This window comes from Mytilus trossulus, chromosome 4 (assembly GCF_036588685.1).
Source record: "Mytilus trossulus isolate FHL-02 chromosome 4, PNRI_Mtr1.1.1.hap1, whole genome shotgun sequence".
Classification (NCBI taxonomy): Eukaryota; Metazoa; Mollusca; class Bivalvia; order Mytilida; family Mytilidae; genus Mytilus; species Mytilus trossulus.
The window spans coordinates 68,469,463-68,541,551 of NC_086376.1; the positions used below are offsets into that span (position 1 = coordinate 68,469,463).

Consider the following 72,089-nt stretch of genomic DNA (forward strand, 5'->3'; position numbering starts at 1 on the left):
TTTTACCAGACCAAATTTTCCTTTTCGAAATTCCCCCTTCCCAACCCAATCCTCCCGAAATCTTCAAAATGCATTGCCAAAAACATACTTTTGGTTTTCCGTGTCGTTTCATTTCAATGGCATTACTTTACTATGAACTCATAGATTCCATAAACCAACGCCATAACAAAATCGGACAGACACAGTCTTACAAACTGAACAATAGAATTTCAGTTTACAATAACGAAAGATGTATTTGAATCATGCCTCATACTTCGATTTTGCAAATTGAATTTCCTACCAAAAAAGCTTTTTTTTTTTAAATAACCATAAAACGCTTGGTATGGAATGAAACTGTTTATAGTCATGCAGCTTGAATAATATTTCACAAGGGACCTCCATATTTATCATAAAATGTCAAAAAATGGAAAACAGTCCTTGACTGAATTTTCCTTACACTTAATATACTATATAGTATATAACACTGAATATCCCATAGAAATCTAACGGGGGTAAACAATGTGCAAATGGGATCGTTTATATTCCTCCTAAATTAATACTATCACAATTTACTGTTATAAACATTTAACACTGGACACTTTTAATTTGCAAAACACTCATTTGTAAATCCGCTGCCGCCTCTACCTAGAGCTACAGTGTCGTGTATATAACCAAAAAGGGTGAAATTACATGGGATTCAATAATTTCATTGCTTTTCTACTAATATTATTATGTATATTTTGTAATTTGATTTAGAAAAACATGGGATTTTCAATATCCCAAGGGACAGGTTAAAATCCCATGTGATTGGCCATTATCCCATGGTATTTTGGTTAAAACCCATAGAATTTCTTTGGGTCTCATGGGACAAACTTTTCTTAGAAAACAACAATACATCATTTACTATAGAATAACACAGGTTAAATAATTGATTTATTATATAATAACAAAATGAACATCAAAGATGAAAAGATAATACTAATGGAATTGGAAAAGATATAGAGATAGAAAAATGCAAGAACAAGTCGTAAGAATCCAAAACAAAAAGGTTGAATTAGAAAAGTATGGCCTTGAATTTCAACTTTATCCAAAAAAATAGAAAAAGGCCAGGATTTGGTTCTACGTGTTCAATGGATCTTTTTCAAGAGCATTAATACTTGGTAAAAATAACATCTCAGTCGTAAAATTCATTATAGGCTCAACGTCGGCAGATTTTGGAGATCAAAATAGTCACTAAGTACGTTGATTTTGTGAATTTTTCGGACTTTGAAGCTTTAGGAAAAACGTGAAAGCCAACTTCGATTCGAAATTATCTACTATTAAATCTTAATACACATGCACGATGTTTTTGGCGGGTTCATAGTAAACTATGCTAAAACTGATACAAATCATAAAATAAGTGGACCAAAACTGACTTTACAAACACAATGCACCGTTAACTTCATAATTTTAAATGTGAAGTGCCAAAAAAAGTTATATCATTATAAATAGTTATATATTAATTGTGTAATATTTTGGCATGTTTAAAAAAAAAAAAATAAGGTTAAACGGATAGTAGCTACGATTTTCATAAAAATTACTATTTTAATCTTTATGCCGGATTTTGTACAAAAAGTTTAATGAATATGATTAACCCAACTACTGGTTACTTTCCATTTATCATTTAGAAACTTTTTAACGTTTAAAACCTAAATTTATTTCTTGTCTATAGATAATAATTCGATGTTAAGCCCAACCCTTATTCATATGACCTATATCGATTTGAACTCTGCAGTTCCCAATGCTCAATCGCACATTGTGCCTCGAAGGGAAACTTGTCGAATAGGGGAATGTTATCGCGGAAATGGTACGTGACAGTTTCTGCGAGAAAAGAAACAAAAAAGAGTTGCAGACAAATTATTGTAAATTAAAAATAAAAAAACGGCAATGAGATCGATAATTAAAATCACTCAAAACTCCTTCGACGCAGTCTAAGTCAAACAGAAGTAGCCGACGGTTTGCGTAACTTGTTTACATTACTTATAAATTCCAGATCATATGAAAATAAATCGCAACGTATTCATTATTGTCAAAAATATGTTAATAAATTTATGGGCAGCATTCTCCCACCTTAGAAGAAATTAGAAAACAACGGCTACAATTTAGTATTGTTCTTCACGTGTATCCTTCATGGATGCCCCTATTCAACACACAAACACGTGTATACGTTATCGGCATGGTTTGGTCATACAAATGTAATAACAAGTGTATAATATCGCCATTGCTAGAGAATCTTGGGTTAGAATAATATGCCGTTTTTTGTTATATTTTTTATTTACATAATTTGATAAATGGCGTCAAATATGTACGTTTAATATAAAGTAATTATCAAATACGTTAGAAAACAAAAAGCACGTGTTCATATCTATTAATATCTCGCACTCCTTTCTTGGACCAACTCATCGACAATGTCACTGCTAGATTTACAGATAGTGACATCATAGATCAGTTATCTATCATCGACTTGAATGGTACAGACACTCTTCCCTCTCTCTATGGGTTTACTGAGTTGTACACACTGGCAGACCACTTCTCTATGCAACCAGAAGATCTTCAAACACAGTGGCAAGACTTTCTGCAACTAGTTGACAGCATGTCCACCCAATAACGTTCTGTTACTCAGCTACTGAAACTACTGCACACCTCAGACTGTGGTCTTCAAGAAATGTACCCACTATAGTTCATCAACTGTATGCCATTACAGCTACACTTCCATTGAGTACTGCTGAAGTAGAGAGGATGTTTTATGGACTTTCCAAATTGATTTTCCTCTGAGTTCAGTATTTTTGTGATTTTACTTTTTTCCCAAATGAAACTCATCAAGACTAGTCACCGCAGCAACCTTAAGACAACAACACTCAACCGCCTACTGAACATCAAGCTCAACTGCACCAGCATCTTGTTTGATACACTACTTGACAAAGTCACAAACCAGTTCTTTCAGAAAAAAGACAGAAGACTGCTTCAGTTTACACAGTGACTCTAGACTCTAGTGCAACTCATTGACTTTATTGTGTAATTTATTGACTCTATACAATGTTTATATATATATAGTCTCATGTAATTTGTTTGATGTTAGTACATTGCTTTGAATTAATTTCTTAATGAATTTGACTGTGCTCTATGCTTTAAAACTCAATATTTGAAACCTCTTGTCTTGTGTCAATAGTGTTTTTTAAGACACTACTTTGCTTGTATGTTTTTAGTGCTTTTTAAAGATACTTCTTTGCTTGTATGATGTTTAGTGATTTCATTTACCACTGTTTCTTATATTATTCATCTCAGACTCAGTATTGCATTTTAAGACCTTAGTGCCAGTTTTCTGTGATTTTTTTAATGAAATTGTTAAGTTTTTTCACTTGATCATATGTATTCTTGATAATAAAATATTGTAAAACATTATGTTTTTAAAATTTTATTGAGAATGAAATAAATAACAACAAAGTAAAAGGTACATCTTCTATGTTTATTACTAAAAAGGATCTACATGCTGATGTCTTGCTTGGAAGTGATTTCAAAACCAGTACTGAAATGAAAACAGTTGTCAATAAGAAACCATGCCATACAAAAAAAGAAGTAAAAATACACTGAAAATACTTTCATGGTACCCTAAAAAAATACCAGTACACAAAAAAAAAGGAAAAAAAAAACACTCAACAATCATACAATCTTTTTTACAAAAAAAATTTACAAAACCGCACTAAAGTGCCTTTTTTTTTACCAGCACCCTTCTGCCCTCAAATTCAAGCTGGAACACTGTCTCGGTTAGCTCACTCGCTGTGTCGGCAAAGATGCATAATTAATGAGATGATTAGGCACGCAACACGATATGAATTGTCAATTATTAACACTTTTGCAGTTTATGAAAACATTTTAGCGATCTTATTGCTTATTTTTAGTACATATCTTTGATTTTTTCAGCTTAAAAACTTGTTCACAATTTTGTCCAAATCGTAGCTACTATCCCTTTAAGCCTTTCGTGAACATTCCCCAAATAGCACAAAGAACAGCAACACAATCTGAGGTCTTAATGGGAAAATAAGTGTCAAAATGTATGAGCAGTTTCTTATATTTATTAGTATATGGCAAATAACAACACACATATATATGTTATTTATATAATTATTTTGTCTAGATCTTTTAGGTCTCGTGCAATGACACGATCTTTAATTTTCTGTACAACTTTTTCTGAACTATTGTTTGTCCTTATGTCTTCTTTCCCTAACTATCACGGAAAGTAGAAAACTAAATATATTATATGCTAGAACTAAATGATTAAAATATGTTTTACAAATGTTAATATACTTCACAATAACATTAACGGTACCATTTTTGTCTGCACCAGATGAGCATTTCGACAATACATGTCTCTTCAGTTATGCTCGTGGCCAAAATATTCGAAATCCAAAGCTCATATAAAAAATGAAGAGCTATAATCTAAAAGGTCCACAAAATATAGCCAAATCCGTAAAAGAAATCAGAGCTTTGCACGAGGGAGATACATTCCCTAATCTATAACAATTTCTAACATTTTGTAACAGCAAATTTTAATAACAAAAAATTCCGTATTTTCATGCCAGTACCGAAGAACTGGCTACTGGGCTTGTGATACCCTCGGGGACTAACAGTCCACAAGAAGAGGCATATTGCATGCGTGCATAAAACTTTTTTAAGTTCACCTTCATCAGGAATACTCAAAACGAAATAATTTCAAGTCGTGTACGTATAATTACCAAGGCATGTGAAGAGAAGGGACCTAACAATGATAGCCGAATCAATCAGAGGTCAACTTAGCATAAGGCAGTCGGAAACTTACTTCAGGTAGATGATCGAACATAAGTATGGTGTCTTGTATATCAAATGTCATAATTCATGGAAAACGTATTGCCATACATTGATTCTTTTTGACCAGCAAATTAAAACTGAACACACAAATGAAAGAGGTAAAAACTTCGTTTTTATTAAATAGCAGAATAATAAATGACGAATAGCTGCAATATCTTTCACCAGAACTTTCACGGTCACAGAATTCAGATGACAACATAATTCAGATGACAACATAGGTTTGGAACTACAAAAATATCCTTTTATTCCAAACAAATGACAATATTTCCAACACGTGAATAAACTCATCATATATCAGGACTAAATTTTGTATATACCCCAGACGCGCGTTTCGTCTACAAAGGACTCATCAGTGACGCTCGAATCCCAAAAAGTTGAAAAGGCCAAAAAAAGTACGAAGTTGAAGAGCATTGAGAACCAAAATTCCTAAAGGTTATGCCAAATACAGCTAAGGTAATCTATGCCTAAGGTAGAAAAGCCTTAGTTTTTTCAAAAATTTAAAATTTTGTAAACAGGTAATTTACAAATATAACCATATCAATGATAATTCATGTAAGCATAAAAAAGTGTTGACTACTGGGCTGGTGATACCCTCGGGGAATTAAATCTCCACCAGCAGTGGCATCGACCCACAGTCGAAACAGTTCTAGGGTGATACATTATACCTTTGATTGTATATTTGAAAAAAAAAGTTGAATGATAAAAGTAATAAAAATACATTATTACAGTATTTAATGAAAAAGGCCAAGTAGACAGAGAAAATACAAAAAACACATTTTTTTCAGCATATGAACCAGCCGATTGATTTCCTTTACTAAGATGATAATTTCGGCTAAAGTACAATGCTGCACTCTAAACTAAATTATGCTGGGAGAGAAAAAAAACGTCAATCTTCAAATGCAGGATTACACTGCCCACCCTCAACTTTCTGATCTCCTTTCATGGGTGCAAAAACAACTGTTTTACGAGCTCTCTTCCTCCTATTCAGATTACCACCTGCATTTTTCTGTCCATCCTGTATATTTCCTTTAAGACCATTGTTTTGCTTTAAACTTTCGTCTGCGTTTGTTCTGCCATTTTCTTTCTGTTCGCATTTTTTGCGCACTTTATCGTCGTTATCAGTAGCCTCCTCGTCAGAACTTTTGTTGACGTTTTCAAGAATAAGATCATCTGTGTCACGTGCAGGACTGTTGTCTGTCGGATGATCAAGGGTTGAATTAACTAGTTCTACTCGTGGGATGTTTCCGTTAATTTTCTTTTCTCGTTCTGCCTTTTCCTTCAGTCTGCGCAGTACCGATTCAGCATACTCCTTCACATCCGGCGGAAGTTCAACGTTGTGTTCGCAATAATCAGCACCATAAAGTTCTTCTTCTAAGGTAAGTCGTAACCCTATAGTCAAGTCAATAAACTTGAGAACAATAAACGACGTCACCACTGACCATATGATGATCGCGACTGCAGCCATTGTCTGAACTCCAAGTAAGTAAAAACCGCCTCCCTAGAATATAATATGTTTTAGCGTATTATAATATCATATACTTAGTAGTTACTACAAGTAAAATGCAAGTGGAAAATAACAATTGGCAATCGTGATGTACTCATCAATTCGCGATGATATGACGTCTTGTGTTCGATAACAGTATCGCAAACTATAGGTATAAACCACAAAGTAAAGAATATTAAACATAAACCTTAACTATAACAAAGCCGTAGTTTTAACGTCGTGCTGCTCTGACATGCTAACCAGAAAATCAGCGAATGACAAATACAAACCATTAGTTTGAAGCAGTTAATATTCACTAGAGGTTCACGAGCTTCCGCACTCAAGTAGAGCATGCTGTCGTGATACATCAAAAAATTCCAAACGTAATGCTTGTTGTCTCAAACAGTTAAGTTACTCGTACGACACCGTAAGTAAAGTTTTAAAGATCACATACTTTGAGCAAATTCATAAAGATTCTGAAAGGTCGTTTTTAAGCCCAGTTTATGGACATAATGTTTTCCGGTTTGTGCGTCCGTTTGTTTGTCTGTCTGTCCCGATTGAAGTTTTTGATCACGGTAGATTTTGATGAAGTTGAAGTCCTAATAACTTGAAATTCCGTACATGGACACATTCTTGTTTGTTTTTTAAATTTTCATTCAGTAATTCAACCTTTTCATCTTACCCAAACTAGTCCATCATGATGACTAAAACTGTGCTCAATATCATCTTTCAGACCAAAGAGACCGCAACACAAAATTCCCCACAGTGAACCCATTAAATGAACTGCTACTGCGCCAACTGGGTCGTCTACCTTCATCTTGACTAGAGCTATTTGTCCAAACGTAGTCACACATGCGCCAACTGCTCCAATGAGGATAGCAGCCCATGTAGTTGTGACTGCGCATATACCTTTAAAATAAACATCAGTGATTTATTGAAAACAATGTCAAGTAGGTGTCAGAAAGAAATAGCATATGTTGTACCATGTTGTTTTGGTAAATATCAATGCATGTATTTTTAAATCGGAAAACCGTTTATTAAAATTTTCAAATGATTAACTATATTTTCTTGACTAGAGGCTCCAGGAGCCTGTGTCGTTCGCCTGATATTTTTATTGACAATTGATGCATGAAATGTTGCAACCGTTATACTTTTGTTCTAGTTTCAGAGATATATGAAGTAAAAAACTGCATATTTTCTCTAAGTTTTTTATTTTAGCCATGTCTGCCATGTTTGTTGGCAGTCAGGGTAATCGGACCAATATTTTAAACTAAATACCCTAATCGGAATTTTATGCTTATTGTGGCCACATTTGGTTACATTTGTCTCAGCAGTATCATGAGACTTTTGTAAAAAAAAATACAAAAAGTTAAGAAAAATTGTTAAACATTACCTATAAAGGGCAATAACTCCTTAAGGGATCAATTGACCATTTTGGTCATGTCTGACTTATTTGTAGATCTTACTTTGCTAAACATTATTGCTGTTTATAGTTTATCTCTATCTATAACAGTAATCCAGATGATAACCAAAAACTGCAAATTTCTTTAAAACTACCTATTCAGAGACAGCAACCAAATAACGGGTTGTCTGCTTCATCTGAAAGTTTCAGGACAGATATATTTCATCTGATGAACATTTTTACTCCCTTGTCAGATTTGCTATAAATGCTTCAGTTTCAGAGATATAAGCCAAATTAAAACTGTATGTTACCCCTATGTTCTATTTTTAGCCATGTTTGACATCTTGGTTGGCAGGCGGGGCCATCGGACACATAGCTACCCTAGTGGTGATTGTGGCCAAGTTTGGTTAGATTTGGACTAGTAGTTTCAGAGGAGAAGATTTTTGTAAAAGTTAACGGACGACAGACAACGACGGACGCCAAGTGATGATAAAAGCTAATTTTGCCTTATGGGACATGTGAGCCAAAAAAAATAAAAAGGAATAACAGTTTTCTTCTATGCAATAAAATGATGCAGAAATTTTGAGTCTTAGGGCGTAGGTTCGAAACTTTCAAAATAATGTTCATCTATAACCAACAAGACACATCAAAAGAAGGCATAGTTTGACAGTTTGTCAATATTTACCTGTTATACTAACAAGTGATCCCAGAATTCCATTCACTAACAGTTGAACATCAAATTTTCTCTTGTGTAATAAGAAACTGTAACAAAACAGCGGTGTAATTCATATTATGATTAAAATCCTTACAATTACACCATCGAAATACTTAAAATCATTATAAAAACAAATAGTCAAAATAAAATCCAACTCAGTAACTCAACTTATTTCAAAATCGTTATGATTATGTAATAAAACAATTTAAGTTAATTCCCTATACGTTAAAAGCCAACTTTCAAAGGACAAATCAGAATAAAAAGAGCCACCAGATATTTTTTTTTCTTCAGATCTACAGTATAATGGTATTTTGGACAGATTTAAAGTCTTAAAATAATAAAACCGAATAATAAAATCAGGAAATTTTGTCACGTTATGTAATGATCCTATTTGGTGTAAAAACCACTTTGGAAACTTCTTAAACATTTCTATCAATACGCACAACAACAATTATAAAACGGAAATATGTACGGTGCAATGGAATTATTAGAATCTGATAAATGCATTAAAAGAGCAGGTCTATAAATAAAGATAAAGCATACATGCCGATCGAACTGGATGACACTAATTTCTTATGTAGATATACAAAATAAATGGAATATTAATGGTGACATGTTTGTTGAACTTTCAATGAAACAATATACTCTTAAAAACAACCACAAGATAACAACATGAATTCATAGACGAGACTTAATACTAATCATTAATTTCACATTTAATTTATACCAAAGTACATTTCTTTGTTCACTTTTATCAAAATAGTTTGCATCTTTGGAATGATTTTAGAAACATTTAAAAAGTGTAGTTTCTACAAACACAAGTACATAGAGTTGAACAACCTGGCAAGAAAAACAAACAAACAAACAACCAAACAACCAAACCATGCAGTGCCAATAATCAATAAAAACAAAACAAAACAAAAATAAGGGAAAAAAAACAATAACGCAGTACAGCGAAAACAGCAACAACTATTCGAAGATCTACTTAGTTTTCATTTGTATTCTTGTTTAATGATAATAAAATTAACGGTACCAATTTTCTTGCACCAGATGCGCATTTCGACAATACATGTCTCTTCAGTGATGCTCGTGGCCAAAATATTTGAAATCCAAAGCTTATATAAATGATGAAGAGCTATAATCCAAAAGGTCCAAAAAGTATAGCCAAATCCGTGAAAGGAATCAGAGCTTTGCATGAGGGAGATACATTCCTTAATTTATAACAATTTCTAATATATAATTGATAATCAATTTCAGTGACAAAACTAAGATTAACAAGTCAAATTAAGTAAACTGAAGTGTTTTATTGTTTACACTAAAAAAAATTCTCCATTGTTTATGCCCCTGTATATGAAAAAGAGGTTTTTTCTGTCTATTTAAAAAAAATCCAAACCTTATTTGTTAATAAACAACAGAAGCGGGTTTTTTTTCAACTATTGATTTTGCATCAAATGCAGAAAAGAAAATTTAGTATAATGTATGAAATCATTTCTCTGTTGACAATCCTGAAATAATTGATAGACATTTTGACCTTTTTAAGCATAATGTAACACTGAAGATGACATTGTATCAACGTTTACTGCGAATAGAAATGTTACAAAATTTGATTTTAGTAAACGTTATTGATTTTGTAAATATGTGCTCGAAGGATCTTCAGTATTTGTTCTTTAAATGTTCGCTAACAAAACTCTGCGACACTTCATGCAAGTTTGGACTACATGTAAGACATGAATGAACTGGTTTCTGATGCAAGGTTTTATTTACCCATAGCTGTATTCATGACTACTTGTCCTGTTTACAATTTTGCTGAAGTTAAAATAAATACAAATGATATTTAAATAATTTAGTACGCCAGACGCGCGTTTCGTCTACATAAGACTCATCAGTGACGCTCATATCAAAATATTTATAAAGCCAAACAAGTACAAAGTGTAAAACCAGTTAAAACAAATTTTGAAAACTACGTAGACGACCTTTCGATAAATACAAGGCACGCTCTAGAGCCAAAGTGTAAAGACCCAGGTGTGACCAAATCCAACACCAAGATTTTGAAATACTTTTTTAAAATTGTTTTTATGATCATTTTAATTAACCTGAAAACAAATTCCATACAAAAAACTTGAGATGTTATCCGTAATATTTCTGTAATCTGCTTCACCGTAATCTTAAATTGTTGGATTTTTAAATCAATTAATCAAGAAGAAAACATCGAATCAGGCGTCGCATAAGAATATCAATTTGTATTTTTAAAAGTGGTTTATGCTGCATAGACCAAAAGCAGAGAAAATAACCTAAAGACGGACTAAAAACATATAAATTTAAAAGTAATTCAATCCTTTAACGAAAATTCTATAACTTAAACAAGCTTTATATTAGTTAAAAAACATGCATCTATTCTATTATAAAAGCATAGCAAAAGAAGCATACTAGTTTTCTATAAGTAATGAAAAATCATATTCTAGAAGACTTAGTTATTGATTAACCTTTTCGCACCAAACAATTTTGTCAATTCAATTTTGCAATCTAAAAAAAAAAAAAAAAAAAAAAAAAAAAAAAAGTATATATATATAGAAATAGTAATATAGTGAGATATAAAATGCAGATTATGAATAAAGTTCTATTTGCATAACACTGGGCAAAATATGTAGGAATTTCATATAGATAGATCTATTATACACTACGTAAACATACAAAATTTGCTTTTTAAAAGTGAGTTTTCAAATGTTTAAAAGCCTTGCGAATGCAATCTGCTCTGTAAACTAGTAAAGGAATGAAAATTTACCTCAATAAGAAAGCCATTACGCCTCCACTACAAGAAGATAAAATTGTCGTAGCAGCAGATCTGTAAAACAAAATATATAGAAAATTAAAACAAACTTAGGTTTTTTTAACTAACAAGCATGATGATAATCATATCATTCCATGACATTCAAAACCCGGATTAACGCAGTTAGAATTAAAAGGGTGATTTCTTAGGGGGAAGGTAGTGACGATGTGCGATGCTTTCTGTAAAAGACATGAGTATATAAGATGACACAAATGTAAATCTTTTACATGTACCATGGATCTGTACATAGCATTTAACGGCTAGTTATGGAATTGTCTAAAAGAAGATTGATTTCTGATTTTCAAAAACTAACCAACAATTGTATATGGATTTGGTTGACAAAATATTTTTCTGTGCTTTGTTCAGTGGCCATCATTAATACTGCTCTTCACAATGGAAATATGCGTCTATTTTACAATTCTTTGTTCATTGTTCACCATATGCACTGGACTAAAGAATAGAACCATATGTCTATTCTACAATAAACATTTGAAATGCGCATGGTTGAAGGTGATTTTCATGTTGGTTTTTCAAATAAACTTTTGACTTAATTACGTAAAAAGAACAATTGTATTGTCGAAAGATGAATTGATTTGAATGAGGGATTAGCTAGTTTAAATCATTGATACAAATTTATAAAAAGAATAAATAGGATAACTTTATGATTGTCATTCTCAGAACATGGTAAAATGTTTTGAAATCGCTACTAGATCTCACCATTCTTATACGTGCAGAACTTTGAAAATCTTGCTTTGTAAAGTGTTATTGTATGTCAATTGATCTATTGTATGTGAAAAGAAAAGCTTGTTAGCTTCTTTTTTTAAAAATTAGAATATATGATCATATATATAAGCATTATATCAAGAAGAAAATAAAAAAAATATTAAAAAAAAAATAAAGATAATGCCAAAGACTAAAACACGGATTTATAAATTGTAAATACATATTTTTGTGATATTGGTTGATGGCCAATATATGCGTGACATATTTTCTTTAAGCACATGACAATCGTCGAGGTACCTGCTTTGGTTTTTACCCTTTCCGTCTCGGTATTTTCCGACATGTTTTATTCAATCAAGACTATTGAGAATGGATATAAGGAATGTGTCAAAGAGACAACAACCAGACCATAGAGCAGACAACAGCCGAATCCCACCAAGACTAATGATATTCAATGTAATCAAACTCATATACCATATGTCTACCATGGGTATTTCCGAAAATCACCAGTCATGAAATTGAATGTCCTTGGGCTCAGGTTATTTTACATCTAACGATTTTTCGACTGGAATTTTCGAAAATACTCCTCTCCGCCTCCTCCAATCATATACCTGTCAGTCTTGAAAGGTATCCAGAATATTCATAAACTTCTTTTTATGATAACTTACAGTTGCAGGTACAATTAGTATGCCATGGCACATTCGTGGGAAACAGAACTTAACTACTATCATAGTTTAACTAAATGGATCAGGGAGCCTCAAAGTTCAAGGTATTGCAAACATATCAAAATCCTTAAGTTCATGTATTTTAAGTTGAGTTTAGCGATTGAAAAAACGTATGCATAATAAGCATATCCTTTAACAATAAGCTGTTTTATGTTTAACTTTTCACTGATCTTTAGCGACTGTTGGTATAAAGACATTTTTGTAGGTAGCTACCTTGCAGCAATTTTCCATTTGCCTCCACTGATTCCAAATGTACTACCACAATTGAATCCTAACCATCCCCACCTAAAAAAAAAAACAAAAAACACTTGAACAGAATTTATCTTTATTAAAAGAGCATGATAAAAGCTGATGATTTTTTTTTAATTATTTTTTAATTTAATTTTTTTTTTTTAATCAAACTTTCTTGTGCTTTCAATTTTGATTCATTTATATGTTTTGAAGCATAGTATTACGTCCGTAAACATTGTTTTAAGGGGAAAGCTAAAACCCAACTCCAGATTCGGGATCATCTCGTTGAAGCCTTTGTTGTTGTTTTTTTTTTTTTGCTCGTTGGTCTGGTTGTTGTCTCTTTGACACACTCCCCGTTTCTAATCTCTTTTGTTTTTTGTCATTTAGGATAATTTGATTTTAATGACACTTCTTTGATATATAGTCACTACTTTTCTAGCTTCCTGGTGATTAAGAGTTTGGCATTTTGTCTATTGTTGAAGGTCTATCTTTTTGTTGTTGTTTTTTTTTTTTTTTGCTCGTTGGTCTGGTTGTTGTCTCTTTGACACACTCCCCGTTTCTAATCTCTTTTGTTTTTTGTCATTTAGGATAATTTGATTTTAATGACACTTCTTTGATATATAGTCACTACTTTTCTAGCTTCCTGGTGATTAAGAGTTTGGCATTTTGTCTATTGTTGAAGGTCTATCTTTTTGTTGTTGAGTATTATTGACGTATACCACCGTGCATATTTTTATTTATTTACATTTATCCTTAAAAGAACAAAAAATGATCACCATAAAATGAACAATCCAAGGACAGCATTAACAGAGTTTCCATGTACAGTCAATTGGTCGTCCGAGAATCTTCCATATCTTGGTTTCACCATTATTGCAGCTACTAGTGCTGACACACCTCCAACTAAATGGACCGGTCCAACACCTGCAACATCTACTACGTCCATCTGTTTCAACCATCCATCCTTTGACCACACCCAGTGAGCAGGGAAACTGTATACAACTGTGTTCAGCAAGCAAAAAGCAATGTAGGCAGTCAGTTTGGTTCTTTCTGCTATTGCTCCTGTTTTAAGGAAATACATAGAAATGTGTTATCCTCACTTGCCCCTCTTTTTCGTTCGGTGGTTTATATGTCGAACATAGAACAAATAAACTTACAAGTAAAATAACAAATAATGATAAATGGAAAAGGTAAAAGGCATGAGATTTGAAAAAAAATTCAATTGTTAAGTACTAAAATGACTATGGTTTTATGAATTTTGTACTTCTAGCATACTTACTTTGATTAACAAATGCCTAAATTGTGAATAGATTTCTTAGATTATAGATAAACTCTAAAAAATTTCACACCAACACATTACAGTTCATTTTAGTACTTAACAATTGAAGTGTAGTCCTACCTGATACTATGGTAGTAGCTGTTGTACAAAACGAGGCTTGAAATATGAATTTTGAAAACTCTGTTCCCATGGTTTCCTCGTCTATAAAACATAATATAATTTTGAAATGAAAACAATGAATTATAATGTTTGATATATAAATGCAATGTTTCAACTTTCTTGAATAATTTATGTATAATTTTTGTATAATTTTTCATTTTTAAAATGTTAAACGGACGTTTTATGTGTTACACTAACCAATTAACCGCTTCTCGAAAGTAGTGCAAACTTATTCCAATCAAAATGTTACTTTATGTTACTTTGAATAGTCTAATATATATTTTTCTACCCTTCCACAATGAGCATTGTATCACTATGATAGTCTTACCAGGGTCTAAAAAGAAGGACCCGACTCCAGTAAACCAATTAGCGCCTTCGTCCGTCCCAAAGGTTAGGCCATATCCCACTGCCCAATATGTCAGTGTACCAAACACCACGTCTACCACATTCTTTATCATTATGTTTACCTCATTCTTCTTGCTGGACATTCCACTTTCTAACAGACCAAATCCTATCAAAATCAAAAAGAGGCTGGGATTCTATGATAGTGGTATTTGTTGAGTTAAAAATATATATAAATGTAGAGTCAATGTCAAATGAGATTTTAACCCTAACTTATATTTCTAAAAAAGCAAAGCATCAGTATAGCAATTATCCTTTGTGACTGGATAATAAGAACTTTAATCATGGATAAATATGCATTATAGGATGCAACACATATTGGTAATACAGATTGTGCAAAAATGTTTCGTCTTCTTGAATCTAATGTGACAGAGGTCAAGAGGTATACATTTAATTTATGCAATACCATTATAGAAGACTTTTTCTATTGAACTTTGCATTTCAACTTTGCTCCATAATGTGCTTAGGAATTATATGTTAAGGAATATAAACCTAGTACTAAGCTATGACCATTGCGTATGGCGAGTAGGAAGTATACCAATAAAGCCTGTAGGCCGCTATAGAATCTAGCAATCATTAACTAGATTTAACCAAACATTCCGTAACCACGATTTCTGTAATATACATGTATCCTTGTATAAAGTACCAATGGGTTACTGTAGCTCTACTGTATAACAAATGGATGTGTAAAAAGAAGGATAATGTTTCAAGCCATTCTGTTTGATTTGTAAAAGCCAATGTAATTATTATTGGACATCTTCGGGTAAGGTTTTTTAAAACGATTACCAAAATGTAGTATTTCAGTATTCGTATAGCCGTGTTAGGACTATCATTTTCATATAAATAAGTTCACCACACATCTTATAAGATCGCAGGTTTTTTTTCGCATTATTAAAGACAGCAAGCAATTCTGCCTTCTGACAAAACTTGTATGTATGGGTTTCATATACATGTTTTACAGTAAAGATATGGAATTAAAGTCAATGAGACAGCAACTCAACAACACAACAAAACAAGAAAACACATAGAGGTCAAAGTATGGTGTTCAACAAAAGACCTCTGTTAATAAACAGTATCTTTATGTTTAAAGATCTAAATGTGTACAATATATTTATAATCTATGTCAAGACGCACTTTGTGACCTTCGGCTGTTGTATGCTCAATGGTCGGGTTGTTGGCTTGTATCTTTGACAAATTGCCCATTTCCATTCTCAATTTTATTAAGATATGAATATTGTACTGAATATTTTTTTATAATTTAAATGATCCCCATTTCCTTAAACAGAGCCGTTTCCTAATGGATATTACTGAAACTTAATTACTTTTTAATTTAAGGAGATGTTTGTTGTCAGTCATCATATTATATATCTAGATATTAATCTCTTTTTCAATTTTGATATAATAGTATCAATCATTGATGTAATGCTTAGATTCATCGTGCTCTTCTCCTTTTCCGATTAAAATATTAATTATAAACGAACTGAACATCTTCATTTCCCTCAAGAGACACATTAAATACCAGATATAAATTGAATTTTAAATTAATTCAAAATCAAAATTATAATTTTAAGCAACTTTACCAACGAAGGTCGACTTAACTTCACAACCAAAATGAGTATTTTCTTTAAATTTTGTTAAGTTTGGGATTAACCCGAATAAAGTAAAAAAAAGAAGGGGGACGACCGCTGTAAAATATGTTTCATTTTAATTGTATAATATGAAAGATATGATTTATTGAATTTTGGTTACTAAAACGTCCAGCAGCAAATATTTCATGCATGTTCAGGATCTAACGATTAACTGACGATAAATACAATAGGTAGGTCCTGTAATAGAGGGGTGAGGGATGGGGAATTTGGATTGACTCTTTAAAATGAGGGAATATTGGATATAATTTAATGTTTTACTTGATAGTCACTATATCGATAGGTACTGACTTGGTACTGACTGAATAGTATCACTTTGGTGTCAATTGGCTAACTAATATGACAACAGTCTGTCGCACGTTGTTATCTAACATAACAGTCCGACTGTGAAAACGTTTGTTTTAAATAGATTCTTTTTTGAGACCTCTGTACCTACACATTTAAACCTTTTAATCACTAAGAAACAAGTTTTTCTGATGAAGAAAAAAATCAACAAATGTTGCCAAGGCACTAATGGAAATTGACTTCCGTTGTTGAATGTCGGGTAAAACATTTTGTATTAATTCCACTATAATATACTGTCTATCTAACTTAGCTTTTGTTGTGGAGGGATTTTCACCTGACATTTTTTTAATATATTTATGTTCCGGACCATATGAGTATCTGGACCATACGCGTATGGTCATGACCATATGGGTATATACTCATATGGTCCGACCATACGCATATGGTCGGACCATACGCGTATGGTCGGGGTAATCAACACGTATACTTTTAAACTCTTCATTTGGTGTGACCCTTTTGGTTGTTACGTCACTTAATTCACATAGTTATTATTACTTACTATTTGTAAGTACAATCATAAGAAGATGTCAAAATCAAATGAACATATTGTAAAAGGAATTTTATTGTTTAAAGTAGGTGACATCACCGGCAAGGATCATGATATTTTTTAAGACATTTTTGATAAGTAAAATATTAAAATATTTTTGTCTATTCTTTATTTTTATACTTCTATTTTGATCTTAATTATAAGACCGGTAAAATAGCATTTAAGAGGCATGAAATAGCCACTGTCTTTATTTAATTTGATCTGTGATTGGTGATATTCATTTTACGATATTGGAGATTTAGAGTTTCTTAAAAACACCGTAAATACCTCGGAAATGTCCGAGTCGATATCACTGCACGCAGCCAAAACAAGCAATCGCAGAAAAGCTACATGTATGGTACCGTTTGAATGTCATTCTAATTATACAAAAGCATACACAAATACAATGAGCGATGAAAACTAAGATCAACTGACTGTGGAATCTATATTTAATGTTTATGTAGCTTTTGAAATGTAAAATTAATACATTTTTTTGTAAACACATTTGTTTATTGTATTATAAGTTCTATTGTATATTTGAAAAAATACCTATATGGTCCAAATACTCATATGGTCCGACCCGTTAATAACCAAACGCGTATAATACTCATATGGTCCGACCATACGCGTACGGTCGGACCATACGCGTATGGTCGGACCATATGAGTATACGCATATGGTCATGACCATACGCGTATGGTCCAAATACTCATATGGTCCGGAACATTTATACTGTTCATGTATTTGCATCAGAGCTTTTGTGTTATTCCGCCAAAACTTATTTTTCCTTTCTCATTTAATTAATTTCTACAGAGTTTAAAACTTAATTTGTGCTGTTTGTCACCATAATTTTTGAATTCCCGGCCCGATAGAAAGACAAGTTTCCGAATACTCGAAAGAGGGAAATATTATATTTTGCATCTGTAACACGTTACTAGATATTTCTCTATAGAGTTGAAAGCAAAACTTGACCCATCGTAGAGGTTGAGCAATCAACAGTCACTAAGTAACATGTATCAGTAATTGTAGAGTACAATATAAAAATAATGTTTGATCATATATATTTCTTTTATGGGTTGACTGACGGTAAATATTTTTAAATCAGAAAAGTCTATTGAAGCTATAAAAAAAACCTATCAAATAGATATAAGATGACTTACAGGTTAACAACTATTACAAATCATCGTACGGTCTTCAACAATGATCAAACCCATACTCATGATACTTGAATATATTAAATTACATGTATACAGATATATGAAGGTGTGGTATCAGTGCCAATGAGACAACTCTCCATCCAAGTACTAATCTATAAAAGTAAACTATTTACTAACCTGACTGCATTGTAAAAATGATGAAAGAACTTGTTAAGATCCATGTTGCGTCATCAATCCAAGCTTCTATCTGTTCGTCGTGTTTATATACTAATGTTCCGTTTGTCATTGTGTTTTTGGTAATTGGATGTTCCAATATTTGACAAATTCAATTTTAAATCATGATTACTGGTCGCGTATTTCCAGATTAAATTTTTAAACGTTCAAATCATGATTATTGCGTCACATATGTATCGCCGATGAACTACTGCACTGCGAACAGATTGGTCGCGTATAACCAGATTAAATTTTTATTTGCTTCAGAAATATATCTGCAGTTCAGGGATGAAAGTCGTTGATCTGTTATATCTTAATTTCATAATCAATATGTGTTCAATAAGCAATAGATTTTTATAGATAACCATCTTGTAACTATAAATTTTCAACACAATGAAACAGCATGATTTAGCATGCATGTCTTTCAATTGATTTTATCTTTAAACGCTAAAGGGTACTTTTAAATAGTTCAGATGTTTCAAATGCCAGGAAACGGTTTTAAAACTGGAAGGCATTTCGTACAGTAACGACTTCCATAATTCATTAACGATATTTAAACATGCAATTCTAATTTGAGTTTCAAAAATCGGCTATTAAATATATAATTCTATTAATAACATGAAAAAATGGACACTGCAATCCTTCGACATTTATTAAGGACTTTGATTTGAAACACTTTAAAGAGTTTTTTGCCGCTGTTTTTTTTTTTTTTTTTATTGTATTCGGCAACTTCGATGAAAAAGCACCTAATTTGTCAATGATAATGTTTTATCAATTTTTCTAACCAATTTACCATATTAACAATTATGTTCATATGCTTCTGTGAAACCATTATTTTTGGATTTTTTTTAATTTTTTTTTACAAAGAACAAATATGACAGATCAGCTTAGACAACTAGTGGAAATATTACAAGCATATCAGTATGAGAACATGTTCATGTGATATGAATATAAATCGTATATATTTATAAATAAGCAGTTCACAAAACTTGGAGTAGAAAAATTCTTAGTTTTTTCAAACAATTCAATGAAATAGATTATCTTAGGTGTGACTGTACTTGGCAAAGTCTTTCTGAAATTTTGCGTCCTAAATGCTTTTCAACTTCATATTTGATTTGGCCTTTTAAAATTCTTGTTTGAGCATCTGATGAGACTTTTGTAAAATAAATGTGTATCTAAGCATACCAAATTATAAGTCTATTATCTTCAAACGAATATTACAGACTCTGAGCAAACTTATCTTTGTTCTTACTCCTGAATTGAGAATGTTTAGAATAATTATAGAAGAAGCAAATACCAATAGTTAAGTCTTTGGTTAAACTGTAACTCTTTTAGGATGGGTCTTCAATAAAATCAAATAGTTAGTTAAAGGGCTTGTTTTATTTGTATCTTTTAAAAGCACTGATGTCAATAGACTAGTAAGACTCTAGTAACAAAAATCGTCTGTATAAATTTCTCAATGCAAATCAATAAAATCGACAATATTTAAACTTTCACGAGTTATTTCCCTTGGATATGTATAATGCACAAATGTACACGCTGATGTGGTAAAAGAAAAGGTAATTTCTATCTAAATTAATGTATTCTATAGCATCATCTTTTTTGTATATTTTTTGCATATAATTGAGTCATTTAAGTCACAGATGATGTTTGACTTTTGTTGGAAAATCATGTTATCAAATGAAATGTTATTGATTTTCCTGGTCGTTGACCCAACTATGCGGTGTAGTTGTAGAATCTATTTATAATTCACTGTAAACAATAACAATAACAAATCAGTTAAACAGAAAGTTGAAAAGGGGCAGTGGCTGAATAAATCACATCAAATGTCAGCATTTCTTTAGCGAACAAACTGAACTATTATTTTCTTTCTGAGTCCTATAGAAAATTGTGTTTAAGATATTTGCGTTCTCCAGAAAAACACTGGGTTAAAGGTCAAGGATTTTCTAAACCAGAAGGAGATATTCGCTCCAAAAATACTTCTGAAGAACAATAATTCTGTATGTCATTTGCTGTCATTTATGATAAAATTGAAATATAACCTTTTTGGATCTCATTAGAAAAATTGGTTGATAATCTTTAAGTTATTTGTGCTCCATCGTGCATGAATGTTAGTAAACATTCTCTCCTAAATGCATAAAAACACCTTTACGCCTTTAAAAGCCCCGATCAGGAAAATAAAAGACGCTTCTCTGTTCCCTCTAATTTAAAAAAAAATAACTGCGGCAAACCCAACCGATCACTGGCTATTGTGTTCCTTTTAGTTTTGGATAAATTAATAGTTCAGTTCAATACGCTACAATTGAATCCAGAAAAGCGCTTCGGACGCATTAAATTATTTAAACGTGTTGTTTCCAATTCTTTACATCACTGGGTCGATCTCTTTGCTGGAGGACTATTAATCTCCGAGGGTATCTTCAGCTCAGTAGTCAGTTTGGTACTGACATGATTTAACAAATTTTTCTGAAATTGTCCGTTTATAAATTTTGAAATTATTACAAAAACTAAGGTTACAACTCCCTCAGGCAAAGTTGACTTACGATGAATTTGGCTATTTATTTTAGGTATTTTTGTCATATTGCTATTCAACGGTTTCGGTTCTTATACATCCTCGGATTTCAGATGTTTGGTTTTGAGCGTTCCTGATGAAGGTAAATCCAGAAAATCGTTTCGGACGCATTAAATTATTAAACGTGTTGATCTCTACATGATTAGCAGAAAAAGAGCTGGTATACCAGTATTCAAACTTTATTTAAATACTTAAGCATCAATGAAATTATGCAATTAATTTAAAGACGAAGTTAAAAAACTATTTAAGCAAAAAGATGCAATCAAAATATGATTTAATATGGCAAACTAAGCTTAATAATGATTCCAGAGGCAATAAACTATATGGTAAGGTAACAAGCTTAGAACTTATAGACTTTTTAAAAGCAGATTTTGCTTAGAAAATTACCTTTTGCAGGAAAAGTTTAGAAATAGAAATTACTTAACGAAATTCCGTATCAGTAATCAGAATTTAGAGATTGAGAGGGAAATGTACAAAAATCTGACAGTGTCAGAACGTATCTGTAAATTGTGTGGTACTGCGGTTGAGTATGGAATTCATTTTCTTCTTCGGTGCCACAAACTTTCAAATATTCGTATCAACTTTTCAAATGAAATGAAACAACGGTTTAAATTTTTTAGTGGTTTAGCTATTAAATCACAATTTATTTGGCTATAATGTCTTCTGAAGATATTTTCATACGCCAGAAACTAGGAGAATTATTGGAAAATTTATCCTCATATAGGAAAGTTTCCTTAAATGATTAGTAGATATAGTAATGCCCAGTGACCCTCCTTTTTTATAACCTAGTTATATTATTAAACACTACATGTATTCTTCTACTTGTCTTCATAAAAAAAAAAAAAAGATATAACACTGTGTCTTTATCATATTGAATCACTTGTAATCTTTTGGATGTAATTGATTGTTCTGCTTCTTGTGGGCGCTTTAATTAGCAATAAAATATATTTGAATTTGAATTTAATGTTTATTATTATTATTGGGATGATGCCTCTGCTGTGGACTTTTAGTCACCTATTAGTCCCCGAGGAGTATCATCAGCTCAGTAGTCAGTACTTCGGTACTGACATGATTTAACAAACTTCTAAAATTGTCCGTTTATAAATTTTGAAATTATTACAAAAAAAATAAAGTTTCAACTCCCTCAGTCAAAGTTGACTTAAGATGAATTTGGCTGTTTATTTCAGATATTTTTGTTATTTTGCTATTCAACGGTCTCGGTACTTATACATCTACGGATTTAAAATGTTAGACTTTGAGTGTTCCTGATGAAGGTAGATCCAGAAAAGCGCTTCGGACCCATTAAATTGTTAAACGTGTTGTTTCCAGATTTTTTAATGCTATTATCATGATTAAATTATAGCTGAATTGAGGAAACGGAAAACCCGTCTTTAAGTCTAACGATTTAGCCCTCTAGTGATCGGTTAACTGACTTTGTTAGTATGATCTAATAAGAAAATATCACCTCACTTATCACGTAACAAGGTTTTAGTGTCAGTATGAAAAGGGCCAGACATTTCTTTGTTCAAAAATGGTGTCACGCCAAACATACTTTTTTTTAAAAAGGGATGTACTGGACCACTCTACTAGCTTACGACCCGTTAAGGACCTGTTGAGTTTAAACAGCAAGAATTATAACTAGAATTTGATTTCAAAATTCCCTATTTTTTTTTTAAAAATATCTGCATTATATCTTCTTTCTTTCATATAAGCTTTAAGTTTAATTTTCTTTGTAGAACTGTCATGGCAACAGCTGCATCGTGGTCATGTGAACCATGTTCTCAAAGAAATAAAAAGACCGAGGCATCAAAATGGTGTACCGATTGTGAAGAATCGATGTGCCAAGCATGTACTGATTGTCATTTGTCTATGAAAGCAACCAAGCGTCATCACATTATAGAGTTACAGGTTGCACGTTCCTGTCATTCAAATCCACTGACAGGGATCCAGTTTTGCGAGAAGCATGAAGGTCATCCTTTTGAATATTTTTGTAAAGACCACAATGCAATATGTTGTCACGAATGTATGTCAACTAAACTGCATAGATCCTGTAAGATACACACCATTAAAACATGTTCCAAAAATGTTAAAACATCACAACCATTTAAGGATGTAGAAACGGAGATTGACCATGCTATCGAAACTCTAACAAGCATTACAGAAGATAGGGTATCTAATACAGCCTCCATTAAAGGAGATGTCGAAGATGTAAAAAAGTCAATAAAGAGATTCAAGTCCAATATACTACAGCATTTAGACACGCTGGAGGTAGCCATATTTCAGGATTTAGATCGTATGCAGGAAGAAATGTCAATCAAGTTAAATGAAGAAAAGAACCAAGCAGAAACAGACAAGGAAGTCGTCAGCGTTTATAAGAAACAAATTCAATTTATAAGCAACCATGGTTCCGACAAACAAGCATTCCTTTTCATGCACAAATTAAAAATGGCGTTACATGACTTGACCAATCAGCAAATAGGGAAAATTGCGCGGATGAGATCACTATCAATAGAACATAAGATTCCAGAGGAACTCTTCTCGTTCTTGTCTCTTGGTTCTGTTGTTCCCAAGAATAACCTTTGTACCGAAAAATTCAAGCTTCATGCAGAAGATTACAAATTTTACCAAACTTTTCATTTGCACAAGAAAATAGACATGACTGCTATTGACAAACAGGCGTTCATTACGGGTATGGCGGTGTCAGGTGACAAGCTATTACTCTGCAACTGTGACTGGAATCATCACATGCCTCAAGTTCTTGTTTTCAAGAAAAGTGGAGAATATCTTGCCAACATAGAAGTTAAAGGTGCACCATGGGATATTGTTGTCCTACCTCGAAGCGATCAAGCTGTAGTTGTTTTACCCAACACTAACTCCATTCAGTTCATTGATACAATGAAACAGGTTTCTGGTAAGGAAATCAAAATGGCGGGAAGTGATGAAAAACGTGGAATAGCTGCAACCGACGACAAAATATTTGTGGGTGGGATGGATAGAATTGTTTACATTTTAGATCACGATGGTAATTTAATGTCAACAATATTTAGCAGAGGTGAGAAATTTTGCTATCTCCTGTCAGTCAGTAATTGTGATTTAGTGTATTCCGATTTTTCCAGTATTCACCGTATCAAACTTGATGGGTCAGAAGTCTACAGTTACAAGTCTCCAAATCTTAAAAACCCAAAGAAAATTGCCACAGACCAGCTTGGAAACTTATATGTTGCTGGAAAAGACAGCCACAATATACATCGCATAACACCTGATGGAACATTTTTGGACATTGTATTGACAGAAGTAAATGGTATTCATCATCCACGAGCTATGTACTTTGACAACAGTAGTAACATGCTGTTCATCTCAAACCAAAGTGGAAAAGAACTTTTGATTTTTAATTGTACTTGATCATGATACTATCCTTATTGTTGGTGGGTTGTTTTAACTTTTAATATTTACACATTTTGCACTCCTGCAAAATACTTTTATGTTATGGGATTTATTTTGGTTTTAGAGTTCAACTTGGTGAAATGAGAAATATTTATCAGAAATAATAAAATGATTGAATAATGAACTCTCGTTTAAAAAAAACCTACATCTTTATATTATTCCTTGTTTAACCTCCAGATATCTTTTTTGGTTTGTTTGATCAAGCTGTTGTAATAATAATACATTCAAAACTGAAAATGGTCGGTTAAGAACTATATAAGGAGTTCACTTGTGCTGATAATATCGCCTTAATTTCACGGAGCCTCAAGAATGGTACCACAAAGACATAGAATATTAAATTAAATTCTAACTCGTAAACTCTAACGGAAATAAAATATTTATCAAATAACTACATACTCTTACACTTGCTGTTTCAACAGGGTTTCTGATTTATTCGTCGCGTCTACCATAAGTATCCTCTTTATGCTACACGTATTATTTTTTAATTCTTCGATGTTAAATTATGTCTGCAATTTTGTTACCAAATCTAAAATCAGTATCATAATGTCATAAAGGTGACTTTCTTCACGTTCAGAACTTCCCATATTACACAAAGTACAGGTAGAAGAGAAACTAATAAAATGCTGATGTACACTTTGACTGCAATGGCTCGAACAAAGCTATTTTGTTTCTGGTCTGTACATCTGTCGTCTACGGTTGCGTGTAAATGTGCAATATGGTACTTGAATTACATTATTAAGTTCATTTCAGATTCCTTTAAAATTGTCATTAAGCGGACAATTTAACTTAAGCAACGATATTAACAACCACCAGCACATATTATCCAAGAAATGTAATTGAATCAGTAGCCAATATATTTATATGACAAAACGAAGTAATAAACTAAGGGGCAATAAATAACATTGGCAGAAAATAATATTTCGACTCAATGGCAAAAAAACCCAATGCTAAACAACGGAACACTTACACATAGAATAAAGATTCAGAAACACGTATCACACCATAAAACAGGGTGAACTTGGTTGCTTCGGAAGGACGGGCAGTTATTGTTCCATTCAAAGGCACAGACTGGATTATTATCAAAGTGAAATGTCAGAGAAGTGAAGTGCAGTTTTCGTGATTCATGCAGTTTATTTTTTTTCTAAAATGAAAATTTAAGTAACTAAAGAAGAATCGAAAAATATGACTGGCCATACACAAAGAAAAAAAATGACATTACAAAACGAATACTAGGTATATTACACAAATCATGATATTAATACAGAAAAAAAGAAAGGATATGACAAGACTTCAATATTAATTGTATTTTTAGCACATTATGAAACGTTAAGACCGACATTATTACTAACTATTTTTGAAAATGTTTATCTCATTCTACTGTTAGAATATGAAGAATCTAATAAACATAGTGATATTATCCTCCAATTTAATGACAGAAGCCTCCATGTCCGCCGCCATAGTGACACGGGCTGTAAAACTGATTAAGATTAGAAGACCATTTTTTTAAATTTAACTAACATTTGTGAAGGTTAAGCTGTTTACATGATGATGAATCTAATGGCCGTCGTGATGACCACCACCGTAGTGACAACATCCCCCATGTCCGCCGCCATAATGACACGCGTTTTTGTATCTAAAGTCGTATCCTTCACATGGTTTCCCGCATTCATTGGGTGGAGGGTTATCACATGATCGGTATTGTTGTCTGGTACAACAGTTACTACAACAACTATCCTTCCAATCGCTCCATCCACCATTCTTAGGGAAACAGATATCGGGAAGATCCGAGCAATTTCGAAGTGGATTGCTGAAAATAAAACGTAAATGTCGTTGGTTAGAAAGAAACGAATTCACTTTGCTTTAAGCATGTGATCCCAAACTTGAAAGCATATGACTAGTTTAAAGAATAAATCAAAATAATACATGAACATTGTTTAAATTTTATTGCTTAATAACTATAAAATTGACAGTTCAGAAACTTGATCAAGGTTATTTCAGCTATGTTTGGGTTGTCTTTTCTTTTTCTTGACTATCATATGTCTGTTTGTTTGTTTGTTTGCTAGTTTTTGTTTTTATTTTTGACTGAGGGTTCTATGCTATTTTAGATGTGAACAGTAAAAACTAACCTACCTCAATGATGGTTCTAAAAATACATCTTGTGGTATCTGTTCAATATTTGTATTTTCACATATTATCTTTGCCATTGATATTGGACGGAAACCTTCAAGTTCTTGTGGTGTAAATGGATGTAGATTGAGTGGAGTATTCCCCTCATAGAAGAATCTATCGCCATATTTAAGGGCTCTGAACTGTAAAGCTAGAATACATGTAAATGTTGGTCCTAATCTGCTGCCTGGTAAAGGATCTTCCGATATACCTCCAACAAACAAATCTATATCACAAGTATACCTACAAAAAAGTCTTTATAAATATTTTTTGTTGTTGATTCTAATGTACACATAGAAAATATTGTAGGGGTGAACAATTATATAAATATATAATGTCAATTGTATAAACAATGATGTATAATTTCAATTTAAAAAAAAATCATTTTTATAACAAAAGACACATATTATTTCAAAACGCATTACAATAAAAACATAACTCAACGTCTCAAACTCTGTTTAATTGGATTCAAGAATAGAAATTTGCATTGAGGTAGTATTATGATAATAGCAATTGCACAAAAAGTATCAAAAGGTATACTTTTTTTAACTTCCTTTTAATTATTTCTTTATAGCAAGTCTCCATCTAATACTCGTGTGTTTATGTACTAGTATCCGGGTTCTGTATTTCCTCGCTGTGTTGAAGGTCCATTGGTGGCATACGGCTGTCGTCTGCTCTTTGGTCAGGTTGTTGTCTCTTTGACCTATTTCCCATTTTCATTCCCACATTCATTGTTTGTTTGTTCTTGACCACAATAGTTTTGATAAAAATATGGATTATGTTGTTATTAAATAAAGTAATTAACAGCTGATATTGCATTGGGTCAGTCGTATCCCACTTTTTACTTCCGGTGGTATACTTACGCATAAGCCTTACTCAATTTTTCCGCGGCTACTGCACCATGATGAAAGAGACCCCCTTCTACACCTGGGGTAAAATTTTCAGCTTCGACTGTTTTTCCTGTGCACCAGTGTAGCCAAGTAGTATATGGCGGAAGTCCATGATCACGACCTCGCTGAATATTGAAAGCCGCCAAATCTCCACCATTACCTGCTACTGTTTCAAACAATTTCCAAGTGATTTCTCTCGTCATCTTCTCGTCAATTTTTTGTCCTGGATTTTCATACATACCTCGTGTGCAACGTTCTATTCCACTCGGTTCGTACAATAAATCAGGTTTGTTCAAATGCACGTGAAGATCAAAAGCACTGCTGGGAAAGGCAAATTTATCCCTTATAAGACTATGTCCCATTCTATATGCTGCTGAAGAAAACGAATTTCGGATCATTGGCCGCACGGTGGGGTCATAATCAATAAAATGCCCATCCAATGATGGTACCAAACCAAATTGTTCACGGATTTCTATGCTTAGTAGTTTGGGTAAAAATTCATTATAGGTGATGTGTTGAATTTCAGCTGCAACGTAGCGTCTAGTTTCCTCGAAAATTTGTTGTCCAGTCCAGTTATAACATTCGGGACTATTCTTGAAATGCTGGGCAATTCGGTTGTGCTCTCTTACCCAGATAGTGTGAAGGGAACTGAGGGCAGGTTGTGTATTGGCCCTCACGTCACCTGTAGAGAAGAAAAATATTGAAATAAAGTAATGGTAACGGACTATTGTTTTGTATCATTTATTAACATTTTGTAGTTAAATAGCATGCAATGCCGTCAACATGTAAACTGAAATAATCTAGATTTTTGAATTTCATGTTTAAAGAAAAAAAAATTAACATATTATTTCATTATATAGATTTAAAAATCCAACTATTCTGCAGAATTCACAACAGTATGTCAGGACATATCATGTAGACCTCATTTAGTTACAAACAAGATGAAACAAGACGTTTTATACACGTATGTCTGTGTCTCATACACAATGATATCAGTTTTCCAATTATAACAAAATTTAATATGATGATGTTTGTTTGAGAAAAAAATGTTTTACTTTAGACCACTCGGCCATTAAGGCCCCTCGTTTTGACATAAAAATATACTTTTTAGTACACAATTTAAAATTACCTGCTCTAAAGCATTTCTTATTCGTATCCGAGGTACAACTAGGATCATTGAAGTTAAGTGGCAGCTTATCATCCGACGAAACCAACATCATTCCTGTATTCATAAAAATGTTTTATATAGAATGAGCAAAGACATTTTACTGGAAGAGTTATATTTGCGCAAATTTGAATATGATAGGCAGCATGTTTGTGCGAATAAATATTAACCGTGCTGTATTCAACTTTGAAAGCCATTAAAGCTTCATTGAAAGGCTTGGTAAAGTTAGTTGTCTTCTTCATGATTACTTGCACGGTAGGAATTTCTAGCGAATTTCTATCATTACTGATAAAGACGACAACATGAAAAGTAATGGCAGGCAAGAAGATAAATCACATCTAGGCACACTCAAAATTGTATTCTTTGGTATTTGCGAACTCTTCAACATTTAAAATAAATTAATCAAAATGAAAAGCGCAGGCTGAATTTTAATCGTATTTTAACAACTGTTCTTTCTATGTTAAAACTTCTGTACCAACAGCAAAAGGAAAACAAAATGTACGGTACATTAAACTTCATTACTGTAGTAATACTTGGCCTCTTTTTCAAACCAGATTTGATTTTCATAGCATGGGAAGTTCATGAACGAACAAGTCCAATCTATTATTCGATTATGCACCTTGAATTATACATGTAATAATTTATATCGCGGAAGTGTAGCTGCATAATATATGTTAACTCTTTTTTCTTCATTTATAAAATTCCTAGTTCAATGGAATAAACAGTAGACTTCGGTATGGATGAAACAATTATATTGTTTATATGATTAATATATGAAAGCAAGTTGTACTGTCTGCACAGCAGCGCCAATTACTTTTTTTTTTTTAATTGTGTTGCTGCTGTTTAAACTTATGTTCCGAATATTTCAAATAGGGAGCATTTGTTCATACTTTACCATTGTCATCAGGATCTTTTAATGTATTTAACTCTGTAACAGTAGAACCATAAACACCAGAACCATCGATATAATGTGTAAGTTCATTAAACTGTTCTCGGTAACCTGAAATATCAATATACAGTTCATCAAACATAAACATTTCGTGCATCCGATGCGCTTTTCTAGGTCTACCTTAATTTATCAGGGACACTTAAACCTGCATATTTAAAAACCATTTATATATATAAGTAGTATGACCAAATAATGGTCAAATTCATGCATGGACAATCTTCAGATGTGAGTGTTATTAGTGTAAAATCAAAGATACTATTCTGACACCTGTATATGTCTTGTTTTGTAAAATTACAAACTTACCAAAGTTACAACCAAGGTCAGATGCCGCTTGCGACCTGACAAAATTCATACATCTCCTATTGTTTCCGAGTATTTTCCGATGGTAAGGATCATCACCAGGTATAGAGAACGTGAAACAATTTGGATTCCTAGGGTTCTGTTGTCTACAATGCATAAAGGTATTATTCAATTTGGTTATAATTATATCCAAAACCCGTTAAAGATTAATGAAATATTGTTGGTTTTTTGACATAGCTGTTAAAAAAACCACCTTGTGTGTGTGTGTGCTTTTTGTGGTTTAATAAAGCTGTGAAATTTTTAAAATTCAAATTTGTATTCTTTCAAATCTAGCTGTATGTCTTAAAAATCGAATGACGTGTTGTGAATTTCGAATTATATTTTGTGATATTAAGTTCTTCAAATTTAAAAGAGTTCTTACTGTGTTTTTGGTTACTAATTAAGAGTATTGTTTATAATATTTTGTTTCTTAAACCGGAGATAGAGAGACACGCATTATTAATTAATGTATGGTTACCCCCGCAGAACCGTTTTGTATGATTGGTGACTCAATACTTACCTTTCAAGGTTACAACAGTCCAAATTAAAAGGATATGATCCTGTAATTGAAATAATATGAAAATTTATCATTGTACTTCAATTGAAAATTCGTAGCATGAAATTAAACACTATATAAAAGAAAATTATATTAAAAAGCATGGTGCTTGCAGTGATTTTGAGATGAATAATAGCAATAGACGCGTTGCTTCTCTGCTTTGAATGTGCTTTTGCTGTGAGTTATTTTGTTTTATGGAAGGACACCCCATATCCATTGACGTTCTATTGCTAACAAAAATGCATTTCAACTCCCCCCCCCCCCCCCCAAATAAAGATTAATCAAGAATTATGACCTCTGTACACAACACACAGTTAGCTCACCTTAATATAATTTGCAATATAAATCCATCCACGTATCATTTTAGAGGTTTATCGTCACCTAGAATGACATGTATGTATGTATGTATGTATGGGGCCCTTTATAGCTTGTTGTTCGGTGTAAGCCAAGGCTCCGTGTTGAAGGCCGTACTTTAACCTATAATGGTTTACTTTTTAAATTGTTACTTTGATGGAGAGTTGTCTCATTGGCACTCACATCACATCTTCCTATATCTATGTATGTATGTATATTTGCACCTTTTAAAAATGCTAACTTTGGTGTTAACTGTTATGCTTTGAACGCCACTGGTGAGACTTATATAGCTGACTATATGCGGTATGGGCTTTGCTCATTGATGAAGGCCGTACGGTGACCTTTAATTGTTAATGTTTGTGTCATTTTGGTCTTTTGTGGATAGTTGTCTCATTGGCAATCATACGACATCTTCTTTTTTATATTATGTTGAAAAAACAGATCGGATTTATAGATAGTTAAGTATACTGTTCAAACAATTCACAATGTTATACCTTTGGATAAAGCTGTTTTTGTTATATCATGGTCCAAGAATTGACCAAATGTCATCATATAGGAACTTATTGGTGGATCAAGTTCAGCTATTGTACTTGCTGTGTGAACAAAGTTACTAATTTCACGTGGTCCCTCTAATGGTACATTCAGTTTTCCAAATTTTCTTGGTTCTTGTATTCCTACAAAAGAAATGAACGCGATATAATTTGTGAATGTGCAATCTTATTCTTATTTGTATATATTTTTACTATATGACAACTTTGTTAACTTTCTGTCCAAGATGAAAAGCATACTGTAGTTTAATTTTCATGAATTTTAATGGGATTATCCTCTAGCCATAAATGCATTCATGATGTTCTGTGTGTGATCGGAATTGTATCAGGTTCAAGTCTTATAATAACAATTTGTTACCTTTTTTTTTTAATCTTTTATCAACAATTTTGCAATAGAAATCCTATCATTTACCATATTTCCACAGAGATTATTATTTTCTTTCTTCAAACACTATTTCGGCTAAAGTTATAACAATAGCAACTATTTGATTGTAAACTATCCTAAACAATATTGTGTACCATCAGCAAATTCTGGTTTTAAGAATCTGTCAAACGGAGTGAAGGATTTCCCCCAATTCGGATGGTCTAGGTTATTACATGATCCGTCAATAGTCCGGTATTTCGCAGATGCGTCACATTCAATATCACGGAAAGAACAAGGGAGTTTGATGAGGCTTGGGTTTGGGAGTTCTGATATGAACCGATCTATCTGTTCCCTGTCTGTTTCTGACCTGCAAAAATAAATTATATTTAATAATATAACGAACCGGTTTAAACATTCTACTGTCTGTGTAGAGAACGTTTTGCGAAGCATTTTGCTAACTGGTCTCTTTTTGTCTATAAGTAAGCTATTTTCTTTATTTCAATTACGAAAACGATATCAAAATAAATGGCAAGAAGAGTATGACCCTAGCTCATATGACAGCAAGCAGACGCGGATTTCGACTACACACGACTCGAATTTCGAATAAAAGTTAAAAGATACAAAGTTAAAAAGTATTGAGGACCTAAATTCCGAAAGTTTTTTCCAACAATAACAGGTGACTTAGTTAGCTTATCTATTCTTATTTCGACATTTTTCTGTTCATTTGTTGTAATTACCATATCAATGATAAATCATGTCAACACAGAATTGTATGATTGGTGATACCCTTGGTGAAGAAATCGCAAATACTCGGACATCGACGCAGTTGTTGTAAAAAAAAGGCTCCTTATAGATACCAGGTATAATTTTTTAGTAAAGGCGCGATTTAAAAACCATTTTGGTACTGAAACTTTTGTTCATTTTGTAAACAAGGACTTTTTATAAAGAGAGTAGCTCAGGGTACACATGGTTATCCTCAGCCATATTTGCAATAACACTCGCACTTTATAACTCATCCTTGTCAATTCGCTGATCAAATATGATGTCATATGAAGTTCTTTACCTTCGCCGCAATAAAGACTGTTTTGTAGATGCAGTGTTAAGCAATCAATCAATCAATGATCTGTACCTGATAAAAATGTAACGAAATATGTTGGACGGGACAAGATGACAAAATTATTCTTGAAATTAAAGGTTTCACATATTAAAATTTGATTATAATAATTGTTTTACACTGATTCAATTTAGAAATACATTAAATAAACACAAATGGTGTTGTGTCTGTCGATGCTTGTAACACTTACAATAATACTGTTGTACTTCGTTTAATTCGTTGTAATCTCTCTTCCGTTGTTTGGATAGTATTTTGTGAAGGAGTTGTCGCCATTTCTTTATCTGATCTAGGTGTAGTTGTAGTTGCCGGTTGTCTAGTGGAAAGATCGTATTCTCCTTTTGCATATTCTATCGCACGATGCACAATGTCGCCATACAAAAATCCTTGTTGGTGTATAACAACTGATTCCTTTTGTGTAATAAGATGAGCTCCAAACATTGAAGTCATGTTACCGTCAGGTGTATCGATGCCTAAAACAATGAGATAGTTTTATATGGTCTGTATATGATGGTTACATTTCTATTGTATAGACACCCTTTTTTTTTATTGATAACTATTCATTTAAGATTTCTAAACCCAGCAATGTCAACTATTCAATTATCATGTAAGGGTTTCTTAAAAACTGATGTGAAAGAAATTCAAATTATAAAACAATCATACTAAGGAGAATCTTCAGAGATGAAATAAGACATTTTTAATGCAGCCTAAATAAAGGCAAAAGTAGTATACCGCTGGTCAAAAGTCATTAATCGATGGAGAGTAAACAAATCCTGGTTACAAACTGAAACCGAGGAAAACACATTAACTATAAGAGAAAACCGACGTAACAATAGAAACACTGAAGTGTACAAACAAACTTCAATGCAACATACTAAGAAACGAACTACTTGATAAAAACTGCCATTTTCCTGACTTGGTACCGGATATTCTAAGGGTAAAAAATGGTGGGTTGAACCTGGTTTTAATGCTAGCCAAACGATTATCGCTTGCTTTGCGATATGGGTTTTATAATGTTGAAGGTCATACGGCAATCTATATATTTACTTTCATATACTTCATGTTGGTCTCTGGTAGATTGTTTTCATTGTCAATCATGCCATATCTTTTAATTTTACTATTATATTTTTTTGTGCAGAAAATCGTTTTTGACTTATAGAAATATAGAGCCACAGACGTTTTACTGCATACTTTAATTAGTTTAAATATGGGGATATGGTATGAGATTCAACAAAACAAAAAGAGGACAACTACTTACACCTCACAATACGGTATTCAAAAATTAAACTCAAACAATATAGGTAGCTTAAAAAGGTCCCGAGGAAACGAAATGTCGTAAACAACTATTATAAGAGAAAAACAGCTATTTTGGCAGACCAATGGCAAACCCTTGACTACAGAATAATTGATACAGCTGTTTAAAGAATTGTTGATATGAAAATCAAAAGATGTGGTGGGATAACTTATAGGACAACTATCCACCAGAGACAAAATGACGTAGATGTAATCAACTAAATAAACACATGCAATTCTCTTCAACCTGGGACAATAGCTAAAAACAACATCCTTTAGCATGTTTAGAGCAAACTCTAAAAATCAGATCGGTTTTACATGTTGAAGCACAGTAAAAAATGGAAATAGTTAAAAGACAAACAAAACAAATTTGACTTTATTGTTTTTGGTAGGTTTGCAGTTTAATCAAGGCTAAATCACGATTCTTCTAATCAACCGAAAGAAGTTTAAGTACTAGATTATAAACTTACCTCTTTTTCTGGCATCTAAATTCCCCTCCATTATTAAGTTCTGCTCATTTTCTGAATCTTTTTTAAGTAATTCGATTATATCAAGAGATGGTACTTTTAATGGCACAAATTTCGTTGGGTCTCGCAATAAGTGTCTTACCGGACCAAATGTCACTGTACTCTGGATGCCATCTCTTTCATTCAATATTCTTCCATTGGACAAGGTAAATGCAAGAATGGTCATAAAAACGGATTTCCTACAAACATTTTTAATAGAAATATACATTTAATTAATTTTACAAAAATGCTGCAAGTAATTGATTTCCCCCCGTGAAGTCAGATTTTTATTCAAATGTTTAGGTGACTTTTCTCCCCTCATAATATATGCGTATGTATACTCTACATAAATTTTAAAAAAGCTCTTTAAAAACACTTAGCTGCTATATCATTAGAACGTTATCATATTTTATTTGAAACAGACGAAGATACTGTTGAACAAGACTCAATCCTTTTCAGAAATATACATTTTCATATACGCCATACAAATGATTATTTGATTACTATTGCGGTAAAGTGTATTCGATGAGTTAGAAATAGAGTTAAATGTTTATTTAAAATTGTTTGTCATTTTATATGCTGACGATACTGTCTTAATGGCAGAATCTCAGATAGATTTACAAAGACAACTGGACTCCTTATATGAATATTGTGAGTTATGGAAACTAAGAGTAAATGTGGAAAAAAGTAAGATTGTAATTTTTTCACAAGGTAGACTACCGCAAAATATTGTTTTTAAGTATAATAATATAATACTAGATATTGTGAGTGAATTTACTTATCTTGGTGTATTACTGTCTAGATCAGGAAATTTTTCAAGAGCTAAAAAAAAAGCAATGTGAAAAAGCAACACATGCTATGTACGATATTATTCGAAAAGGTAGAATACATAATCTGTCAATTGAATGCCAACTTGATCTATTTGATAAAATTGTTAAACCAATACTTCTGTATGGGTGTGAAGTTTGGGGTTTTGGAAATAATTCAATAATCGAGAGGGTTCATATTAAATTTTGTAAAATATTACTTCGAGTAAAAAAGTCTACTCCTGATTTTATGATTTATGGTGAATTGGGAAGATATCCATTTGATATTTCAATTAAGTTACGAATGATAAATTATTGGTTCAAGTTGGTAACCGGAAAACCTGACAAATTGCCTTTTATTTTGTATAACTTAGCAAATGCCAAATATGGTACAAATATTTTATGGTTAAAACAAGTCAAGTCAATTTTAGACACGTGTGGCTTGTCATATGTATGGGACAATATCTTTTTTGTAAATAAAACATGGCTACATGTAACCATCAAACAGAATTTAATAGATCAATTCAAACAAAAATGGCTAGCAAGCCTACAGGAATCACCAAAAGCATTAAATTATCGCTTATTTAAAGATACTTTGGAGTTTGAAAAATATTTTAATATTTTGGATGATAGGCAAATATCCTTATTTTTTAAATTTCGAACTTTGAACATGAAATTTCCAATAGAAACTGGAAGATGGCAAAAAATAGAAAGAGAAAACAGAAAATGTGTATTATGTAATTCAGATGCCATTGGTGATGAATACCATTACATTTTTAATTGTTCAGCTTTTGATAACTGTAGAAAACAATGTATTGCATTTTACTATAGAAATAGTCCAAATACATTGAAGTTTTATGACTTAATGAATTCAAAAAAATGTTCAGAACTGAACGAACTATGTAAACTTATTAAGGAGATCAATAACAAATTGAATTTTTCTGGGTGAACAATTGTGAATGCCTCTATCTACTTTCGTACATTATTTTTTTATGTAATTTTGAAATATGTATAATTATCTCTATACCTTTGTAATTTGGTTTGTGAGAATAAAGAAAGATTATATATCCAACTGTTACTGTTTAAACATTATTGTACTGATATTATAATTACTGTCAACTTGAAATTTTGTTTATTATACTTATATGGAGAGGATTATCTTATGTTGTTATAACTTATTTCCAATCCTATTGTATATTTAGACAATTTAAAATGTTTAAAATAAATTATTTTTTATTTTATTTTGGCAATTTCAACCTTTAATTGTCACAAAGTGGTAAACATAACCAACATTTCTTTCAGAAGCAAGATGTTTAAGAGATATATCTCAGCACCAGTCATGTGTACCATTGTTACTCTGTGCACATAAACATACAAACAAAAAGAGCAAAATCACAATACAAAGACTACATTTAGTAAGATATTGAAAATCTCAATTAAAATCCAAAAATATATTCATAACAAAATTTAACTCACAAATCACAACCTTTTCCTAGATTTTCTTTCTTTTTAATAACGATTTAATGGTAAGAGTACAAATTACAATTTCCTAAAAAAATTGTTGTAAGAATAAGAAAGGGATTTTTTAAAAGACGCTCAGAAATATTGACAACCCAATTTTAAATTTTGTTGTCACCCGTTTCGTGTTGCTTACCCAGTCCAATAATTTCGCAATCATAGAAACCTCCAATTAATTTTGAATTTAGAGTATTTAAATATTAAAACTGACCTTATTTTAATAACTTATATTCAAATGTTTGGCAATCAGTTTATAACAGGTATTCTATGGCACGTGCTTATATTAAATTATTTAAACCAGATGTTACATTTAAATAATCGACTAAGAAACTGTTTATTTGTGAGAAGTTAAATCAAAACATTAAAATAGTATATACATATGTTTTCTCATTATATTTTGATTGCTCCTTCTTTATTTTGCTTTTTGATTTAGCGTATTTTTATTTATTTTTTATGTTAAAAAAAAATTGATGGAAAAATTAAAATCAATAATCTTTTGATGTAGACAACTGTATACTCAAAAACCCTTAAAAGATGCAAAAAGAAAAGAAGATCACTTTAAATCATGCCCCCTTATAGAACAACAAATCAGTCGGATCCTCAATAAAACTTCTTTTAAAAAATCATAATGATTGTAATTAATATCCTTTAAAAGTCAAACTTACCACGTGAACATGTTTATGTAGAACCGTTTGGACTCTTTAAACACTTTTCGATATTCAAGAAAAATAAACTGCGGCAAAATTTATACTTATTTATTTATAAACTGCAACGTCAGGAAATATCTCAGGCAGCACCAAATGAATTAATGCATTCTTGATAACTTCCTTGAAAGGTTCGGGTGACACCCTGTTTAAGTCACCTGTCTGAGAACCAATTCGTTGGATCATCAACTGCTGATTATACCCTATCAATAATTTAGTTTTTGAGTTCCTTAGTTATTAAATTCATATATAAGTATATTTTAAGTAATTTTTTAAAAAGTCATACATACACACGTAATTATCTAAAACATATTAAAAATTCCTTTCCGGTATCCTTTGTAGTCAGAACTGCATTAATGGTCGTTTACATTACAAATAGATGTTTTTCTTTTATCCTTAACTTTTCATTTTACATGTTCCTCGAATAGTTTTAAATCTTAAAAAGCCTACATTATCATATTTCTACAACATACTAATTACGATACCACAGCTTCATACTATAAACTTGTGTATAGCACATCTATAATGTTAAATACAGCTTTTTCTTTTAAGATTGGGCAAACATGCTAGATGTACTTACTAAAAGAGTGATGAGATGGATGTTTACAATATTTCCATTTTACAACATCTATTATCGTCCCCGCAATAAAGTTTATCGACAGGTTCTATATATGCCAATAGGTACCATTTGCGGCCCGTTAATATCAGAATAGTTCCTGTGTTTCTTTTCTCAATTTATTACCAGACTTCGAAAAATATCGTTGATTGATATACAACAAAAGCTAACAAGATCTAGGTGATATTGTTTTCTTTAAATCATAAAAAGAGCCAATATAATAATGTCGATATATAACCCAAAGGAATAACATAAACGGTATTTATTTTTCTGCACGTATCATCCGTACTAACAGTGATTTTCTAATCTTATTTTTAAAAGTAATCATTCTAAAGCAAGTACAAATAGAAGAGAATGACGGATTTTTGTTTTTCTAAAATGTTCCCTTTTTGTGGATGATGTAGGAGTATATGGTTTTTTTTTTCCAGTTGTGCTGTGATTTCTGATTTCTGATTTATTTTCAAATAACTTATGTAACTTTGATTACATTTAACATTTTAAATTAGCAAAAAAACATTAATATGGCAGACCAAATTTTAGTATATGGAAAGTTAAGGTTTAGTTAATCAATAAAAAAATTAAGCTACACAAGCCGAGCAAAAGTAGACACGCAAGAACACAATTCAACAGAAATATTACTGCATGGTCTCCACATTGTTTGGAATGATCTAAAACCATACAAATGAAGCAATTCAATAATTGATACGATATTCTCGTGCTTGCATTTCCTATTATGATTTTCTTGAAAGAGGGTTACTGCTCACAAAAAAGCTATTAAACCAAGAGTTCCAAATGGTGAAGTTGAAATCATCCCTTCGTAAATTTTACGGACGCCATCACGAGTTGGTTGACCGTTATGGAATAACCGTTTCACAAACTATATCGGATATGTTCCTTACGTCGTAACTACAATCCCCTTCCCTTTCATGAATGTGACCTACCGAATTAGACTATTTACCGGATGTGTAATCACATAAGCAACACGACGGGTGCAACATGTGGAGCAGGATCTGCTTACCCTTCCGGAGCACCTGAGATCCCCCCTCGTTTTTGGTGGGGTTCGTGTTGTTTATTCTTTAGTTTTCTATGTTGTGTCATGTGTACTATTGTTTTTCTGTTTGTCTTTTTCATTTTTAGCCATGGCGTTGTCAGTTTGTTTTAGATTTATGAGTTTGACTATCTCTTTGGTATCTTTCGTCCCTCTTTCAATAACGTTACTGTGCTTATAGTTTTATGCGTTTCATCGTCAATTGTGAATAATCAAGTGCGTTCTAAACAAAGACAGTTAGTTGAATGAAAAAATGGCCAGTGAGTGAAGTCTTTCGCAAACTTGATTAAGTTCTTGATCATGTTTTCTAAAACATTTAAGGTGGAGTATCTAAAAGGTAGTGATTCGTTCATTCTGTATGAAATTTAGCTATAGACATTATGTTCTTCATTTCATTCCACTGGTTTAAATGGCACACTGAGATTTGTACCTTTGAATGAACGTTTCCCGGATATAAAATTAAAAATGAATGATGTATTTTCTTGATGCAATTATAGATATCTGTATTTTAATAATTGTCCATCATTTGAATGAATCGAGTATTTTATAATGAATGAAGGTGACAATTAAATTAATTTGGATGATTAAGATGATTAGAAACGACATGAATACTTAACAATGTCAGGAGCCGTCATTCTTTGTATCTTTTATTTTAGGAAAAGACCCGTACCAAGTCAGAATTATGATAGTTGTTATCCATTCATTTGATGAGTTTGAGCTTTTGGTTTTTATTTAAAACAATTAGATTAGGGACTTTCCTATTTGATTTTTTCTCGGAGCTTAGTATTTTTGTGATTATACTTAGTCATGAGTTATTGATGGCATAGTTTTACTAGATTTGGTCCGATCTACCGACATATTGTACATATACTGTCTATAGTTAAAACAGTATGCTTACCTTTAAAAAAAAATCGCGAAAGATACCAGAGGGACAGTCAAACTCATATATTAAAAAAATAAACTGACAACGCCATGGCTAAGAAATAAAAAGACAAACAGACAAATAATAGCTCACAAAACACAACACAGAAAACTAAAGACTAATCAACACGAACCCCACCAAAAACTGGGTAAGTATAAAAATATAAGTATCAGAATGTTACCAAGCTTATTTCTATACAAGGATATGGTTTTAGTTATTACGAGCTGCTGTTGCTACGGAATTATCATTTTACTTGCATTGGTTTCCGCTTCTCTATATTAATATGTATTATTTATCTCCATCTGCTTATTTTACTTTTTTGCAAGATCGAGGAAAAAATAAAATAAAATAGAGGCTTTTTCGAATATAAAGGAATATGTTTCCATCAAGCAGCTAGACCAAGCCATCCATAAAAGTTAATCGGTTCGTTAGAAGATTAATTAATTGATAAAGATGGAATTTGTCTAACGCTATAAAAGTATTTTTTAAAAAAACTTTTTAAATCCTGGGTAAATTTTAAATCATCAATGACGGTAATATGTAAGAGTTTGTAATAACAGCTTACATGTGCATAATCGGTTCGTTGCTGCGCTATTTACCTTTTCATGAAACGGGATAACGTATCAAAACTGTCAAAGAATGAGTTTTCGTTTTCCTTTCAAAATTCAAAAAAAGAATTATAAATAATAAGATACAACTTGAAACTATTTTTTCAAATTATGTATTTTAAGAATGCGACATTTTAGGGAAAAAATACTTTTTTTCTGAAATCAACAGATGATAAAATAGAAAATTTAACTTTATCTTGGTGGTAGATTTATTATTGCACTTTTTAAAGATCCAGGATATGACTTTGAAAAAAATATAATTTTCTTAATACATTTTAAACGCATTTACCAAAGAAACGTGTTAAAATATATAATTTATCTTATTTAAAAATTACGCGTGAATGAATTCATCGCCTCCTTAACATATATATATATAGATATATATATATATTATATTATATTTCATATTTTTACATCTGTAAATAATGATAATCAAAGTAAAAGAAAACGTCATAGTATTTAAAAATAGGTAAAAGTTTAATATATACAAGTCCGACATAAGTATAGGCAACGAGCCAATATTTTAAGCTTTGCAGACAAATAGTACTTATGAATCTACTGTGGATTTAATGTAAAAATTCTTTAAAGTGCATTTTAGAAGGTATTTATATTCAGCATTTGAACATATACAGGATATCTTAATTTGTTAGAGATTTCATTCGAAATGTGAAATTATGTTATTGATCAGTTGCAATCAGCCTTATATGAATATATTTTCAATAATTTTTTTGTCACTAAATATCTTTTTCTCCATGGAAATATACAATTTAATTTCTAAATGGGCACACTTCAATACCGTTTCCCATTGTTGATGGATAATTGACCTTTCATTAGATCAAAGTTATTTCAATTTTTACTTAAAGCGCAGCTAATATTAAAAAGACAACAGTAGTAATGGTTTGTTCGAATAATTGAAATCCACTTTTGAATAAACCATATGCATTAAGATCCTGTCCAATGTCTAGAACATCTGTCCTATGTAATAGTCTTTTGTGTTTTTTTAGTATATTTATATTTTTCTGAGTTGAGTATGACGTCGCTTATCCTGGTTCCCGGTACTACGTTTCTTGGAATATTGGGACATAAAAAATAACTTTGCATTGTATTTAACAATTGAACATATTTAGATAGCTATTAGCATGTCAAATTGTCCTATTGTAATGTTTATTGTGTATTTCTTTGTCCTGAATGTTCTTGCATTTATTTGTACTGTAGTCCTGTCATATAATGTTGACTTAAATGTTATATTTAACATTGCCATATAAGCTCGATGTTTGGTTAGTCACAAAACCAGGTTCAACCCTCCATATTTTTTTTCTTCTTTCCTTAAAGACATAATTATATTATAGTTCGTTTTTGTGTGTGTTACATTTTAGTGTTGTGTTTCTGTATCTTAGATCTCCTCCTATATTTGATGTGTTTCCCTCATTTTTAGTTTAAAACCCGGATTTTTTTTTTTTTTCTCAATCGATATATGAATTTCGAACAGTGGTAAAATACTATTGCCTTTATTTGGCAAATCACATATTTAAAATTTAAGTTATATTCCTTATATAAAAAAGAAGATGTGGTATGGTTGCCAATAAGACAACTATCCACAAAAGACCAAAATGACACAAACAATAACAACTATAGGTCACCGTACGGCCTTCAACAATGAGCAAAGCCCATACCGCATAGTCAGCTATAAGAGGCCCCGATAAGACAATGTAAAACAATTCAAACGAAAAACCTAACGGCCTTATTTATGTAAAACAAATGAACGAAAAACAAATATGTAACACATAAACAAACGACAACCACTGTATTACAGGCTCCTGACTTGGGATAGGCACATAAAGTGGCGGGGTTTAACATGTTAGCCGTATCCCAACCCCCCCCCCCCTGACCTAGGACAGTGTTATAACAGTACAACATAAGAAACGAACTATAAAAATCCGTTGAAAAGGGCTTAACTCATCAGATAGACAAAAATAAAAGTGGACGTGGCCGGGTACTTATACATCCCGACACAAAAAGACACAATGAACAGATCTGAAAGTACTCGCAGTTAGTTCAAAGCCACTAACAACTAATAAAAAAAAATCATGCCTCTAAGACTAAACACTCAATCCGTACACATCCAACATACAATGGATTTAGTGTAAAGACGTCATAAACAGCCAGAGAAAAACATGACCTTGTGCAATGCCAATGCAAGTTACAGGTATCGACAGATTGTAGATTCATGAAAATGTATATGTATATAACATACGAGTTATATTTAGTTAGCTTTTAATCTACTGATAACAAAATCAATATTTATACCAATAAAAACAATATTCAATGATCTTATTACAGTGTTGAATAGGTAACCTTTTAGAATAAGTTTATTTAAAGGATCAGCAAGTTTACATGGATCATTTCTAAATTTCCGGGCACAGTTAACAACATTTTCCGTAAAAATGAGGATGTGCTATCCCGTTTGAAATAAGTTTGGTACAACCAAACTTCAAAACCAAATCTTTATATCTTTGGAAAAATTTAGTAAAGGTTTTAAGTAATTTATGGTAACGATATCCCTGGTTTGATAGTTTACCGGTAATACATAGGTTGCGTTCGTTAAAATCAAAAACGTCACAACAGACACGGGCATAGCGAACTTAGTACATTGTAAGTGGAATTGTTTTGAGAATAACCACATACGGCAATTTCAACTAATACAATTCCTAAATAGTTTCTTCACATTTATGTGTACACAGATATGCATCATTTATAACTTGAATATCTGATTATAATCTTATTCGGAATGTCAGCTGAGCATAGACCATTTAATATCGATTTAATTCAAAACTCTCACATTTTATATAACTTATTATTATGATTATCTGAATATCTAAAATTTGTTGCACAATGTAATTTGAAACTTCTTTAAGATCTGTTTAAGATAATTATAATAAATAAATAAAGGCAACAGTAATTTACTGCAAAATATCTTAGCTGGTCATAACATTTAGCAATGTCATGTACAAAACATATTGAATATATAACTTTCTCTATCTACGAAGCTGAACACCTTTTTTGTACATATAAACTACATACGAAAAAGTAAAATAATAAAAAAAAAACTGGATTCCGAGGATAATTCAAAACGAAAATCCCCTCATCAAATGGCAAAATCAAAAGCTCAAACACACTAAACGAATGGAAAACAACTATCATATTACTGACTTAGTACAGGCATCTTCTTGTATATAAAATAAAAACTAGCTTAATAGTTAGCTTAACCTTTCACTTGTATGACAGTCGCATCATTTTTTTTTATATTGACATAGATGTGTGAACAAAACAAAAATACATAAATAAAGGCAACAGTAGTATACCGCTGTTCAAAACTCATAAATCCATATAGACAAAAACAAAATCGGGGTAACAAACTTAAACCGAGGGAAACGCATTAAATATAAGAGGAGAACAACGACACAACACCGAAACGTAACACACACAGAAACGGACCAAGCATCAGACAACATCCCATGAGAATAACAAATATAACATCAAAACAAAATACATGAATTGTGGATAGACAAGTACCGAGACACGTCTTATCGCAATCTGAACTTACACTCAAAAATAAGAGAAAACAAACGACGCAACGTTAAAATGTAACACGCACAGAAACGAACAATAATATAACAATGGCCATCTTCCTGACTTGGTACAGGACATTTTTAAAGGAAAAAATGGTGGGTTGAACCTAGTTTTGTGGCATGCCAAACCTCGCACTTTAATGGCAATGTTAAATATAACATTGAAATGACAACATAATATAACAGGACTACAATACAAATAAATAGGAGAACATATTAGACAAAGAAACACATGATAATAGATAACAAAAAGCATCAGGTTTAAAATTCAATACTCCAAAAACGCGCCTCGTCCACACAAGACTAGACGACACAAGACGCCCAGATATAAAAGATCGAAAGTGAAAAAAAGTACAAAGTTGTACAGCACTGAAGATTAAAAGTTGAAAAAGGTTGTGTCAAATACGGTTATGTTTATATGCTTGAGATAAGAACATCCTTATTATCTAGAACAATTAAAGCTATTGCAAACAGTAAATTTTATCAAATGAATATAAAACAGATATACATAATGAAACTGAAGTATCAACTAATTACAGAAAACTAAACCCGAATACATAATGCTAAGACCAACACAGAATAGACACACACTAGACTTGCTACAATTCCCTTTCTATTATTTCTCTCTTACTAATTTATATGTTTACTGATAAGTGCCAGCCTACTGATTGCCCTTGGAGAAAGGTTCCTCCTGCAGATGTCAGTATAATTGTAATCTCCTAGTTATAGCAGTAAAAATATTAAAGGGGCAAAATTGAAAAAAAAAGAGAAAAAAACATAATTAGGAAGGGACATGTAGCACCCGAATCAGTCCAGGCCTCAACGCAATCAATCATAAAAATGACGTCACATACGATGGCTAAAAGGCACATTTGAATTTATGAATTTAGAATTTATGAATTTATAAAACGTTAAAAAAAAAGTCAAAATAGTGTAACAGCAGTCAACACTGTCCTTCAATCCCAATCACTACAACAAGTATGTAACAAAGAAGCACAAAAAACTCACATTGTAATCAGTTATTATAAATCACATTGTTTACCCGCACCATGCTCTAAAACCAAAATTATATGATAACAAGCCTTAATACTCTTGAATTCAGACAATTTCCTTTAACGAATACAATCATTTTTGAATGATTTTTATCCATCTTTTCAAATGAAAGAAGTCAATCATAATTAATAAAATAGTACATCTAAATTGAAAAAGCAATATTCATATCCAAAATAAACCAATTGACGCCTACTCTCAAGTGTATAGCGTATACGACAGTTTGATACATTACACTTACCTCGAAAATTAGTGTCATCTACCAAAGCGGTATATTTAAATTTTAATCATAGCCAATCGTGATATTCATATTGGTTTTCAAGCCAAACAAGCTCACAGCAAGGTTTTCATACTGATCTTCAATGTTAACTTCAACACCAGCATTATACGAATAAACTCATAATTGAAATCTCATATTTGCGCCAGATGCGCTTTTCATCAGTAACGCTCCAATAAAATTATGATAAGAAGGTCATCTACAGTAAGAAGATAAAGTGAATTGAGGACTAAAAGTTCCTAAAAGTTTTGCCAAATACAGGTAATGTAATCTCTGGGACAAGAACACAGAATCACGATAGGCAGAAAAAAATTGTCAGAATGTGTACCCCAACTATTATCTAGATATAAACCAGGTTTGGGGAATAGTTGTTCGATCACAATCATGCTTTATCTTACCACACTATTCACTTGCCTGTCCTAAGTTACAAGCTTGTACTTCAGTTGTCATCGTTGATTTGTGCCTGCCATATTTGAATTTCGTAAAATTAAGTACCAAGTCAGGAGTATGGAAGTTGTTATCAAGTAGTTCGTTTCTCCGTATCTTGGCGTTTGAGAGGTTTAGCTAGCCATAAAACCAGGTTCGACCCACCGTGTTTTCTTGAAATGTTCTGTACCAAGTCAGGAATATGACGGTTGCTTTCAAATTGTTCGTTTCTATATATGTAAGCGTTTGTTTTTTGTTGCACTCTTGTTCATTTTCTCTTCTTATTGTAATTACCTCGATTTTAGTTTGTAATCTGGATTTGTTTTCTTTCAATCGATTTATGACAACAGTATACTACTGTTACATTTACTAGTATATGTCTCATTACTGTTATATAAAATCTCTTTACTTATATACATGTATCTAATCATACAAACTCATCTTATAATGCAGTTCATTTCAATATAGAATACTACCTATTCACCTGTATATAGAATGTATGTACTACAATCATTACGAATATTAAGGTTGTAAAGAATGTTACTATAATTTAGAGGAATTTAGCCTCCGACGTGTAATAAAACATGCAAAACAGGTCGTCCGTTGGTCGGTGTGGGAAGTAAACCAGCTTTCTCAATTCAGAATGGGGACTTTAAATTTGATGCATTGTGTAGAGAGTATATAACTCTCTTTTGACAATAATTACACGTGCACCAACTTGTAAGAGGTCCGTGTGTGGAATTTCGCAAGGCATCAATTATCTCTCCTTTCTAGTATAGCCTCATTTTCAATTGGCAATAAATTACTTTAAAACTTTTACTAACGTTCGTCCCAGACGACAATTATTACAGTACATAACATAATGAATTGATTGTTGATTTGTTTTCATCCTGAATATGCATGATGCATATTCAGGATGAGAACAAATCCGCATGAAATGTTTACCGCTGTTTTGTTGAGCAACCAACAAGTTTTACATCAATCCTTTGTTGTAACACTCCTATGTGTCTGAAACTTAATAATTATAATTTTCCGCGTTTCGCAGTATAGAGGAAAATTATTGTACTAACGTTCCGTCTGATTAATCATGTGATTATCACATGTTTACATGTACATGTAATAAATGAGCGGGAAATAATCCCGTGGAGTAATCACTCTCTACCCAACACTGATACAGTCAAGATGGACACCGATATGTTGAGCAGCCCTTTAAGAAATTCCATTTCGAGAGAAGTTTCCAATGCCATATCAACATCTCAACAGGATTTATTGAACAGTATAAACGGTATAATGGACAGTAAACTGACAAATTTGCAGACCACCTTACAAGAAAGTCAACAAGAAATTTCGCAGACTCAAATGGCCTAGATGGAGGAAACTCTGACCGATAACTATACTTTTCAGAGGAAGGGCAACGAAAACCAATTCAAGTATGGTGTGAAGGTTCTAACAAAGCTGAAAGAGGCGAAGTCAAGCTTAGAAGTTCATGATTTGACCAGAGCGACCGTACAGAACGCTAAATCCAGGATTTCAGAAGGTATTGACATTGTGCAAGAGAGACAAAAGTTAATTAAACTTGCAGATTCTTCTCAACTCGGTTGGAAAGTGGTTAATGAGTATGTTGCCAACCCAATAGCAGAAGACTCCGAAGATGAGAGAAAAATGTTAAGAGCTCAGTCTAGAGCAGAGCGCAAGAGTAAAGCAGAGAAAACCAAGAAAAGCATCAAACCCAGACAAGTTCCTTATGCCAGGATTGCAGATAAAGATGATTCTTTCAAGCCTGGAAAGTGTTTCAATTGTGGAAAAAGGGGGCACTGGGCAGATAATTGTCCTGATAGAAAACAAAATATAAGTAATTCTTTATATTTATCAAACTTAGATAGTTCAAGCTTATTTTGTAGATGATAATTTTTATTGCAATAATTCCAAAATAAGAAACGCCAATGAGAAGGTTTCAATAACAATTGATTGTTTACAAAAAGTTGATCTTGTTACTTATGTGGAAAAACCGGTTAGTCCAGTAGGTAGATTGAAAAATGCTATCGATGAATGGAGATTAATCACAGGTAATACACATATAATTGATGTTATACAAAACGGGTATAAGATACCTTTCAAAACAGACCCAGATCATAAAATTATTAGAAATAACAGATCATCTCTTGATAACGCAAGTTTTGTTAAGTCAGAAATTGAAACTTTGCTGTCAAAAGGTTGTATATCAGAAGTGAATGAGATACCTTGTGTAGTTAATCCTTTGACCGTTGCTTTTAATAAATCGAGCAAACCCAGGTTGGTATTGGATTGTAGACACATCAATCCTCATTTATTTAAATTTAGATTTAAATATGAAGACACAAAGTTAGCAAGGGAAATTTTCAACCAACATGATTTTCTATATGGCTATGATTTAAAAAGTGCTTATCACTATATTGAGATTGTTGAATTGCACAGAGAATATTTAGGTTTTGCATGGGAGATAGATGGTGCAAACAGATATTTCGTTTTTAATGTCTTGCCATTTGGATTGGCTACTGCTGGTTACATATTTACCAAAGTTCTCAGAGAAGTTGTAAAGAATTTCAGATCTACAGGCAAACAAATTATTATGTTTTTAGATGATGGTTTGGGAGGTGGTAAAGATTTTGAATCTTGTCAAAAAAGTAGTCAGTTTGTAAAATTTCACCTTCAAAAGCTAGGTTTTCTAATTGCACATGAAAAATGTGTTTGGGATCCATGCCAAAAATTGAAATGGTTAGGTTTCATTTGGAATACTGAAACTGGTAGAATATTCGTCAGTCCTAAGAGAATAGATAAAGCAGAGCAAACTGTTAACTATATACTTTCCGAGATTGGGAGAGGTAAAGTTTTGTTAAAGCTCGAATTTTAGCGGGCATAGTCGGTCAACTCATATCAATGCAAATAGTATTTGGTGATCTCGTGAGATTGAGAACAAGATTTTTATATGCTTGTGTTAACGGTAGAGCAAGCTGGGAGGCATCTGTAAAAATTACATCAGAAGCTATTGATGAGTTAGAATTTTGGAGAGTTTCTTGCAGAGCAAGGAATAGTAAAGGTGTGAATATAAGCACAGTTAATTTTCACGACAATTTTGATGTCGATTTGTTTTGTGATGCCTCAGATGTAGGCTTTGGTGGTTTTTGTTCCACTTATGATCGTACCGAAGGATTCGGTAACTGGGTAGGTAATGAACCTTTTGAGAGTTCAACTTGGCGTGAACTTGAATGCGTCAAGAGAGTTTTGTATACTCAAGATTCGTTGTTGGAGAACAAATTAGTTCGAGTCAACAGTGACAATCAAAATGTCGCACGTATTTTGACGGTGGGGAGCAGAAATTTGTCACTACAAAAAACTGCGATTAATATTTTAGAATCTTGTGAACAGAAAATCATTAATATTCAGACTCGCTGGGTCCCTCGGGCTCAGAATGTGTATGCAGATCAACTTAGTCGTTATACAGATCACGATGACTGGTCTTTAAACGATGAAACATTCAGTTTCTTAAACTATATTTGGGGTCCGTGTAGCATAGGCCGATTTGCCACTCATTACAATACACATTGTTCGCGTTTCAATTCAGTTATATGGTGCCCAGGAACTGAAGCAGTTGACAGTTTTAGTCAATATTGGGGAAATGACAACAATTGGTTGGTACCTCCACCTTCTTTGATTGCAAAAACAGTAAACAAAATGTGCAATGAGCGTGCTAATGGTATTTTGGTTATACCAGAATGGAAATCGGCGGCATTTTTGCCTTTACTTTGTGCACAAGAAATTTTTAAGAGTTTTGTGTCAGACGCTATTTATCTTACAAATGACAAAGTTATAGTGAAGGGTGCCGGTAAAAACGGCATTTTCGGGAAATGGCCACTTAAATTTAGGTTGATAGCTTTAAATATTATGTTCTAATGATCCATATTTGCGATTTTCAGGCTTAGGACTGAGGCAACATGTTGTGGAGATTGTAGAGAAGAGTACTGTAGGATGTTCGGTTGAACTTGGAAAATTAGCAGAAAAGATGTCGGTTTATCTTATCCAATCTAAAAGTGACAATACTACAAAAAAGTACTTTGCTAGTTATAATCGTTGGAGATCTTTTGCTCAAGGATATGGTTTTAACGAATTACCAGCAGATCCGATTCATGTTTCATTGTTTTTAACTTTATTGATTGACAAGAAGTCATCACCTTGTACTTTAGATTCGATAATTTATGCTTTAAAGTGGGTACATGAGCTTTATGGTTACGTTGATCCTACAAATAACGCTTACATTCATTCGTTAGCTCAATCATGTAAAAGATTAAATGGAAAACCAGTCGTAAAGAAGGACCCTGTTACCTCGGATATAATACTTGAACTCTGTAAAATTAATGAATTTGAAAATGACTTGCTTATTGTTAGAGATTTGACTATGATTTTGATAGGCTATGCTGGATTTTTGCGCTTTGACGAATTAAGTTCTATTACATGTAGGGATGTTAAGATTTTTGATGATCATATTTCTATTTTTCTGCCCCGGTCCAAGACCGATCAATACAGACAAGGTAACGAGATACTTATTTCTAGTGGTAACACTTTGGCATGTCCAGTTGTTATGTATAAGCGATACATTTCACTTGCTAGTTTGGATGTTAATTCGGATTATTTTATATTTCGACCGATTTTTAGGTCTAAGGCGTTAGCTAAGTTGATATATAAGAATAAGAAGTTAAGCTATACAGCCACAAAAGAGAATATTGTACGTAGATTAAAGACTGTAGCTCCTGACTTGAACCTAGGTTTGCATTCTTTACGTTCTGGTGGTGCTTCTGCAGCAGCCAGGTCAGAAGTAAATGAGAGATGTATTAAACGTCATGGAAGGTGGAAATCAGATATTAGCAAAGATGGTTACATTGCTGATTCCTTAGATATGAGATTATCAGTATCTAGAAAACTTGGTTTATAATTTGGGCTCTTTTCATCCCTTTCTTTGTGATCTCTAGATTACGTTGGGCAGTCGGCAAATATATATTTGGTTATTGTATTAATATTATGTATTATAGTGAGATTTATGGTATAAATTGCAATGAGATTACATCAGTAAAGTGTGTACTGAATATTAAGGACTTGAAAAAAACATCAAGAATAAAGACAAATAGTCCACATAACACTACAAAGAAAACATAAGATTGAACAACATAAATTAAACCAGAAAAGGACTTGCACTCGGTTGTTTTGAGGGAACTATTAGACGTTCTTTTATCTTACAATATATACTGACTGTACAACGTAACAATGAAAGTCAATGTATAATTATCACTATCATGTTTTATCGAAAGTAACATAACACATTACAGTTTTGATAACTGATACAGTTGATTTTATTTTTAACTCGCTGGTTAAGTAATATTCATAAAAAGAAACCTAATATACTGTTACATAAAAGCTACAGAAGAATTGATATAAAATTACTAAGCATTCGAAAAGAAAAAAAATTAATGTCCCTCTGGTATCTTTCGTCCCTCTTTTGACACAACACATGTTACATCAATAAGTATATTTAGCACTATTGGATAAGGTTAATTCTTTAAAAACAATTTGACTTATAACAAATTCTGAAACATTAAGACTGACGTAATTACTCAAATTAATTAAGTATCATTCTTTAAATCCAGCAACGGAACATCTTTTCACTCAAAAAGTTACTATTCATAGTTAAACATTTTTTTTAGGGTTTCTGTCATATCTTTCTGTCTGTTTCAAAAAAACCGGTCAAGTCACAATACTTTATCAAATAAAGCTAACAAGAAAATATACTCATCATAAATACTAGGATTGAAATATTGTATGTTTGCATGACGCGGGTTTCGTCTAAAAAAGACATCAGTGACGCTCGAACAAAGAGAAGTTGAAAAGGCCAAATAAAGTACGAAATTAAGAGCAATGAGGACCAAAATATGTTTAATGTTTTGCTTAATACATGTAAGGTAATCTATTCCTGTGGTAGAAAAGCCTAAGTATTTAAATGCTGTTCAGTTTTGTAAACTTATTTTACAAATTTATAAATATGACCATATCATCGATATTTCATGTCAACACAGTAGAGCTGACTTCGGGGCTTGTGATTCCCTCGGGGAATAAAATTTCCAAACAACACGTGTTCCTAAACTAGAGTTTGTCAGTTACGTTCTTGACTTAACGATTGAAAAGTAAACAGAACAGATACAATTGGTAATGTAGGTACCATAATGGCTTAAGCATACTTGCATACTTTCAAAGCTTCACGTCCACAAACTGTGACGTTTAAGCATTACTAATCGAAATTATAAAAATTATAGTGATTAAAATTAACAAATGGTCAACTGTTTAACTTTACTATACATTTTTTAAAAGTTAATCTGTTTCTGCTGTTTACATGATGAAAACTCTAATGGCCATCGTGATGACCACCACCGTAGTGACAACATCCCCCATGTCCGCCGCCATAATGACACGCGTTTTTGTATCTAAAGTCGTATCCTTCACATGGTTTCCCGCATTCATTGGGTGACGGATTATCACATGATCGGTATTGTTGTCTGGTACAACAGTTACTACAACAGCTGTCCTTCCAATCGCTCCATCCACCATTCTTAGGGAAACAGATATCTGGAAGATCCGAGCAATTCACTAAAGGATTACTGAAAATATCAAATAAATGTCATTGATTTAGAAATAAAGACATTACAATAAAATTCATTTAATGCGACTCGGTTCTTATCCATCCGTCATTTTGTTATTCATAGCGCTATGGTATATTTTTTTTTGTATTTTTGCCTACGGTTTTTTGTTGTTGACATATTTGTTTGGTGATTGAGATAATAACGTGTTGACTACTATTCCTTTAAAAAAAAACATGTTTACCTATTGTATTTGTTTGTTTTGTTCACACATTGTTGTCACTATAATGAAATATTATGCAACTGTAATACATGTGAGAGATTTAGCTAGTTATACAACCAGGTTTTATCCACCAATTTGTACATAAGAAAATGTCTGTACCAAGTCAGCAATATAACAGCTGTTTTACCAGTCGTTTGAGTTTTTTATTTTGCCATTTGTTTATGGACTTTCCATTTAAATTCTGTATTTTCGTTATTTTACTCTTTGCTTTACTATATGCATATAATCCCATATCTGGAGCCCTAGTTTAAAAGAATGACTCAGACTTGTAAAAGTAAACTGTACAATTTCTTATACAGAAAACAAGAAAAAAAATCATTGTTTAAGGAGACTCTCTGGTCTAAATCATTTTTTTTTAAATAAATGTTTCGCTTTTTTTCTCTTTAAATAAACTGTGTTTTCTATGTTGTGATGTTATGCTATTGTTTCAGAAAAAGAGAGAAGGTTTGGTACCATTAAAACGTTTAATCCCGCTGCAAATGTTTGCACCTGTCCTAAGTCAGGAATCTGGTGTACAATAGTTGTCGTTGGTTTATGTAATTTATACATGTTTCTCGTTTCTCGTTTTTTTATATAGATGAGACCGTTGGTTTTCCCGTTTGAATGGTTTGACACCAGTAATTTTGTTGTCCTTTATAGCTTGTTGTTCGGTGTGTGCCAAGGCTCCGGGTTGAAGGCCGTACATTGACCTAAAATGGTTTACTTTTTTTAAATGGTTATTTGATGGAGAGTTGTTTCATTGGCACTCGCACAACATCTTCCTATATCTATTTATCCTATACTTTAAAAAATGTGGGGTCGCCGTTCATTTAAGCTCACAATCTACTTTTGAAAGAACCATGCATTTCTGTTCAGGTACTTTTTTCTGTTGAACTAATAGAAGTAAAAAAGGTTAAATCAAAATAAAAAAAAAGAACTTTATTAAGAAATCGCTTACATTCTACAATTGTTTAGTTAAAGTACAGTTCATTTAAAAAATAAATAAATATAGTTCCCTTATTAGTAAAAAAAAAATGTTATTTAAATTTTTATGCCAAAAAATGGCATTTGTTTACCCAAGGGAGACAATTTGGAACTTTTAAAATGCAAAAGTGTTATAAATAAAATGTGCAATTAAAAAACAATTGTTTCTCCTCTAATACTCAGAAACGAGACCAATATCACTCAACTGTACTGGTCGTATCTTGGTTTTGTTTGTTAACCTGTTTGTTTGTTTAGTTTTGTCTTTGATTTGGGTGGGAGTCTTCTACGCAATTTGTAAACACTAACACTTTAGACTAACTAACCTTTCTGAAGGTTCTAAAAATACATCTCGTGGTATCTGTTCAATATTTGTATTTTCACATATTATCTTTGCCATTGATATTGGACGGAAACCTCCAAGTTCTTGTGGTGTAAATGGATGTGGATTTAGGGGAGTATTTCCCTCATAGAAGAATCTATCGCCATATTTTAGGGCTCTGAACTGTAAAGCTAGAATACATGTAAATGTTGGTCCTAATCTGCTGCCTGGTAAAGGTTCTTCTGATATACCTCCAGGAAACAATTCTATATCACAAGTGTACCTATAAGATGAGGTCATATATATATGTATATGCATATGTTGGTTGCTCATTGTTAACAACAAAGAGACGATATGGTATCAACGAAAAAGTGACGAACAAAACAATATAAACCACCGCTTTCACTAAGACCGCATGATATTTAATCAAAGGAAAATGAAATGGCTTCGTAGAAAAGCTTGCATGAAGAAGCTCAAAGGTGAAAAGTATTTTGAATAAAATGACTGTAAAATTACCAATCAATTTGGTATGATCATCAAACTCCAAAGCCAAGTTTGCAGTTATTTGATTGGAGTGAAACTTACGTATAATGTTTTAGTATCTTATAAAACTTTGTTACTCTATCAGGCAAAACTGATATTTAAAAAATTTGTCTAATTTTCAGGTCCTCTTTCATATATATATCTTGAACTATTTAGGTCATTTTACTTTCATGGATTTCAAATATTCGGCTTTAAACGTTCCTGGTGAAGGTAAATCGATCTTGACGCATGAGAGTTATAACTTTTTTGCTTTCATTTTATAAAACTTATTGTACAAGTTTGTGTGTGTTCGACATATTTTTTTTCTATTTAAATACAAAACTTTACAATTGATACCCTTATAAGGCCTGTTTTTTTTTAGTTTTCATACTTTTAACTACACATGTATTGGGTTACTTACGTATAAGCTCTGCCCAGCTTTGCCGCGGCTGCCGCACTGTGATAAATAAGACCCCCTTCTACACCAGCGTTAAAATTCTCATTTTGAACTGTTTTATTTGTGCACCAATGTAGCCACGTTGTATATGACGGAAGTCCATGATCTCGACCTCGCTGAATGTTGAAAGCTGCCAAATCTCCGCCATTTCCTGCCATAGTTTCAAACAGTTTCCAAGTGATTTCTCTCGTCATCTTCTCGTCTATGGTTTGTGCTTTGGTTTCATACATTCCTCGTGTACAACGTTCTATACCACTCGGTTCGTATAATAAATCAGGTTTGTTCAAATGCACGTGAAGATCAAAAGAGCTGCTGGGAAAGTCAAACTTATCCTTTATTAAACTATGTCCCATTCTGTATGCTGCCGATGAAAATGAATTCCTGATCATTGGCCGCACACTTGGGTCATAGTCAATGAAATGTCCATCCAATAATGGTACCAAACCAAATTGTTCACGGATTTCTATGCTTAATAGTTTGGGTAAAAACTCATTATAGGTAATATGTTGAATTTCAGCCGCAACGTAGCGTCTAGTTTCCTCGAAAATTTGTTGTCCAGTCCAGTTATAACATTCGGGACTATTTTTGAAATGCTGGGCAATTCGGTTGTGCTCTCTTACCCAGATAGTGTGAAGGGAACTGAGGGCAGGTTGTGTATTGGCCCTTACATCACCTGTGTCGTAGAGAAAACATATTTCAAAAAGCTACAGGAAAAAGTATTTTGTTTTTTCAATATGATTGTTTTCTGGTACGCGATCACATTCAATGCTCTTGAAAATAACTACAAATATTTAACAACAACTTCAATTAAGAATTGATAACCTTAGATCAGAAAATAAAGTAAAAGCTACCTTTGCATTATATATTTTATTCAATAAATTCAAATTTAAATTGCATGTAGAATGCCGAATGCAAAATTAAACTTGTAGTTTTATAAATATTTGTTTGTAGTGCCTTTGTGAATATGTTACCAAAGTTATTTCAACTGATCGGGCGGAGCTTATGTTTTAATTTGCGTAAGGACAGTCTATTTGAAGATGTGTATAGTAAGGATAATTGTCGTTATAATTAATATTGAATTCTAATCACCTGTCAGTGTCAACAAACGCATATACAAAAGAACTGAGTGTATGATATGGGACGAATAACTGAACACTTCATTGATGAGTTTATCCCAAAACTCCTTTATATAGATTGACTTGTTTTAAATAAACTAACTTCTTAAACCCCGTCAAGTGAAATAAATCTAGTAATAGAGGTCGGTCATTTAGAGACGTATCAATCGTATCATATACGTTGACGTATCCGCATCTGCAGATATACCAAAACACAGTATATGATCCCCAGCTTTAATTTTGTGTACTTTCAATAATGCAAATGGACAACTGATTAACTTCTAATGCAGAAATGTACAAGACAATAAGGAAATATTGAGTTTTTGTGGAATATGAAACCCTACTTTTAAAGATATTCCAGATAGTTGGAACAGTTTACAGGCATGATAGGAGTGAATACGGTAAAATCGTTTGTTTGTGTATGAACTTGTGCTCACGTAGCATTGAAAAAATTGAAATGGTTAATTGTTGATTAACAAATAGAGTGATACTCAGTACTTTCTATTACCTTTTATGATAAATCGCAAATGAACACTATTCAAAGTTACATGTTTTTTTTTACAAAACACCACTATCACATTTAAGAAGAGATTTCAAATTTATTTTTTTAAATGAAGTACGGTCTAATTAATAAGCTCGGGATCACATAATATTTTTTGACATATCTGCAGATGCGGATACGTCAACGTATACGATACGCGGTTGATACGTTTGTAAATGACCGACCTCTATTAGAGGTCGGTCATTTACAGACGTATCAACCGTATCATAAACGTTGACGTATCCGCATCTGCAGATATACCAAAAAGAGCATGTGGTCCCGAAAGATTAATTTTATGTACTTTCAGTAATGCAAATGGGCGACTGATTAATTTCTAATACAGAAATTTACAAAACCATAAGGAAATTTCGAGTTTTTGTGGAATATATGTAACCCGACTTTTAAAGATATTCCGGATAGTTGGACCAGTTTAAAGACATCATAGGAGTGAATACGGTAAAGTCGTTTGTTTCACGGTGTATGAACTTGTGCTCACGTAGAACCAAATTGTTATTTGACAAATAGAGTGATACTCAGTACTGTTTTATTACATGTACATTCATTTATATGACATCTGAAGACAACTCGTGTTTCTATTACCTCTTATGATACCATCGCAAATGAACAATATTCAAAGTTCCCTACATGTATAAAAAAAAAAGTGCAATTGATTTTTTTGTATTTATTCCTGTAAGATCTTGAAATATTTTTTAAGTAGATTATTAAAGGATTGTGTACGATATTCGTGTACCTGCCCTACATTGGCCCCTTTCTAACGACATGTAAAAGTTGTTGATAGAACTCCTTTTTTTTTTTTTTTTAGAAAACACAACTTTCATAAATATTGAAAGTGTATGTTTGATTGTTTCGAAGGGATTCCAATTAGATTTTGTAAAATGAAGCATGATCTTATCAATAAGCTCGGGATCACATAATATTTTTCGATATATCTGCGGATGCGGATGCGTCAACGTATACGATACGGTTGATACGTTTGTAAATAACCGACCTCTAGTACAGAGCGTTGATTACAAATATTGAATCTTATAACTGAATTTCAATTTCCCTTTCGATGGACTTCTTTTCATATACTGAAAATGAAACATAGAAAATACATGAAAACAAATAAGACCTTAATCCCTTATCAACCGACAGCCGCTGAACTATTACACCTTAGAACAAATTCAATAAGAATCGACCGTAGTTAAACACGTTTGTTAGCGCTCAATCCTACCACAACATTGCGAAGTAGTGAAATACAAACTGTAAAAGCAGATTTGCATTCTCTCCATTAATCAAGTTGTCAGAAGGCACCAAAAAAAAATCAAAAACGCAAAGTACCGATCAATGTGTATTTGTAGTTGCTGAAAGCTGTAGTTTAAACTAACATTTCACTTAAAGACAAAACATCCTAAACTAAATAATTAATGAGTACACATCCAACGGAATTACGTTTAATGAAGTATTATAGTAGTCAGCGAAAATTAACTGTGCTTGAGCTTTTGATTTTGCCATTTGATTAGGTCTTTCATTTTTGAATATTCCTCGAAGTTCGGTATTGGTACCTTAAATGACATTGTGCAAAACCAGATTATCAGCACATAGTTTAGACAGGATTGATGAAAGGTTTTCATGATTAAAAAGTAAAATCACAAAAATACTGAACTCTGAGGAAAATTCAATTGGAAAGTTCATAATCACATGACAAAACACATCAAAAACGAATGGACAAAATGAACTGAATATGCACACCATAATAAGGGGGAAAGGAATATCACCAAAAAAAAAAAGTAAAAAAGGGAACAAAACAAAATACACTGCACAAACTCAAGCAACAACAACAAAAATATCAGATTATAGGATATCCTGAACTGGAGAGTAATATAATATTATACGTTGTGAAAACTGAATTATTTCAAAATAAAAAAGCTATAATTGAAAACACTGTTCGAAAGTTGAGATCGACAGTACATGGACGACTTATAACCTTATGTGAAAATCTTTGAACGCAAACATATACTATATAGACGTAATGTATTTCAAACTCATCCATTTGGTTTGGAAACATTCGAAAGACGAATAAAACAAAACAAAAAAACTTTGAGGCATATGTTCTAAAACAAATTCATATCCGTTTATACTTTTGAAAACAAACTTTAATTTTGACTATTCCTATTGAACACATTGTCGACTGACTGATATTGACCAGCATGCTCTTCCAAAAGAAATGATAGGGTTTGAACCAAATATTACAACTCCAGACCCTTCAATCGCGGACATATTGAAAACTTTCTATGCGTCTTAGGTGATCTCCAAAACTCATAAATATACTATACACACATTTTGAAATTCATTAAAACTATTGATTCCTGATAACAAAAGGCAATTGTTCATATACCTGTGTATCCTTCACAATTAAGTTGTATACCTGTGTTCCGACTTTTATGATCAGTTCTGATGTCCATTTGTTAATATACAATTGTATATTATGGTAATAAACTAACACGTACCTGCTCTAAAACATGTCTTATCTGCATCCGATGTACAACTAAGAGTATCTGAGTCATCAAGAGGCAGTCTATCATCAGTCGAAACCAACATCATTCCTGTTATCATAAAAATATTACATATAAAGTGTGCAAAGATATACCACAGACTTCATAGAGAAGGTCATTTCATGCGTATGTTAATTCTAAACAGCATTCTAAAAAAAACTTACGAAGACGCATGCCGATATAAATTTAATAATTCTATTACCAACAAATTCACTGGTAAACTTGATTGATTGATTGTTTTTGATGAAAAGAAAATATTTCATGCATATTGAGAACGAGAAAAAAAATACAGTTGATCCGGAAATTTTTTCTCTCTATCAACTGGGCTTAAGACGCGTGTGATATTATTTATAATCAATTTGAATCATATCGTTCCTGAGTGATTCTGATATAGAAATCATTGACGGAAAAGCATTTTTAATGTAAAAACTAAATATTATCCTTTGCTTTAAGGTTTATCACAGCAATATCGAATTGTTTAATTCATCATTAAAACCAGATTCACAATGAAGTTTGATAGACAGTTACTGAAAACGGAAAAGGTGTAATATAAAATATATTTATCGTGATTGAACGATGAAGTTATTTGTCTGTGTAAAGTCATTTTATTTTGATTCGAATGGATAACATTATTTTTGGAAATTTCTGTTTCTACTCTCCGTTTAATAGAAAAAAAAAGAAAAGAAGATGTGGTATGGTTGCCAATGATACAACTGTCCACAAGAGACCAAAATGACGCAGACATTAACAACTATAGGTCACCGTACGGCCTTAAGACGTTATTCAAACATGCTTTCTAAATTTTAGTGCGTATATGTATAACACTTAAATATACTTTACCATTATCAGTAGGGTCTTTCAATGCATCCAATTCTTTAATAGTAGAACCATAAACACTAGAACCATCAATGTAATGTGTAAGTTCATTAATCTGCTCCCGATAACCTGAAATATTCACATACCCAGGCGTTAAGTCTAGTACTGTTAGGTAGATCATTTTATATTATCTCTTTTTATTATTAAGTCTTCAATTACCAAGTATTGGCTGTATTGCTGTATGCTACGTTTTTTGTTAAACTTCATATTATTCACTCAGGTTCAGTCCAACTTAAGACAGTGAGTTTAATAAATTGGCAATTGGTGAAAATTTGAAATAACTGCATAACTGCAGAAAGTAACAATGGAATATAGCAAGGTTGATTCAATGTATTATTGTTGACAAATTGACAAAATGTTGGGTTGATTGTATTGATGACAGTTGTTGAAGCGTAGTGTCTATTACTGTTGCCTGTTTTCAAAAGTTGTTGCTCGTTAGAGAGTTTGATGTGTTGTTGTTGCCAGATTTTAAGAAAACTATTACTTTTGATCTATTCTGTGATAAAATTGACACTGGAAATAATGAATTTGTTAAAGTAGTTATCAAAGGTTCCAGGATTTTAATTTAGTGTGTCAGACGCGCGTTTCGTCTACATAAGACTCATCAGTGACGCTCATAACAAAAGTTATAAAGCCAAATCAGTACCAAGTTGAAGAGCATTTGGGATTAAAGAGGCAACATTCGGATCAAAAAGCCGACACCCTATTTACATTATAAGTTAGGTAATTATAATTTTCTAAAGAAAGAAAATTAAATTTTTCAAAAACAATACTGTTATATATAGATATTTTTATCTTCTCTTGGTTTAATTTGCATAATAATAATATTAATGAAAAAACTTACCTAAATTACAACCAATGTCACAAGCTGCTACAGATCTAACAAAATTCATGCATCTCCTATTAAGTCCTAGTATTTCCCGATGGTAAGGGTCGTGACCAGGTATAGTGAATGGAAAGCAATCTGAATTGATTGGTCTACAATGCATTATAGTTGTTTATAATTACTTTCAAGTTTATTTTGTACAATCTTAAAAAAAACTATTTCGTTTTCTTTCTTCAGAGGATTAACAGGTAAATTTACAGTATTGAAACGATAAAAGATTCGAAGAGGATAATATATAACCTGGACAACCATAAAAACGCCATATACATACGTATGTGTAATTCAAAATATATACGTACCTCAAAAATATATGCATATTTTTTTAAACCACTCCCTTAAACCCACGACTGATTCGCAAGTGTCTGCTTATTATAATGTAATATTATGTGATTTATGGAGGTATTGTTTTTATATTTTGTTTCTTAATTCAAAGACTGAATGAGATATAAGTATTTCTATATAAATTAAGCTTACCCATGTTTAACCTTTTGTCATAATGATTGCCTGAACACTTACCTACTAGGATTACAGCAGTCTAAATTAAAAGGATAGGCTCCTGTAATGAAAATAACAAGAAAATGTTATCAAAGCTTTCTTCACTATGTGTTATACCTTAATCATTTGAGTTTTTCCTTAATGCATAATATTATTTTATATCAAATTATCAGATAAATAGGCTATGATTAAATTATAAAATGAATAGGCTATAACAAAATTATAAAATGAATAGGCAAAAATAATTTCATAATCAGTTAGCTTTTCTATGAAAATAAATAAAGATGAATATTCAACGAGTCACCAAATAATACATTAATTCACATTAATAATTTAAGAATATATGTTTTCATTGTATTGTCAACGCCTTCAATCACGTTTCCTTCGACAGTATTAAGTAACATTCTAGTACCTTGAAAGTACATACGCGTAATATTTGATATGAATTCAGTTTACTTATAACGAAACCAATATGTAAACCACTAAATGCAATATTCAAAGATTGTATTACAGTGCCAGAAAGGCAACCTTTTAGAATAAGTTTTTAAAGGATTTAGAAGTGTAACCGGATCGTATCTAAATTTCTGGGCTCGGTTTAAAAAATCACCGTTTTTTATAGTTTGAAATGATTTTTCTATAAGTACACCTAAACTTGAAAACCAAGTTTTTGTATCCATGGAAGAATTAAGTAAAGGTTTTCAGTAAATTGGTGTAACGGAATCCCCCATGCAAGTTTATGAGTTATACACCAAAACGTCACTACAGAAACGATCATAGCGAGTTGTGATACATAAACACCGTGAGAAGAAATATTGAAAGACCATTACATACATTTTTCAAATCACAATGTTATTACCTTTGGCTAAAGCTGTTTTTGTTATATCATGATCAAGGAACTGTCCAAATGTCATCATATAGGAGCTAATGGCTGGATCAATATCGGCAAGTGTACTTGTGGTGTGAACAAAGTTACTGATCTCACGTGGACCCTCTAATGCTGTTCCGCTTACTTTGCTAAATATTCTAGGTGATTGTGATGCTTAAAAGGAAAATGAGCATGATGCATGTTTTTGAATTTGTCATATATTTTAAATGGTTTTTTTTTCTATACACGTCTAAATGTGTCAAAGTTGCTACGCAAACCAGAATTTAACGTCTTTACATCAAATGAATGGAAAACAGCTATTATATCCTGAATTGTTTCAGGCATTACTTTACCTAAAACAAAAATGGAATAATTATAGTTTTATAGCTAGCTAAACCTTTCACATGTATGTCAGTGAGTCGCCTAGAATTTCATTATATTGACAGCTATGTGTGAAAATTGTCACATGTCCCGGACAGGAGAAGATGTTAAATGCTGAATACAAAATAAAGTCACAGATCTAGTATACAAGACCTGATGAACTATACTGCAGTGTACATATTGACAAAATGTTTAATACTGCGCAGAACACCGTACCTTTTTAAAATTGTTGAAACTGTTTCTATTATTATGTCGTAAAAGAAATGTATATTTAAACAGATACAAGATATATTAAAATCAACAATTAATACATTTCATAGTTTAACAGATTCATTTGATGAAATTATAGCCTAGGGTTTATTATTTATGAGTAACTAGATAACATGCTCAGTGCATCTAGGATTTGTCTAACATGTATATTATTGCAAGGAAGGAAATTTTTTTAAACAGTTCAGTTATGGTGCTTCTTAAAATATTAGAAAGTCATTTTGACAAAAACCTTTGCACTTTTTATTTTTATTCAATTTAACTTTGTGTTTAGTTGTCAGACAAATGCATCAACATCACTCTTATTTAGCTTATGTATCAAAAGAAGTTTAAAATTAAAATAAGATGCTTTATTTCCACGAAAGTGAAATTTAAACGTTTAACGTTTCTTAAAAGATACCAAGTGATTCAAAGTATCATATTTTACGTCAATATGAGGTAAAATTTGTTGATTGAGTCTTGAATACCCGTACTGTTATTACATTTCTTATTTTCCGTATTTCTTATCTTCTCCTTTCCAGTAAATGTCACAATTTTAGCCAATTAAAATCATAGGCACATCGTGAGACAACAAATCAGAAGATTAGAATATCGTATGGAGCTTAAATCTTCCCATCGTGATGATGAAGGAAATCTAAGATATTATTTACCATCCTGATACTCTGCTTTTAAAAATCTATCAAATGGAGTAAATGATTTCCCCCAATACGGATGTTCCAGATTATTGCAGGATCCATCAATAGTCCGGTACTTTGCAGTTTCATTGCATACTGTAGTAGTGAAGGGACATGGAAGATCTAAGAGGCTAGCATCTGGGAGGTTTGAGATGAACTGGTCTATTTGTTCTCTGTCTGTTTCTGACCTACAATAAAGTTTATTGAAAAAAAACGAGAAAAAATGTATTTTCTCTTATAGAAAACTCACAAGCATGCTTGTTTACAGTTCTCTACTGGGCGATTTATTAGAAACATCTTTGCGTAAATCAATTAAACGAAATTAAAACAAATTTCAAAAATTGTATAGTTATTAGTCAAATCTATCAAATGAATTTGAATGGAAAAAGTTGCTGATATGAAATCATTTTGTTCAGTAGTACAAATAATGTACTAGTACTTGAGAAAAGTACTAATATAAAGAAATTTGATATTTTTCCAGCTGTCCACTTACGTAATGATTATAGGTATTTGTATGACCTTCAACAAATACAAAAAAAAGTCATACCGGTTGGTAAGCTATAAAAGATCACAATATGACATAATGTGAAACAATTCAAATGGAAATAAACTCACCATAGATACCAAGATTAGATTTTGTATTAATGCCAGACGCGCGTTTCGTCTACAAAAGACTCATCAAAAGACAAAAGACGCTCAAAGCAAAAAAAGTTAAAAAGGCCAAATTAAGTACGATGTTAAAGAGCATTGAGGACCGAAATTCCTAAAAAAAAAGTTTTGACAAGTACAACTAAGATAATCTGGAGAGGTTATCGCCCCTGTAATGGATGCGCCCATGATATTTTTATAAGAGTTAGTTTTTGAGGCATTTATACTGTTGAGAGGGGCAGAGACACATATGTATGTGTTAGATATGTTTATGTGCAGTTAATGCAGTGCGTGTAAAAACAATACAGTACAAAAAACGATATAATTTACGATTTTCAATGATATTCCCAATCGCTATGATGCCAATGTTACATGTACACTATCGTGACTATTGAAAGTGTTTTTGTAATTTACGCTTGACTTTTTTGACTACTTGATATGAATTATAGAATTCACATAACTTTGAGAAACGAACCATATATATCTAGACTAAACTCCGGTGTCGTACATAGATGAACAATACTGTATACATGTAGTAGCAACTGTTTACATGTAGTTTCAAGTGTGTGAAAATATTTGAAAGTAAGCAACCTAATATAGCATCTTTTCATACAATTTAAAGAATATCCAAATTACATATTAATATTAATATGGCATCAGCTGACTTTAAAGAGCTCAAAAGCCTCATAATGGGAGTTGATAAAAAAGTAAGTGACTTTTCACAGCAACTTAAAAAAGTTGAACATAATTTAACAGGCATGATCAATGAAGTGAAAACTGACGTTAATGTACTGAAAACAAAATACGATGAATCTCAGGTAGAAATAACCACTTTGAGACGAGACTTCACAGAGTTGGAACAGGGTGTTGCAGGTATGGATCTGCAAATACAAGCAATTGAAGGTGAAAAATTACAAAAACAAAAATATGAGCTTCAAACCCAGATGAATGAGTTAAAGGATCAGGTTACAATGCTTGAAAAGCACGAAAGAAAATATAATGTTATGATTTATGGTATTGATGACAGTAATGCAGACGAGAATATCTATTCTGTTACTCGTCAGTTGTTTAGCGAAAATTTAAAAATTGAACAGAGAAAAGCAAATGCCATTCCAATTGCTAATGCTCACCGCGTACCAACAAGGGGTAGTGGACCCAAACCAATTATTGTTCGATTAATCCACTATGGAGATAAACAACTCATTATGTCCAGTGCCCACAATTTAAAAGGTAGTCAAATTCGTATTCTAGATGACCTACCCGTATCCATGAAAGAGGAAAGATTCCTTCTGTCTCACGTAGCCTACAAAATACGCAAAAAAGAAAAATTGCAAACACGTATTCGAGATGTCGGGGCACATATGACACTTGAAACCCGTAAAAATAGAGGGGAACCATGGAGCACAAGAGAATGATCAGCGATACAAAACAATATACCTTTTTCTAATAATTTACATGTCTTTATACAAAATTTTACTTGTAAAACAATAAGCCATTGCCATAGTTATTTGTTTAAATACATACATGTACATGTATAACCTTTTTCTTCATCATATTTTCACAGATACCATTAATAAATTGATACCAAATTGTAAGTATAGAACAGGGAATTTCATTCCAGCTTTATAATCTATTTATGCAAATACTTAATTTTTGGTTTGTGTTTTTTTTTATTTATTTTTTATTTGTTATTTGCTTTTTATATATACATATACTCATTTTCCAATTTGCTGAGTTAAAATTTTTGCCTTTATTATTCATTTATATGTTTATTCTCTGCTGCTTATACATGCATAGTTATTTATAATTTTGCTATTGCTAGTTATTTACTTTTATTCTGAACTGCTATAATGTGCTTAATGCTGTGGTTGCTATATGCTTTACTTTATTTTATCAAATACAGACTGACACAAATGAGTTGAAGTTAGAATATGTAAAGTACAGACCACTTTTAAAGTGATGTTTATTTCATATTTAAGAATGAGACGTTTGTTTAAAATTATCTTTCCTTGGTTGTGTTTATGGTACATGTACATTATAATGAAATGACTTTACTGTAGTAAGTTTTACACAATCTTTGCTGAAACTTACTCATTAATAAGATATGCATACACACACTCAGAATGTGTAGTCTGTGTTTGACTGTTAGATAGTTTTGTTAGTTTTCAAGATATATTGATCATGCGTTAATTTGATTTACACTGTGATACAAAAGTTTTGCTACATATATATAGTGACACTACATTTGAAGTCAGTCAGAGTTTTTAAGTTTTTGAAATCATCTCTCAACTACGCACTGTTCTTTTAAGCAAGAAATATTAATATTTAGATAAATCTTATATATTTACAACTGCACCTCATAATATCATAAAGAATATTGATCTTTAATGGTACAAATGTATCGGAGATATATTGAGTATAAAACATCTCTGCCTTCTTAAATAGACATAGGATTATATAAATCTGTGTATTTGACTTGGGAGTTTTAATACATAAATACAAAGGACAAACATAGAAATTCCAATATCTACATGTAGTCAATTGAACAACTCTGACAGTCTTGAAATATTGTACATAATAGGCTTATTTAGAATGCATCTAATAGTTCATTTAACTAAAACTGTTTTTCAAAATGAATGAACGTGTTATAAAGACAACATCTTATGATAAAAATATTGACAAATCTGACTGGATCAGATTTGAAGGCAGAACAATGGACATTTGTATACTTGTGCTTCTTGTGTGATCTTTTCTTTTTTGCCATAACCACATATAATGGAAAAGTATCTGTGTGTGTTCGAAAGAATGACAGTAAGAAAATTAAATGTAATATGAAATTATAGGAATGAAATAATCTTTCAAAATATGTACATAACATGAACTATACAGATATTCACTGTTGGGTGCTCAAATTAAATTTCCATCTGAATCCAATGTATTTATTGAAATTTCTTCTGAGTTATCTCCCATAGACCATTTAGAGTGACTATCCTATACAACAACAGTGAATGTCTCAGAGTGCAAATTTAGTATTTGATTTTAATGTTGGACTTTGTCTTGCTATTGTATTTTATGTTTTCTTATATATGTATTTATTGTAAATTACAAATATGTCTTAAGGTTTCACAGATCTGGAAAAACTATACAGTTTTAAAGGAAAAGAACTTTAAAAGTCCCTTGATTTCACAAATTTCATGGTATATTTATGTACATGTATACTCACTAATCATTAGAGTTATAAATATTGATAAAGCTAAACGCATGCATGAAGGGTGATATTCTTAAAATAATTTCTTATAATTGTCAAGGTCTGTATACAAAGGAGAAACGGAGAGATGTTTTGAACTATTTAAAGTCGAAGAATTTTAATGTATATTGTCTTCAGGACACGCATTTTACAGAACAAGATGAACTAAATATTAAAAATCAGTGGAAGGGAGAATGCCTTTTCAATTCATTTACATCCAATCAGAGAGGGGTGGCCATCTTTTTTAATGAAAACTTTGATCTTCAAATTCACAAAGTTAAAAAAGATGAGGGTGGAAATCTTCTTGGATTGGACATTACAATTGAAGATCAAAGAATTACTTTAGTAAATATTTATGGGCCAAATGTAGACACTCCTTGCTTTTATCAAAAGGTGGCTGACATTATTGAGGAATTTGATAACCAATCTTGTATTCTTTGTGGAGATTTTAACCTCATTCAAAGTTTTAATCTTGATACCCATAATTATGTTAATATCAACAACCCAAAGTCTAGAGAAAAAGTATTACAGCTAATGGAAGACTTTAATCTAGTTGATCCATTTAGAGAATTATACCCCAATCTGAAAAGATTTACTTGGAGGAAAAAAAAAACCTTTAAACAATCTCGTTTAGATTTTTTTCTGATTTCTGATAATATTTTTCACTTTGTTAATGATGTTAAAATTGATAATAGTTACAGGTCTGATCATTCACCTGTGGTCTTTTCTTTCAAGATTAATGAATTTATAAAAGGCAGAGGCCTTTGGAAGTTTAATAATTCTCTTCTTCATGATACTGACTATGTTAAAGAGATAAAAAACCTCATAAATATAGTAAAAGAACAATATGCCGTCAAGATATATAGAGATGAAAATTTACAAAATATTGACAACTCTGAAATTGAATTTACTGTTGATGACCAGTTATTTTTAGAAACTTTACTCACAGAAATACGTGGCAAAACTATTTCATATGCCTCTTATAAAAAAAAAGGCGGGTATAAAAATTGAAAATGAAATTATTTCAAAATTAAAACAATTAGAAGAAAATGCTCTAACAGTAGAAAATCTGGAAGAGATTGATCAGAAAAAAGCAGAACTTAAAATGTATAGACAAAAGAAGGTTCAGGGACAATATGTTAGGTCAAGAAGTCAGTGGATTGAAGAAGGAGAAAAACCTACTAATTTTTTTTTAAATCTAGAGACTAGAAATTATATTAATAAGACTATTCAAAAACTTACTTTAGAAAATGGTGTTATAGTGGAGGAACAAAAAGAAATCTTAAATCAGACAAAGGTGTTTTATGAAAAACTTTATAGAAAACAAGATTGTTTAAAAAAGGTTGATTTAACACGGGAATGTTGTTATGACGAGATACCAAAGCTTAGCGAGGATGAAAAGCAATTATTGGAGGGAAATATTAATTTTTCTGAATTAACTGCAGCATTAAAGAGGATGAAAAATAACAAAAGTCCTGGATCTGATGGTTACACTGCAGAATTAAATTTTTTTGGATTGATATTGGTAAATTTGTCCTTAGATCTATAAATTTTGGGTATGGGAAGGGCCAAATGTCTGTCACCCAGAGGCAGGGAGTGATTACATGTATTCCAAAAGATGGTAAACCAAAACAATTTCTTAAAAATTGGAGACCTATTACTTTACTTAATTCTACGTATAAATTGGCATCAAGCTGTATAGCAGAGAGAATAAAATCTGTTTTGTCAAAATTAATAAGCTCGGATCAAACTGGTTTTGTTCCAGGTAGATATATAGGCGAAAATTGTCGATTGATATATGATATTCTACATTTTACTGAAGAAAATAATATTCCAGGAATTCTCCTGCTGATTGATTTTGAGAAGGCATTTGATTCCATATCTTGGTCATTTCTTTATGATACATTAAGATATTTTAATTTTGGTGAATCTGTTATATCCTGGGTTAAAACCTTCTATAACAATATAACAGCTGCGGTGACACAAAACTGCTGTCTGTCAGAATTCTTCACTATAGAGAGAGGCTGTAGACAGGGAGATCCTTTATCCCCTTATATTTTCTTGCTATGTGCAGAAATATTAGGCATTTTGGTAAGAAATAGTAAGGAGATAAAGGGTATTACTATAGATGATACAGAGTTTGTACTTTCTCAATATGCAGATGATACATCCTTGATATTAGATGGCTCGCCAGAATCGCTCGATGCATCTCTTCGTGTTCTCCAATTGTATGCTGAAATCTCGGGACTTAAGATAAATATAGAAAAAACAAGTGTTATTTGGATAGGTAGCAAAAAACATAGTCAGGATCAAATTTGTGTAAAGTGGGGATTGAAATGGGGCTCCAGTACATTTAAACTACTTGGAATTACTTTTTCAGTCGACCTAGATAGAATGATTAATTTAAATTATAGGCCAGTTTTAGATAATATAGACAACACTTTGAAAAAATGGTCAAAACAGTATCTCACCCCCTTTGGAAAGATTACCATTTTAAAAACTTTGGTCATAGCTAAATTAAATCATCTGTTTCTATCTATCCCTAGTCCAGATGAGAATATGTTACTTAATTTAACAAATAAAATGTATGCTTTTATCTGGGATAATAAACCAGATAAGGTCAAGCGAGATCTTTTATGTCAAGATTATTATAAGGGTGGTTTAAAAATGCTAAATTTAAAAGCATTTATACAGGGACTAAAACTTACATGGGTGAGACGTTTGTATAATTCGAATTCAAAGTGGGTGAGATTAGTCTCTATTGTGGAGCAAATAAATTTTATTGAAATAAGTTATATTGGGCCTATTAAAAGGTCATCAAATAGATTTTGGCAAGAAGTTTTTGATGCTTGGAAAACCCTTAATCAAATTAGAAAACCAAGATGTATTGATGAAATTCTATCTTATTCTTTATGGGAGGTAGAAAACTTTAAAATTGGTGGTTCAAGAGTCTACTATAAAAACTGGGCAAATGCGGGAATTTGGACAGTGCAAGATTTGTTAGATGACCAGGGCAAAGTTATGTCATTTCAAAATTTCCAACAATTATATCAATTTAGGCCAAATATTTTACATTATTATGGAATAGCACACTCGCTTAATGAGTGGTTAAACACGATAAATATTGAAGTAAACGAGAGAAAAATTCATGCAATAATACCTTTTAACATAAGTATCTTTTTTGAATCAAAAAAAGGTTCAAAAGACATGTACAACATATTGAATGAAAAATATATTACATTTGCTGCAAAGGAAAAATGGGAGAACCATCTTAATATGACTGGTATTAACTGGAAAAAAATACACACTTCGTGTACAAAATATAGTAAAAGCACTAAGCTTAGCTGGTTCCAATATAGAATTATCCATAGAATTTTGGGAACTAATTCACTACTTTACAAGATGAAAATAAATAGTAACAACATGTGTACATTTTGTAAAGAAGGACCAGAGACCATAGAACATTTATTTTGGAGCTGTCCGATGGTCGCCAGTCTCTGGCATGCACTAAACATTTGGATTTTTGAAATGACAAATATTGAACTGCCTTTGAATATTATGATTATTTTATTTGGTATCTTAGAAAATGTTAAATTGAATTTTGTTAAAAATAAGATTATTCTTTTTTCAAAATACTACATCTACCGAACAAAACTACAAGAAGTTTTGCCAAATTTAAATGCTTTAAAAAACTATTTAAAGGAACACTTGAATTTAGAAAAATACATTTCATTTAAAAACCTCTCTGTAGAGGAATATAACAAATACTGGAGTCCCTGGGCCCCTAT

General features: G+C 32.0%; 4 protein-coding genes across 5 annotated transcripts; 1 reads left to right on the forward strand and 3 right to left on the reverse strand.

The window, feature by feature from the left end:
* Positions 1–5,668: 5,668 nt before the first annotated feature.
* Positions 5,669–19,111, reverse strand: LOC134714141 (putative ammonium transporter 3). 2 transcript variants are annotated; one of them, XM_063575383.1, is made up of 10 exons: positions 18,655–19,111; positions 14,730–14,912; positions 14,363–14,443; positions 13,743–14,025; positions 12,949–13,020; positions 11,246–11,305; positions 10,228–10,269; positions 8,434–8,510; positions 7,029–7,255; positions 5,669–6,361 (listed from the first exon to the last, which is right to left on the reverse strand). In XM_063575383.1, exons 1-10 carry the CDS (start codon positions 18,761–18,763, stop codon positions 5,750–5,752), a joined length of 1,746 nt encoding a protein of 581 aa, XP_063431453.1. In that variant the 5' UTR covers positions 18,764–19,111; the 3' UTR covers positions 5,669–5,749. The 2 variants fall into 2 exon arrangements, with proteins under 2 accessions (XP_063431453.1, XP_063431454.1); XM_063575384.1 differs by lacking the exon at positions 10,228–10,269.
* A 1,077-nt stretch (positions 19,112–20,188) lies between these two features.
* On the forward strand, positions 20,189–24,827 carry LOC134715821 (uncharacterized). The gene is made up of 2 exons (XM_063578304.1): positions 20,189–20,249; positions 22,996–24,827. Exon 2 carries the CDS (start codon positions 23,003–23,005, stop codon positions 24,659–24,661), a length of 1,659 nt encoding a protein of 552 aa, XP_063434374.1. The 5' UTR covers positions 20,189–20,249; positions 22,996–23,002; the 3' UTR covers positions 24,662–24,827.
* Positions 24,828–25,937: 1,110 nt separating this feature from the next.
* On the reverse strand, positions 25,938–37,977 carry LOC134715820 (peroxidase-like protein). The gene is made up of 12 exons (XM_063578302.1): positions 37,934–37,977; positions 34,909–35,144; positions 33,339–33,618; positions 32,190–32,401; positions 31,617–31,796; positions 30,733–30,772; positions 30,177–30,319; positions 29,820–29,924; positions 28,889–28,981; positions 27,733–28,441; positions 26,834–27,112; positions 25,938–26,510 (listed from the first exon to the last, which is right to left on the reverse strand). The coding sequence occupies exons 1-12, from the start codon at positions 37,942–37,944 to the stop codon at positions 26,258–26,260; spliced, it is 2,541 nt and encodes an 846-aa protein (XP_063434372.1). The 5' UTR covers positions 37,945–37,977; the 3' UTR covers positions 25,938–26,257.
* Positions 37,978–52,698: 14,721 nt separating this feature from the next.
* LOC134716772 (peroxidase-like protein 3) lies at positions 52,699–64,536 on the reverse strand. The gene is made up of 9 exons (XM_063579780.1): positions 64,383–64,536; positions 63,076–63,258; positions 62,241–62,280; positions 61,683–61,816; positions 60,803–60,907; positions 59,918–60,013; positions 55,716–56,424; positions 54,777–55,055; positions 52,699–53,228 (listed from the first exon to the last, which is right to left on the reverse strand). The coding sequence occupies exons 2-9, from the start codon at positions 63,131–63,133 to the stop codon at positions 52,976–52,978; spliced, it is 1,674 nt and encodes a 557-aa protein (XP_063435850.1). The 5' UTR covers positions 63,134–63,258; positions 64,383–64,536; the 3' UTR covers positions 52,699–52,975.
* Between the last annotated feature and the right edge of the window lie 7,553 nt (positions 64,537–72,089).

Excerpts from the sequence above, each read along its gene's own strand:
- LOC134715820 (XM_063578302.1), bottom strand. Across the intron at positions 32,402-33,338 it reads CGAAGTACAACAGTATTATT|GTCAGAAACAGACAGGGAAC; the intron begins GTAAGTGTTACA and ends TTATTTTTGCAG. Across the intron at positions 27,113-27,732 it reads AAATTGAGTAAGGCTTATGC|GTATACTTGTGATATAGATT; the intron begins GTAAGTATACCA and ends ACTTTTTTGTAG.
- LOC134716772 (XM_063579780.1), bottom strand. The coding sequence starts at position 63,133 with ATGATGACATTTGGACAGTTCCTTGATCATGATATAACAAAAACAGCT. Across the intron at positions 60,014-60,802 it reads GAAAGACCCTACTGATAATG|GAATGATGTTGGTTTCGACT; the intron begins GTAAAGTATATT and ends TTATGATAACAG. Across the intron at positions 55,056-55,715 it reads AAGCTGGGCAGAGCTTATAC|GTACACTTGTGATATAGAAT; the intron begins GTAAGTAACCCA and ends CTCATCTTATAG.
- LOC134715821 (XM_063578304.1), top strand. The coding sequence starts at position 23,003 with ATGGCAACAGCTGCATCGTGGTCATGTGAACCATGTTCTCAAAGAAAT.
- LOC134714141 (XM_063575383.1), bottom strand. The coding sequence starts at position 18,763 with ATGACAAACGGAACATTAGTATATAAACACGACGAACAGATAGAAGCT. Across the intron at positions 14,913-18,654 it reads CATTTTTACAATGCAGTCAG|GATTTGGTCTGTTAGAAAGT; the intron begins GTTAGTAAATAG and ends TGATTTTGATAG. Across the intron at positions 7,256-8,433 it reads ATCACTTGTTAGTATAACAG|GTATATGCGCAGTCACAACT; the intron begins GTAAATATTGAC and ends TTTATTTTAAAG.